This window comes from Ambystoma mexicanum, chromosome 13 (genome assembly GCF_040938575.1).
Source record: "Ambystoma mexicanum isolate Mex_15411 chromosome 13, UKY_AmexF1_1, whole genome shotgun sequence".
NCBI classification, from domain to species: domain Eukaryota; kingdom Metazoa; phylum Chordata; class Amphibia; order Caudata; family Ambystomatidae; genus Ambystoma; species Ambystoma mexicanum.
Genome location: NC_090938.1, coordinates 264,335,858 through 264,407,946, shown reverse-complemented (window position 1 = coordinate 264,407,946; position 72,089 = coordinate 264,335,858). Strand labels below are relative to the sequence as shown.

Below are 72,089 nucleotides of genomic sequence, written 5' to 3'. Positions count from 1 at the left end.
CGTCCCATCGTTTCCCCCCTGGGGCATCAGATCTGGATGATGGGGAATTCTGGGAGGCAAGCTGGGTTGAGAGTTGGACTGAGCCCTCAGCATGCTACCCAGATCATTTTTCAGTTGCTGCACCCGTCACTCCAGTTGCGAGACCAAGGTCTGGGTCTTAGGGAGGCCTCAAGTCATACTTCTGCTGCTCCTGAAATTGGTAACTGTCCCTTCTCCGGGAGTAGCTCGGGTACTGGAAATTCCCCCCATAATTTTTGATCTTGATTCTCCCTTCCAGTTCAGTGATCTATTGTCCTGGAACTGGGGAGAGAAAGGAGGATTGTTTTGTAAGTTCTGGTTTGGGAGGTATCTGGTGAAAAAGTTCAAATTGGGAGGTGGAGTGATACTACTCTCCTGAGGGAAGTTTCGAGGGAAGTTCCCTGGGGCAGTACTTACCTGGTTAGTTACCCCCTCAGGCCGGGAGAGTGTATACATACCCTCAGGATTGGTTTAGTGCCCTTGTACCTAGGACTTATGGTTCCATGTCACTTCATTGCGGGATGAAATTTCGCTGGGTTTTTCTCTGTGGATATTTTAATGAAAACACTCATTGAATTTTTATTTTTTTATTTTTGGTGGAGTTCCCCCCAAAAGCCCCCATCCCCTTAAATTTTGTATCTATTGCCGAACACTCACACCCCATATATATGTACTTTTCTAACCCCCCCTAAAACATTAAATGAGTTTTTTCATTAAAATATCCACAGAGAAAAACGCTGTGAAATTTCATCCGCGATGAAAGGATGTTGTACCAGACTTATTTAGGTGGCAGGGTCAGAGGGATCATTGTTCTGGGTCCCCGTCTGACTACCATTTGATTGGGCCTGGTTAGGGGTCCCTTCTGCTTTCCACTTTGCTTGTTGGCAGGAGGCTTACTTTTAGGCCCCCCGTCTCCTGATCCAATCGAGTGGTAGTTTTTACCTCAGCCACATTTGCAGCAGCAGGGGTGTTAGATGGTTTGGGGGTTTTGACAGTATTTTTACTCTCAGCAGGCTTTTGGATCTAATAAATCCTGTTGGCCTGTTAAACCACCCAATCCAGGGTCCTATGCTCGTGAAAGTCATGCACTGATTGAGTCATAATGTAGTTGGGGAGAGCATGGAAACATGTAATTAACACGGCAGGAAGTCTGATCAAATTCCCACTTTAACTCCTGCACAAACTCCCTATGTGCCTGATGTTCCCCACACTGCAAGTTATATGCATATGGGTGGAAAACTTTTTCAATATGTCTGCCTTATAGGTGGACCATTTATAATGATCCTGGTCATCCAGTCCTGCAAAGAAACTGGAGTACTCCGGTGAGAACGTCCATTTAGCAAATGCTATAAGATTCACATAATTTCTGATCTGGAATGAAGCCATCATTTGCTCATAAAGTTCCAGGTGCCCCATACTGAATACTTGGCATTCTTATGGTATGGGGTCAGGAAGCTCTTTATGACTTTGATTTGTCTGATTAGGTCTTTCACAAAACCCTTGCTCTGCTTCACTGCCTTGTTCTTCCTCTGCACCTGAGTCCATGCCGTTTCTGACTCAGAGCTGCTAGTGATACTCCCTTCCCTGTCTTCTAAGTGCTCCCTGTCACTATGAGACTGAGACTATCTCCCAGAACCATGGGGTCTGGACTCCTCTTGCCTGGACCACAGTGAACTCTCAGGGTCACTCTCCCTGGAGTTCCTTTCAGGCCCAGGATGAAACCCAGTGTCCTCATCCCTCCTACCCGGGAGTCTGTGGAATTCCCCCATTCCCCTGTATATACAGATGTTTTTAGAATGCCCTTCCTAGGCTGAGGGTCTGTCTTGTCTCCATCAGCAAAGCGAGCAAGGTGGTCTCTTTGTAATTGCATTTTCAGCCAATCCAACTCCCTGACTTTCTCCTCATAAGAGTGTTCATGGTCTGAAGTACTTGCTATATTATTACTTACTTCCCAGGACACACTGGTGCAGCCACTTTCCCTTCTGTGTGGAAGAGATGAATACTCACCAATCTCAGACAGGGACTGGCCTTCTTGATCAATTTGCTAGGCTTGGGTAGGTCTAAGTGCCTCATGTCACCCTGTTCTTGATCAGTGACATGCATGAGGTGGACTCCCATCTGTGCATGAGAGGTTGTAAATGAAAGGCAGAATGCCCCTGTTGGGAAGTGCACCTCCCCTTGATCAGTGGCCTTTTTCCCAGATCCTTATTGGTCAGGGTGCCTCAGGTCCGGTTTACAGTTCTCGATTTCCTTGGTGAGGCTCTCACACCTGTGTCTCTATTTATTTGCTGTTGGTAGTCAGAGAGCTGGCTTTTTAATTCTGACAATAAGGCCCGATTAGTGTCAAGGGCCCTGCTCTGAGCTACCAACCAATTGTTTGTTTGCTGCACCTTGTGCTGAAGTGATTAATTTCCCCTCTGTGGTCATTGTATGCTGTGTGAATGTTCAAGGCGCTTTTGCATCCTGAGACTAATCTCTTTCTATTGCTCATCCCTACATGTTGCTGCCTCCAATGGTTCAGCTTCTATTTGCCTCACTCACTCTATTAGCTCTTTCCTTTCTTCTCCAATTCTGGTCAGTTCCTGAGAAAATGATGGTTCCTTTTCTACCTCCATTTCCAACTGATTTATCCTGATTTATAGAATGCTGTTATCCTGATTCAAGAGGTCTTTTTCCTGAGCCAGCTGCATCCTCTGTTGTTTCAGAGTACTTACCTGCTGATGTATCTGATCAAAGTCATTTTGGGAATCAGCCGCTTTGATAATTAATTGACTATTTTAAGTTTTAATTGTTTTATTTCTTATTGGAATTCGATAATGTACTCCAAAAAAATACTGTTATGAACAGACTGGTTATTTAGTTTGTGTTGTAGTGCGCTAAGATTTTCTACACACTCTTTTTGTGAATTTTTCAGTGTAGAAAAAACAGTGTTTCATGCTCTGCACAGTCTTGCTGCAGAGTTTTTTACTCATTTTTGAACACACAACCTTGCAGACCTGTCAGCGCCAGTTGATACCTTGACCCATACCTCCCTACTAGTTCTAGAGAGGCACTCTCTCAGCATTAAAATTTTTACATTTCAGTAGATTGCCTCCTTTGTCCAGGATACAAAGTGGCGAATAAGGTCACTGCCATTCCTCTCCAAACCATCTGTCTTGACCTTTGGGATTTTCCCAAGGCTCTATCTTAGTTCAATGGTTTGCAGTGTAATCTTAGGCCATTTGCAGACCTTGTTGCCCTTACTCTCCTTCCTTCTAGACATGGTATCCAGTTAAAATATCGAACGCACAATTTCAAATGCGTTAATGTTGAAAAAAAAAAGTCAACTTTTTTTTTGAATATATATTTCTTTATTTGATAGGTTTATTTTGGGCTTAGTTAGTAAAAAAAAGAGTCAATAAAAAAAACAGGGGGTTGGGGGGACCCCCCCATTAAAAAAAAACATTTTTCGACATGAAGGCATTCGAAATTATTACATTCGAAAATGTCACTATAAACCTCCAGACATATTCAAAAGACACCCAGTTTGCCTTCAGACTGGAAAAAACACTCAAAGCACATGTCTTTTATCGTCTGTTGTTTAGTATCACTTACTGAGTGATTTACAATTTCTTGTATGTCAATCCCTCTAAAATAGAGATTACCAAACATGTACTCTCCCTTTCCACCTGCCTTGCCTTTTACTTGCTATCTGGTGATGGCTGTCACTCTTTTATTTATGCTGTATGTAAACAATCGGCATATTACTTTTAATGGCTTGTTTTCCTTTGTTCCACAGATACAGGTCATCACCAAGAAATTACATTATCAACTACACTTATTGAAAAGCATTGTGTATTCCTTAAATATGTCTAAATAAGTGGGGTTGGCAATGGCCTGAGTCATCTCCAGCCTTGACAACTGCACACATTTGTATGTGGTTCTCCCTAAAGGGTTAGTGCAGAAAGTGAACGTATTCCAAAATGAGGGGATCAGAATGACACTGATCTGGGATCTGGGAAAGTCCAGCCCTCCAGTGCCTGCATTGGCTTCCTGTAGAGAGTAGAATTTCCTTAAGGTTCTTTGAATCATCCGCTAAGCCTACTGGGGCACAGGACTAGGCTGCATCCAACAGAACATCATCAAGAATGGCCCTTCCAAAAATCTAAGTTCTGCTTGCTCCATCCAGGTCCATCTACCGTCCTATACCAATGACCACCATTTTGATCCATCAGTTGATTATTTTTTGGAATTTCATGAGTCTATCAACAACTGCCCCAACCATTGCACAAAGCAGAGCACCATTCACTCTAAGAAAGACGGCTCACTATATTCATATTGTGACTGTCTACACCTTCAAAAGAAACACATTCCTACACACAACCAAATAATTTGGCTACAGAATGGATCAAACGGTGGCTCATCTATTTATGAAGAAGGGGGCCATACAGTCCACCCAAAGAAAGCACATGCGATTTATTCAACATCAGCCTCTACATTTTAGGTAACAATGGTTTATCTACTGTCCTATAATAATGTCCACTGATTCTACCCATCAGTCGATCATTTTTTTGGAATCCCTCAGTTCTATCAACAAAAGCCAATTTAGAAAAAATAAAGGAGGTCAATTCACTGTAATAAACACTGACCATTGAGTCTATGCAAAAATCCATTGTTTCACTGAAGAGGATACCATTGGCTCTGACATATAGAGCTTCATATTTCTACTCATTAGAGTCAATAGAGTCCAACTTGCTCTACTCTACTAATGTTGTATATCAGATTTATATGTTCCCGTGCCCAACAGAGGCCTGCAGGCTATACACAACAGAATCCCTCTTAGTCCACCATGCAGATGCCAATCTATTTGTATCAAAATAATCCCACCCATTCCCTGTAAAAGCTTCTATTCTCAATAAAGTAACATCTACTCCACATGAGCAGATGACAATCGGTTTTAACAGCCAGAGGCACATCTACTCTATTGAAATGAACCTATTTTCTTTACTCAACAGTGGTCGTTCTAGTCCAGTCAGAGGAGCCTACCTACTATACACAAACATATTTACGTACCACCCTGACCCACCAGGTCTATTTTAGAGCAGCCCATACATTGCATTCGAAATACACCCTCCAAACCTATGCAAACCATAGTCTTTCAGTCCTGTAAATGGAGGCAAATATACCTTAAACAAAAGGTGTCCATCTAGCCAGTGTTGGGTGTCCTGACCCACGTTTGAGCTATCATGCTGCAACATTTGGTGCTGTGGGCTTAGAAAATCCAAGATGGCCAAAAAGCCCACAAGTGCGCCAGAATCCAGGAGAACCACGCAGTTTGTGCGCACACCAAAATGGTTACCTCACTTGCCACCCACCAGTGTAAAGAAAGATCTTTGTTAACAAAATCCACTGTTACTGATGTCAAAAAGTTGCTGAAATCGTGGCTCACCTGACCACTTTAAAGATTCAACCCTTTTGTGGGGTTCCACATAACCATTTTACTGTAAGGAGCCCCATCAAAACAATGTTAAGCAAGGATTATTTACTACCATGTAAGAACCATTCCTGTTTGGAATGCATTAATCCAGGAAAGATCCCAAAAATGGATGCAGTACCAACAAAATCCTCAAGGCGGCGCTAGCGGTCTAAACTCTGACAGGAGAACTAAGTGCAGTTGCTGACAAAGGGATTTGACTCAGCTGACTTCAAAGGCTGCATTTTAATTAAAAATTAGACACCTGCTGTTCCCAGAGGCCAGAAGCCTGGGAAACCCTCTCACCTCAAGAGATTCACACCACAGCCCAGGATATCACATGGTCATAATAACCAAATGCAAAGTGACCCCCTGGTCTGCTGACCTAAACCTCCTTGAGACCACACAATAGACTATTGCACGTGAATAGAATATGTTGATTTTGACTGTTTCCTGTCAACAAAGGCCTGCCTGCCAGAAGACACATGTGATCACTGACCCACCCACGTCTTGGAGGCGGACTCCAACACTCTGAGAACTGATTTGAAAGCAAAATATATATTTTACAGAAACACTGATAACTCTTTGTAATCAAATGACAGGAATGTATAACTTTGAGAGCCTTCATTTAAAAAATGTACCTTCGATTCAAGCCCAAACTCCAATTTGTGTGATGTTCTGGGACAAAACCCTGCTATTTATGTATATTACAGACTCTGTGTTTAAGCTAGAGACATGGTAATTTACTGGAGTATGTATGGACAGGCCGTGTACATGTGTATAAATCTGGAGAAAAATCTGATGTTGCAAAACCCACTAAAAAGCACCAAAGGTTGCCATTTCTGAATGCAAGCCCCCAGGAAGAGCAGAATTGGAACAGGGGCTACCATTAGTAAATGTGATGGGTGCATGTAATTTCAAACCACTGTGTATCTATGAAATATGTCTTTAGGTCAAATATAGATTGTGTGTAAAGTTGACAGGGGTGGGTTCTCTGTATCATAAACAGACCTCATCATGATGACACTTCATTTCATTCCCCAATCAAGGGGAAGAGGAGGAAGTGGCCAATGACAAGTGGAGAGGGGTAGGGCCTAGAAAGCTAGCCTCTCCACCCACTTTCAAAACACATAAAAGCAGACAGTCAGGACAGATAGAGACATTCAATTCCATTTGCTGCGGAGCATGCTGATCGACGACTTCACATCCAGAGATCCAGACTTCAAATCCATCAATCTCCAGAACCTGTAGCAGTACCTAGAAAGCAGAGCAGTATCCAGAATCCAGAGAGGCTAGACCAGCAGAGCAGAGCTGACCCAGACCGCTGTTAGCGGAACCAGAGAGCTGACCCAGACCACTGTGAAGTGCCGAGACCAGACCGGAGTCCAGTCCAAAACCTGACCAGATCCGTGGCTAGGCCTATTTCTAAATATATTGTGAGTACCTAGCAGAACTGTGCAGAACCAATCTCTTAGTTCAAATAATATAATTCAATCTATTTTAATCTAACCAGAACTGCCTCCTAACTGTCACCTGTCATTTGCAAAGCTGTCACTTGTCATTTTCTAGCTGCAAGCTGTAACCTGTCGCTTTGAACTTTTAAAATTTCAAATCCGAAAACTACCTTTATTTAATCGTCCATATCTCTGGAACCGTTTGGGCTAGGAACTTGCTTTAACTTTCATCTGAAAGCTTAGAATCTCAGCTTTTCAACGAGCTTAGAACCGACTTCCTTATACGTTCTCCGTAATCACGATTCTCGCATTCGCGAATTTTGCCGCGATTTGCGATTTGGCCCGATTTCTTTACTTGTAAAAAGACAGCTGCTGTTGCCTGAACTACTAAATTTCGTTTGGCTCTTAAGAACCATCCCTGAATCATTGCTAGAGTGAGCCTGGACTAATATTAACTAGATACCACTCACCCTGAACCTCCTAAAGGGAATTAAAAGCATTTTAGCATATTTTTCACTTTCTTGCAAACCACATTCAAAGCATTTTGGGCCTGTGTTTAAAACTCCGACCTGTTTTCCTCTAAGCTTGCTGGGGGGGAACTGAATTTCGTATTGTATTGATTGCATTCCTGAGATCTGTGTGCTTTCCTTCCATTTACTTGCATTGCATAAAGGGGGGGGAGTGAATTGCCAGAGAAAAGTGATTACATTGTCTTTTGCTGAAATCCTATCAAGTTTTTTTTCTGTACTGCATTTTCATTCCACCTTGCATCCATTTGAAACCATAAAAGTATTGTTGCTATCTTATCCATCCTATAACCACACATCATTGATTATAAAGAAGTGTGCTAGTGCCAGACTATCCATTATTGATTACTGCTCAGATTAAGTGTGATATTCAATTATTAATTTATTATAAAGTGTGATATATATATCTATTGTTTAAATTATCAAATAAACCTTTTAAACTTGCAAAACAGAACTACTTCTTGGCTCAGTGGGGTCAGGGGGATTCCAAGAGAGGGGTGTTATATACGGGTAGTCATCCAGAACGCATGAACTGGACGTGAAGATATATCAATAAGGGTTTCCATTCAGTATCCCAGACTAGGCATTGACTTAGCTGTAGTGTTGAATTGAATCCTCTTACACCAGGTTCTCCAACCTGTATATCGTGAGCCACTGGTTGCTCACCTAAGGCTTCCCAGTAGCTCCTCATATCAGACACCAAAATGAGAACTGTGTGATTATTTTAGTGTCTCAAGTCCCTGGGCCTCTTCCTCTGCCCATTCTCGCCCCTTCCTACAAAGCAAACAGTCAAAAGATGTGTGCATGGTGAGAGGAGGTGCTACATCTGGGCTTTGAAACTGAATTTTATTTTTTGACAAAGCAGAATGTGGTATATGCTGATTTTTAAAAAAACATGTATAATACATTGATTGAAATACTTCTCAGATTGTTTTTGCACATGCAGCCCAAAATGAACACACTAAACTATCCTTGTTGAAATCTTGGATGCAGGTGCGCCTTCCAACAAAATGCGAAAGATGTACCATTTCATCCAGGGTGGGAAAACAATTTATTTTCTCCCAGTGTAAAAAGTAAATGTGCATATTTAATATACAGAGGTCAAGTTACAGTGGGAAAAGGGTTACAAGAGGCATTTTGCATTAATACACATAAATTATCAAAATCCTTTTCCCAAAGGAAGCTGTTTGTGAGCCTAAAAAGTAGGTAAAATAAACCCTGCAATGCAAATGCTGTTACAGAGGCATCCTTCAGAGTTGCTAATTATTTGATGAAAAACAAATCTCCTTTATAGATGGTGCTGAGATAAAGGGGACAGTGACTCTTGTGTCTGAGTGTGTTATAAGATATGTAAAAACTGTCCCAAATGTTTGTCTGCCATGTCAGGTGAGCAGTTAGGTGCAAACACTACTACAAGGAAGGTATCTGCACAATCAGCCAATGTGATTGCCTATCTGTGCGAATGTGCCTTTTTCAGACATGAACTTCCTGAAATCCAAACTTTGATCCTGTCTAACACCATTAGAGTGTTGTTGCTGTTGCAAGCTAGACACCAGATTACTGACCACTGGTGAATAGCAAGCGGTGTTAACCTTCACATTGAATGTCCCAATTAGTTTTCTACATTCTGATATGTTTGACCTGACAGCTACTAATAAGAAAATAATGAAATAAAGATGTTTTGAAGCTATTGATATCATTGTAAATGCATATGTAATTGTTTTTTTTATTATATAAAAAGCAAGCAAACCGCCCAAACACATCTTGGTACAATTTCTCATACTCATGGTCATCACCACCCCAGTTGCTCTTGCCAGTAGCTCCCATCTACTGGCCGTGAACTACAAGAAGCTCTTGCTAAAGTAAAGGTTGGACACCACATGAATAAATTAGATTCTAATATATTTGTGGGATTTAGCGAGTTGTTATGTGACAAATTGGGAGAAAAAGAGCTCATAAGAACAGAACTACGTGGTGCTATAATGCTGGTATGTTTACAGGGAAAAGCATTACCCCAAATTCTAGTGGTTCATTATTAACCACAATAGTTCCTGGACAAGCATGATTTCAAAATCAGATGGTGCTATATTGCAAATAAATGTGGAAGGGATTGGCTCACTCTTATCACTGAGACAGCTGAAGAGGTTGCACAAAAAATAGAAATTGATCTTAACCAATTGAATGTCAACTATTAATCAAAATTATTCTCAAATCTAGGTGTAGCCTCCATCGCTGTTCCATGTATGTGGATACCTGCTACAGTATGAAAGCTAGGCCTATTGGTATAGGACTCTCAATTCAAGACCTGGACATATACTGCCCCAGCCGAGCAATCCCGCAGCCTACGGTACGTATATCTTCACACCACTAATGTGGACACAGGCCGCAGGCATGGCCAAGCATCCATGCACGATTATTTAAGGGACTTAGGTTTAGTCACCCTAAGTTTCCTAGAGTCATCCAGAAGTGGACTCCTTGCTCACTGTGCTCATTGAGGCACAGCTCCACCTCACTGATGAGTCCCATCCAGGCTGAAACATGTGTCTGCGGTTGCTGTTGGTACTCTTGTTCAGAAGAGATTTGCTATAGCATTTCAGTGCTGGACTGCCCAAGAGGGTGGGACAAAGACTGATATACAAATGGATATTTCCCTTCTGTGAAAGGTACAGTGAGCTAAAGTGTGGCTGCAAACTCTTGAGTGGGTACCTTCCCAAAGAATAGGTCATTTAGCCGTGTTCGTTCCCAAAGAGGGGTGCCTATGGACTATTCTCTGACATTTTAGAGTGGGTTTGACCTGAAACTGGGGCTCACGGTGTGAAAACCATTACTGAACTCAAAAGTATGACTCTCAGGCAGAATCACATAGATGCCAATGCATAGAGCACATAACAGAGATTGATCACTTTGCTCAATTATGCTATTTCAATGAACTGAACTGCATTAAATGTAATACTAGCATAATCTAACCTACTAATTACCCAACCCCAGTTAACATGCAACTGAATCCCTTAATAACATTTAGCGCAAATCAGTCCATGATGAAATAAGCTGGGAGCAGACTGAGAATGCATGATACTTAGAAAATGGGAATTTAAACATGCAGGCTGAATCTGCGCCGGGTGATAAACTAAATGAAATGTGAACATCTGGTCTACTGAAAACATGGCATTGTATTAGAGCCTGAAGTGCAAGAGAGATGTATTTATTTGTTCTGATCAATGAAATCGCGTTCCATTTCACTGGGATGATCTGTCCAAGGGGAGGTGTCTTTCTAGATTGACAAAAGGGTTTGATAAAATGGGTTTTGAGACAGAGTAGGAGGTAGTTTCTCTTCGGGCACTGACAGACAAAAGAGCAGAGGGCTGGCTGGGCAGACAGAGTTCATCGTTGGCAAGCTGACTGATGCTGAAGCTGTGCTTATCTGGGTTGACCCTGTGTGAGGCAGGAAGAAAGACTGGGGAAGATTTCCCTGCCAAACTGAGTCAGGAATACCACCAACATATCTAGGTAAATATGAGGTTAATTGAGGGGCTGGTGATGTGAATGATAACAGGTTGCCTAGGTTAAGTAGTTCACTTAATTTTAGGTGCTGCATTAGAGATTCTATTTTTAACGTTCATGTAATAATGTGTTTATATTTCTCAAAGTCATACTGTGTTTTTTTTAAAGTGTATTTATCTTGCCAAGTTTCATGAGACCAAGGACAATTGGCAGGGCGTTGCACAGATAAAGCACTGAAAGCTATTGCAAGAAGAAATGTACTTGCATTGTGAAGGACAATGTGGGCATAAGTGTCATTCTCTGTAACTTGCATATTTCTGTTTTATGATAAAACAAAAACAGATTAAAAAGTAACTTAGTCTCCTTATAGTTATTCCACATTCAGTCCCTTTCATTTGACATGCTTAGGGAGGCAAATGTGCTGTAATAAATATCTCAAAGTAAAGTAGCAGCCGTAAGCTGTTTATCTAGAATGAATGTGCAGTATTTCAATTGCATGCTTTACAATTGATGAACGTCAGCCAAAAGGGCATAATGTGGTATTATTCATAAGGTACCACAGGAAGGCATGAGCCATCTATCCAGTGTGTATCAAGTCCAGTATATTGTTTGTTGTTATTGACCCTGTTAAAAAAGAATATTAGACAGTATTCCAAAATCGGTCTCACCACTATAAAAATTCCACCATAATAATAAAAAAAGACCACAAAGTAATAGCTATAACCCAAAAATATATCCAACAAGAGGCAGAGTCTCTAAAGCTGGATATTCACACAGACATAGCCATCCTTTTTTGGGCAGAGAAAATATGAACAATTATTGGGATGAAGAAAAAAAGAACAAGCTCCTGGAAATGTTGGTTATTCATCTTTCCAGTATGGACTCAAAATGGAGGAAGACAATTTAAAGGATTTGATTTTGTCTTGAACAAACAACACGAATCAGCCTGAAAGAATTTTTAAAAAAATCAAGTCATTGATGCACCCCATAATCCAACAGTCTTAAGAAATCCATCTAACTTGCATCCTTCCACTCAAACATACTAAGCAGGATGTTTAGTTTTCTGAAGAAAAGTACAAAAATGTGAACAAAAATGTCACAGTATGCATTCCAATCTAAGCACAAAGATACATTTCTCAAGTTGTTTGGGTTAAAAAACAGCTAAAGTCAAAAGGGAGACAGCCAAAGCTAGTGGCATAGTTATAATATATCGGGAGGCATATATTGGGGTATGCAATAGACTCTTTTTCAGGGGAAAGTTTCTATGGCAACTATATAAGGATCCTACACCTTTCCCATTGTATGAAATTCAATAGAAGGTTAATAACGCTCATGAAAGGTTCTGACTTACTAAGCAAGAAAGATCATTTGTTATCAAGGATAGAAATCGAATACCAGTTCTCTATGTGGTTCCTAACATGGATACATTCCTATGGTACCCGCCACACTGATCCATAATTTCAGGTTTGCACTCTATTCTCAAACCAATTTCTAAACACCTGGATTTTTAAATATCACCCCTGAAATAAAATCCTTTCTTCAAACACCAGTAGTGTCATAAAACATTTAGAAGCTTATGAGTTTGACCATTTAATATCTTGCTATGCTTAGACACAGACTATCTTTCACCTCAGATACCCCAAAGAGCTACCCTAGAGTTCGAAGAGGGATCTCTGTGGCAGAGAATGGATGAACATCAGTCCCTAATGTATTCTTGATTTGGTACATAGAATTAGCCGTAACACAAATCTATTCCAAATTCATTAATATTATTTACCAAGAAGTATACGGGACAGGAATTTGGACTGCTTTGTGGCCAAATGTAGCCAACTTTAATGTTCAAATGTTTGACAAATCCATTACATATGTGAATACTAATAATTTCAAACAACATGTTAAATCCGGCTCTAATGTGTAGATGATATTGTAGTGACCCTTGCATCCAGACCGGGCTCTCTGCTATGAACCTTGAGAGCTTCACATCTAGACTGGTGACCTGCATCAAGTCCCTTGGATTAAACATTGACAGAAACCTCTCCCTCAAATGGAACATAGCAAAAGAAGACACAAACAGCTTTATACCAACTTTAAGTTCCTGCGGAAAATCAAGCCCTTCATCCCAGAAGACAACTGTTGCCGTCCAAGCCTTGTTCCTCTCCGAAATGGATGGTGGCAATGCCCATATGGCAGGCCTTCCGGTGACTACCCATGCACTCCTGAGATGTATCATTCATCCTTCATGATGGCTCAACAAAGGACTCTACACATTCGTCCACATCACCCGACCCCTATCGAACTGCACTGGCTCCCGCTGCAAGTCTACATCAAATCCTGCTGCATTATCTGCAAGACTGTCATGCTGATGTCCCAGAGCAACCTCATTGAGACACTCAGCATCTTCAGAGGTCTAAGATCCACCAGAAGTAAGGTCATGTTCAGACTTGAACACTGCCAGTGCAGGAAGGAAAGAACCAGAAGACAGGCCTGTATATGTACAAACACTCCGGATCCTACTACTCGTTAACATCAGACTCGCTTCTACAGTTCAGAAAGGATTTCAAGACCCTCCTCTTCAAGGAAGGGCTCATCCCTAGCTACGAGGTCCACACCTTCCACTCCTTACCCTACTGAGGAATAGGTGATCTCCCACGCCCAAAATAAGATTGCATTGGGATCATAATACCACTATACCCACAGAGATAGGATGGTTTAATTCTTGAATGAAAAGTAACAGTCCTAGAAATGTTTACCCCTGTTAAATATTTTACAAGCAAATGTGTTTAGGACAGAGACAAACAGGTTTGGAATAGGCATATGTAAAAATATGTTATTGAATTATGTGTATGTAAAATTGGTCATTAGTGTAGTCTGAAAAAATGGATTAATTAGTTATAGCATACAAAGATGTTGTTGTACGTGGAATGTACAGATATTATGTTGCAGTCGGTGACTGAAAATATATATCTTTTTCATTATATCATGTAGTATTTGTCAGTATATATGTGGAATATTTGAAAGGTTTCAATATTTGAAATGTGTTTGTATTGTTTATAATATTGAAGGTTATATTCACATGCAATAGCAACAAAGATTATTTTTTGTGAAGACTGTGATAGCTTCTTTCCTTTTTTTAATATGAGAATATTTCAGGGACATACCCAAATCCAAAACATGCTCAGATTGAAATTCAAAGTTGTATTTCTCAAGGATGGTGGTTTCCGTGTCATGTAAAACAGTTCAAGATAAGAAAACCAGTTCCATTAAGGGTCTTTTTATTAAAAAATATGTTAAAAACTAACATAAATGTGCATCTATATGTACATATTTCATCAAAATACAGAATCTATAGCTAACAATAAGGCAAGCATTCAATGCATGTCTTCATTGTCTTCACTTCTGAAATGAAATCATTGTTCCAGTAAAATGTTCTTTTTTTTGCAGTTTATAAACTGAGATGAGTACTCAGCAGTTTACCTTCATGAATCCCAACACAACATTTACAGGCTTCCTCCGATATTCCCTCCCATCGCCGTTGATCAGCAATTTCCATGCAGCCACTGAATGCCATCATGAGGAGGAGTGGATGCAATCAAGAAGAACTGCTGAAAGTCTGTGTTGTTCTGGTTAGGCTAAGTATCTTCCAAAGTCCTCCAAAATTCACCATATGAGGTGGCAAATTCCCATGATTTTCAGATGCCTTCATGGAATTAGGTGTCACCATACGTTGCGTCTGAGATGGAAAAGTCCCATGTAATTCTCTCTTATTTATGAGCATACTGATTTAACTGACATTGAGTGACGTAAGTGGGATAAAATGCTTTTCTGTACATGAGTGCGGTGGAGAAGCAGACCGTCATGGCTCTTATTAATTATTGATATCTATACATATTTATTCCACTGGGTTTACATAAATAGTGAAAGAGAAATAGTTTATGAGCTTTAGAAAATTAGATACAGCAGCTCCAGGGGTAGCTGTAGCCTTCCTTAACGTTAGAAGGAATAATTAGAAAGCTATAAGTAGTTCCAACAGATATTGAAAGATCTGCCACTTTTCAAAGTGTATTCAAATAGACAACAGAGACTTACACCAGCAAGTCACTTGGAAGTGAAGAAGCTCGAAAGTTCAGATGTTGCACAGTTGCCATTCCCAAAAGTCACATGTATGGCAGCAAGGTGGTCTGAGCTCTAAGCATAGGGTAAAGGACCACTCCTTGATCACCTGTGTCGACCTATGTTATATTCCTTGTCCTGGAGTCGCCAGTAGATTTAGGCTTTTCTCATTGGCAGTAGACAGTAAGGGCATCTTGTTGGTTTCCACGTATGAAGACAATTGGTGGGTCTAAGTTATGCGACAGCATTTCAAGCCATGCCATATATAGGGCACTGGGGCAAGCTGCCTTCTTGGCCACCGGAAGACTCCTAAGGGTAGAAATGATTATATGTCAATATTAAGCACCCAAATATGCTCCTAGAAATTCCATATACTAATTATGCACCCTGCCCTAAAGTCATTCATTTACAACATTATAGTAATCTATTGATGCAATTACATGAACTGACACGTTTAACCTAAAATCCCTAACACCTCAATACTAAGCAGGCGATGAGCAATATTTTCAGCTGAATTACAAAACATTGCATTAAGTGGAATAATCAAGGTAGAAATTAAATGCAATTGGAGAGAGGTAAGTAGGGTTATAAGATGAAAGTTGTAACATTGGGGACTATAGTAATACATTTATTTATTTATATACAGAAGGAGCAACACTCTTTTGATCACAAGAGAATGTACAATAGATAAGAAATCAGATTTGATGGGAAGCATTGAGCATTTTATAATAGGTTGAGTTTGAGGGACATTCTGACCATGTTGTGGAGGGGAATTAATGGAACAGTCACTGGGGACAATACATAAGTGAACATACATAGATTAAGGCCAACCAACATTGGACATTTTTAAGTGCAATGTAAATGCTCCTTACATGAAAATTATGGAAGCATCCTTGGATTTCTCACATAGTATCTCATTCAGCCGCACATGGCGTTCAGTCTGCACAGAAAACAACGGGATAAGACATTTTATTAAGCAGAACTCTAGTTGTGTAATGATAAAATACAGTTTTGATATAACAATTAATCTTTGGACAAAGGCACATTGTACAATTGACAATGACGAAATGAGTATTATTATGCTTCCTTTATTTCCTCTTATCTAATATGCAATTTCCACGTATGAAATTGAAGGATTGAAAAAGGTGCCAAGTGCAAAACTCTGGCATATATGAATGTTTGTCGAACTAAGACATTATAATTACTGGAAAGAGGATATACCTTAAAATGCTGGCATTACCTGGTCATAATCGGCAATGTTATATCCTTACATTGCTGAAAGCGCAATGCATGGAAGTACTGTGTAATGTGAAATTTTACTTTTAATGATACCAATATACATTGCAATATGGGCTTTTCATTGCTGACACTACATGGTGGTAGTAGACATAGCAGTAGTAGGCAATTAAAACACCTACTATTGCTGACACTGTAGCACTTGACAGTAAATGACATGGGAAATCATTTGTTTTTGTTTGAGCTTCGTAGAGCACACATATACCCAAGGATTTCTTGGTAATAATGGTGAGAGAACAGGAATAACAAGGATTAGAAGTGGTAGCACTTAATCAATGACAATAGAGAAAGGCTTTCCTTTTTTCAAAAGTTTAAATGATTTTTTATAAGGCAACGTTCAACTGAGATGATGCATTCTATAGCTAAGCACTCAACACTGAGAAAAAATAGCATCGTAGTCTTTTTCACTTGTATGTGCGTCTAGAATATCACAATGGCGAGTGCAAAGAGGGGAACGTGTGGATTTTGATGCCAATTCCTTGGTAGATCTTATGAATCATACAAATGGTCTTGAACCAAATGCAATGGCCAACAGGATGCTGGTGAATGTTTGTGCACACTAGCACACAACTGTATTCTGGATTACCTGAAACTCATTAATATGCAAGGTGGGACAGTAAGGATGGCAGAAAGTTGTTGTAGTTGAGTGGGAAGAAGTGGCAACAGAGATCACTGTTCTTTGTTCAAAGTAAGAGGAATGGGGGAATCTTGCCAATAATTTAGAGTTGGTGGAGGCACGTTCAGCCTATTGCATTAACAGGGGTAGTAGTGAGCATGAGATGTCAATTTTAAAGGTAGTTTGTTTATGATAGGCCTGGAAAACGTAATGAAACCACGGGGGATGGTCAAAAGGAGGGGACTCACAGAGCATCACTTTCTTCAACAATCATCATCTTATGATATGGCATTTATAATGCCCCTATACACAAGTGTTTCAAGGCGTGACGAGACAACGTAGGGGGAACAAAGGGAGGACAAACAACGATCCTACTAGGCCAGATGTCTTTCAGATCGCACAAGTGCATGGGATGGGCAGGGAGGGACAATGCAGTACATGGGAATAGGTAACAGCAGTAAGTAAGGTAATGGCCAGCAAGTGGCAAGTGCAAGGGTAAGTGCAGACTTCATGTGTCAAGTGCTGGTAGGGGACTGTAGGGATACAGAAACAGTCCTGAAGTGCAGGGTTGCCAGGCAGGCAGTGCAGGTATGTGAGACTGGCGGGGGAGGACCTGGGCCCGAGATCAGAAGTTGTCCAGGTAACCAGTGCAGTTCAGGTTACAGCCAGGAGGTCGGCAGGGGAGGGGAGGAGAAAAAGCAGAAGCAAAGAGAAAGGTTTTGAGGTACTTCCGGAACCAGAGATGGTTCTCCTCAGGTTTCAGGGAGGCAGGGAGGTTGTTCCAGAGGGAGGCCCCAGCTGAAGAAAGAGATCTACCACCAACTCGTTGCCTGGAGAAGCAACTGACCCTGAGGGAGTTGGAGGTGGATGAGCGAAGAGCTTGAGAGGGAAGATATTTAGGAAGAGAGAGTTGAAGGTATTGAGGCCCCGTGCCCCAGAGGGCCTTGTGAAAAATGCAGAGGGTTTTGAACTTAATCCTTGCAGCCACTGGGAGCCAGTGCAGAGATGTCAGTCCTGGAGATATACGATCCTTGGGCTTGAGGCCAAGGAAAAGTCTTGCAGTCCTGTTCTGGATGAGTTGCAGAGGGCGGAGAGTAGAAGCAGGCAGATTTAGAAAGAGGCTGTAAGAGGATCTAAGTTTAACATATGAAGGTGTGTCTCCATTAAAAGCTATCAAGCATCTCTAAAATGTCTAGCCCATGCTGCCTTCTCACACTCTTTCTGGAGGAGGAGGCATGTTTTTTGCCGACAAGTGGTAGGCCAAATGTGTGGGTGAGGTTGGTCAGAAGAAGAACAAAATGGTTCAAAAGAATTGGGAAAGGCAAAGAGCTCTGCTACCCCAGAAGAAAGATTGCAGGACAGAGAAGAAAAATGAGAAATGATAACAGATTGGAAGAATCTCAAGAGGAATTACTTTTACCAGTTCAGAGCAAGCCAAGTAATTCTGACCTTCCTGACACCTGTCAGCAAAAGGATGTGTTCAGTGGTATCAAAAGAGGTCAACAGGTCACAAAGAATTAAGGTTGTGACACTGATGTCATCTACTGCAATTCGGACATTGTCAAAGATGGTGAAGAGCACAGACTGTGTATCTCATAAGGATGAACCTAACCTTATGAGGGTCAAGGCATGTGGACGACTGAAAGAAGTTCCTAAATTTGACATTCTCTGTGCATTCTATTACCTCGTCCACTAAAAGGTATAGGACGATCAGTTGATCACATGTGAGGTTGCTTGGATATAGTGTGTGTTTCTTAAGTAAACACACCACACTGGATTTGAGGAGAGATTCAGATTGGGAACACTCTTGATTTGTCTGAAGAGAAAGCTCTGCTTCTTGAGTCAGCATCTTAAATTCAGCACAGGGTAGTTTGAATAAGAATGGAAAGGGCCTGCTTAGGAAAATGCCTATAGATAATATTTGGTTTCTCGTATTGAAGATTTTGCTCAAGAGGAGAGTTGTAATTTCGTCATGCAAATCTTGGGAGGGAGCCTACCATTGCTACGGTTATCTGGCAGGAGTTGTATCATATCATATACAACTTTTTTCAAATGTTTGAGCACAATTCATTAAAACATAGAAAATAAAATAGTCACTGGGAAATGAAATCAGATAAAGTACGAGTATTCAATATAAAAAGAAAACTCAATGAAAGTAAGTAGCATTTAACAGAGTGGTACAAGGCCGGAGAGCCTTTCTTAAATGTGTGCTGAAAGGGCAAGACAGCACTTAAACCTATTATTTAAAACTAAAGTGGTAAAAGTTAGACGACCCTAGCATTAAAAGATTTCAAAATCTGATCAGGTGTTGTGCACAAATGTTTGCATATTTTGGACATAGAAACCCAAAATGTACACTCATCTTGACCTTATTAAGGCAAACGTGTCTGCAGCTATTTGACAATCGTTCCTGGATATTGTATGAAGCAACCCAATAGTTTAACAGCAATATATTAAATTGAAGACTGTTCAAAGCCCAATGTCCATGGACATGTATTGAATAGTTAAAATATGTCTGCATAAGTTTTGCATCTTGGATCATATCAACCTCCATGTTCCCCCTTGTGGTACACACAGCTTTGTGACTGTTTTATTTCCATCTTAAATTAGATAACGCTGATGGACCACAGGTTAAGGCCTTTAAATGTGTCTTCACGATGGGATCTTATTAACGCAAAGCTGTGGCATAATTTAATCTAAAATAGTATTGGACAATATGACTTTGTTATTAGAGTGAGATGATAAACATATCTTGTGCTGCACTCTATACCAGAGGTGGGAGTTCAGACAAATACCTAATTCAATATTTAATGTATGTCAATCGGGGATAGGAGGGTGTCCATTCTAAACCGCCACTGATCTAATGATATGATTGCAGTGACGATTAAAGATTTCCAGCTGTTGTTTGCAACACCAAATAGTAAAGGGTGGGGTTTGAGTGTGCAAGCCCAGCATTAATGTCTTAATGCTAATATCATATGAGTGCTCCCAGCATTTTTTGCTGATGTAATGTTCTCCAAAAAGAGAGGGAAACGACAGCCACCGTCACACAACTAATATTGCAGTGATGCTCTATATATTCTGCATGATTAGAGGACTCCTCCCCATACCAATCAAAACACTGTAATACAGGGCGTTGCATGTTTTTAAGCTTTATGAACACTTGTGCATACATATAAACAGTTGCATTCTCCTTAAATCAGTTGAGAAACATAACCGAGTTTCCCCTGATTCACTTTAACAGTCATCCTTTGTGATTTTATGACTTGCTTCATCCTTTACTTCACCTCCCTATCTCCATATTACCGTCTTTTATGGTTTGGATGCCAACAAAGCTTTATGTTTCATATACACCAATGTTGCACACTATAATCAGATAAAAGCACATTAGTCACTAAGACAACTGTATGCCCTCTTCTTATACAGAAAAAGCAATTTTCAGGGAGCCTTCCTGATCAACACCCACCAGCTATCCAACTACTGTATTAATACCCAATCCTTAACACCCACCAGTTTCCAAACTATTGTCCAGGAATCTGTTGTGACTGTGTGCAGAGGCCATAATGTACAGGTCCTACCCTCCATCTCCTACCCATATCCATGAGGCCTCACATGAGCGGGAGACGTCAGACTTTCCTGACTCTGTGCAAAGAGCCAACAGTGCCATCCTTAAGTATTGCAATACTCTGCAGCAACCATACAATTCTGTGTAGTAGCTTGTCTCATTCTGCAAGTGCCCCTTTTAAAAATATTAGCCCTACACAATAGCTAAAGAATGCTTTTCTAATCATGGCAAGAGGGTTTTTCACTCTGTTCTTCTGGTCATCATACCTTCTGTGTATAGTCCATATACAAGAAAGCAGTGAGCTTGTGATCTTCTTACTGTTAACTAAAACGAGCCAACATGTGATCAATAGCCCATAGCTCCTCTGTCCACTGTCCACCAGAGTAAGGGCCATCACTGCTCTCAGTTATTTGCTTCTGAGCAAATGCCACAACCCAGGCCATACATATTCTACTTCTAAACTGCCACATACCCCCCATGACATGTACATGTACAAACACCTGATGCTCCTCGACATTTATGAGTTCTCCTTTACATACCTTTAAGCAGTGTGTCTTCAGATCCTGGTCCGAGATCCGCCAGAGGGCATCTCTTTTCATCTCCTCAATACTCTCACTACAATCCCTCAGGCCATCATTCAATCTGTATGCAGCTACTATGTCCTCAAAGATCTTTTGGCTATATAGAAATAATGCATTTGTATTCAAATAAATGCTGGAAATTTTGGTCAAACATAGGGCAGAATAAATCCATTGAAACAGCACACGGTGTGGCAGTTAAAAAAATAACTCAGGTGATCGCAGTGCAATGAAAGAAGCCTTCTGGTGAGCTTTAAGCAGATAACTGACATCATGCACAAATGTGGGGCACAACAGATCCTTTAAAAGTAGTGTTGAGGTACTGTACCCATAAAATATACCCATGTACAGCACCAGCCAGGGGAAATTCCTATGTATGTTTAAGCAGTGCAAACAAGACACGAGTGCACAGTATCATGCTACAACTAAAAAGACTACATGCTCAGTACACCGCTGTCAAATAGTTTGGGTAGGCACAAAAACTCTCAATGCAAGCATCACCTATACTACATATGTAGCATTCAGTTATTTTCCCCAGAAACAAAACATAAATATCACAACTTGAAAAAATCAACAGTGCTTAGCAAATTATTAATGAGGCGGGAAACTCTAAGATAGCTGACGTGGTTTAATGTGCCAATTGGAGAGATCTTTGTGCAAACTTAAATGTCAAAGATATGAATTCCTGTTATTGATATTAATTCAATACAAAAACTAGTATCTAGTTCATTAACAGTCAAACAATACACCATCATTCAAATGCCTGGTGATTTTGTAACACTAAAACAAACGTTCCTTTAATTGATCTCAGTGGCATTGTTTCAGTTTTACTCTGTTCACTCTCTATTATTTGCGTGATAATGAGAGATTTGGAATCTTCAATGTATGATCAGTTTGCTTTTCAACTCATAGTGTCATTGATCTAACGCTACACAGCCCAATACCACTGAAAGAATTATACATTGGGATCCACAAATGTGCACTGTTCTGGGATGACCAGCACACTTAAAAAGTTCTACATTGCCAATATGGGGGTCTCTTAAAAAAATGTTATTTTCGATGGGGCCTTTGGTTGGCAGAAGATACAAACTTCTTGTATGGTATGGTGCACATTCCTAGCATGGGGCGTCAGGAGTTTCAGACGTCTATTAAGGTTGGTGGGTGTTGGGGTTTAAGAATTGTGCAACTCTAGTAATGTGAGACCAGGAATACATAGGATCCATACGTTTTGTATGTTGGGGGATGTAAACTAGCATGTAGGAAATGGTTATTCTGAAAAACTTGGTCTCTGGAATGCGGGAATGCATTGTACTTGCTACTCGAGAAGGAAGGGTACACATATATCTGACATTCAGGGAAGGACCAATCCTAGTGTTTCAGTCTCAGAATTCCAGGGACAACATGTAATTAGTTTTGGAGACTCTATGTTCATCGTTTAGAGTTCGTTTAGAGTTTGGCAGCAGTGCATTTAGAAATACAGCCAAACTCAAATAACTGACCACATGCTGAAAGCAGACAGTAATGACAAAGGTCCACGTGATTTAGAGTCATGCAGACCCTTCAGTTATTCCCCATTTTGGAGTCTCTTTGCATTCCCTGGGGACTGATAACTAGTGCATGTAGTAATTACTGCATACACTAGTGGTTTTGTGTGGAGGAAATCTACTCCACAGAAAACCAGGTGTATTTTCTGATATTCACCATGGAACTCTAAATGTAGTGTTTCTATAACTGTGGCGATAATCACATTACTGCCACTTTATTACTGCGCCACCAAACTCCTAATGAGGTGCTAAGTGTTCAAGGGATCTGGAATTGGGAGGTTCAGAAAGCTATCAGATCCAAGTAATGCCAATGGGATGACAAGCTCTGAATGTCTCTTGGCTCACTGACGACTGCATTGTGAGGTCATAATAAAGGACACAATAAAATCAGATGTTTGAGCTGTGTGTGGTGAGGTTCACTTACTCGAGCTTGTGACATGGCTTGTTTTGTGAGCACTTACTTTTTGTCTTGTGGTTTTAGACTGATGTCAGGGAGCACGATGACCTCTTGGAATCCCAGGCGGAACTTGGACAGTAATAGCTGCATTCTGGAAAGGACCAGACATCAGATTATAAAGTATATCAAAGTATGAATAATCTCTAAAAGGGGCATTACACATTGCCAGAGAGGAAAGGAGGCCCATTAAGGAGACAGTGATCCAACAATGCCTGTGCTAAATGAGAACAGGATATCTAAAGTTAAATTGGGAAACATGTCTTCCATTTTACATTCATGCATGCGCCACTTATTGATCAATAATGAAAGTGTAATGACATCATACAAGGAACACTTACTCTTTGCAATCCTCTTCTATCGTGTCTGGGTGACCACTGATGAAGACCCGCACCTTACATTTGCTCCATCGCTTTCTGCGTGTCAGCAGATAGGGTATCAGAAGGGTTAGTCCTGGCGAAGTAGACAGAAAACAAAGTACTGTCACTGGAATGTAAAATGATGCTTGCAAACCAGATTTGCATCTATGTTCTTTACATATGTAGTTGATGAATGGAAAAAGTAGATGCTATGTTTCGACACCACAGTGAATGTACAAGTTCTTAAAGCAGATGAACTACCACTCCTTAAGATTGAAATCCATTAATTGAGATCATCATGCGTGGCATCAATGCACAACTCCAACCCGATGAATTAAAGCCCCATAAGGGCAGTAAATCTTTTGGCACAGAGGCCTTGACCTCTATAAGCAGTGCTATGCAAAATGTGAGAGACCATGTTCTTGTAGCACCTGTTCAAACCTCAACCATTCTACAGATCATTTCAACCCCGTCACTGGAGACTTTATTGCTTTTTTAATGGATTCACCACTGTTCTTGATGTCAAGGTTTCATGGTTTTATGTTGTATCTACTGACACAAAACATGACATTAGATTAGTATCGGTTTAAGGTAAATCATTTGCTTTAAGATAAATTCTATGCAATAAGTGAAGCACCTGCAGCTGGATGTGATATTCCAAAACACTATTTAGAACTTAAAATGGTGCTGCCTCACTAATATCCTACAGATATCAAATTGGTTCCCTCACTCATACATTTCAGGAAAGAACTGAGAACCTGGGGCACGGGGTGATGATACGATCTTGAGGACATTACTTCCTTCACTAGCCCCCTCCACTGCTACCGAGTTACCCGTCTGTATCTTGTATAGTCCTCTGCGGCCTTCTGGATATATTGTATAGTATATAGTTCACCTACAGACAGACAAGATTCCTGTATATCTGAGCCGAAAAGGATCCCAGTATGGCTATACACACTATTAAGTAAGGGAGATCCCTCATGCAAGGCTATGTCCAACCACTAGCTTTGCCAAAGAAAAATTGGGAAAATGATAGCTAGTTTTTCTCAAACTCGAATCCTGGTCCCAAAACTAACTTAATGAGCATGGTCAAAAAGTGTTTTTTCCCAGTAAGCACTTGTCATGGGTCTACCTTCAGCATCCGAGTCTGTGACCTGTGGTGACTTCTATGATCATGCATATATGCATTACTGCACCACTTCTGCCAACGAAATGACTCAATACCAGCCACGGACTATGAATGTATTACTGCAATCAGGCTTAAAATCTGGCTTGAATAAACAGGACTGCTTTGTCCCAGTAATGAATTTTGGATAGAGGTTTATGAACTCCTGCAAAGAGATTAGGGGCGAAGACCAATTCTCTCTTTCTAATATTCTATTCTTTCACACACAACAAGTCCCATTTGTCATTCACCACGGCACCTCCAATTTAAGTTCATTGTGTGGAAGGCCTGTGGTGGCTGTTGCTGTAGTCCAAATATGTTTGTATGAAGCTATACATTGATGTACAATTCAAATCAAAACATGTTCCTGTGGGATGTATGGCTTTGTAACTCCATTCAATACATTAAACGACATGCAACTTTCTCTATCAGCTGAACTTTCCTGTCTTTGTACACTTGTGATTGTTTGCTTGATCATTTGATATATGATTAGCTCAGGACACAAAGGCACGTTTAAGCAAGAATGCCCCTTGTTGATGTCTTTGAGCTAATCATTATGGAGCATACATTTAAATAGCAAGTTCACTTCCCAAAACAGTGTAGTGTGAACAAGGAACAACAAAGCACAACCCTTTTCCAAATTCAATGGAGATCATTTTGCACCTCATTGTAATTTGACGGTGAGAAGCCGTTACATTAGCAGTGCAAAATACACGGCTCCCCACAACCAACTTTTCTTATTTTGCATGGTGTAGTGCAAAAGTGCATGGCAAAAGGCGGTGTGTGCACTTTTGCACTCTAATGTGCAAAAGAAGTAAATGCTGCCTGTCAGCTTGCTATGCTTGCATGGCAAGCAGCACTCGGAATCACAACTAAGCAATGCCTGACATGCAAGCATATTCGGTAGGGTTTAATTATAATTGTGTGTGCCACTTGCCATGCGAACATGGTAAGCCATGTTCATAATTACAATTAAACCCTGCCCGACATGCCAACAGGTTGGGCAGGGTTTAATTGTAAATGTTAATGCTGCCCGCTATGCCAGCATGCAGGCAACATTTACAAAGGATCCGCATGGGGTCTGCTTGCTTCACGATGGTGCATAAAACCGGCGAATGCCACAGGGATTTCTAGAGTTTGCACCAGCATGAAAATCACTGCCGGCACAAAGCCTGGAGCATATGAATGGTGGACAGAAAGAAAGGCGGTGGAACCGCAAGTTGTATTCCGCCCCTCCTCCATACAAATGAATGACAACGGGGTTAAGGTTAATGGAAGGTGTGAAAGCCTTATACTAGGCTTCTATCCCTTCCATTACTGTTACCCCCCCCATAGAAAATGAGCTCCAATATTATCTAGCTGCCCAACTATAACTGTTAATTTCTAATTTTCTTAGCACTGCACTCTTACACATTATCACAGGGTTCAATCTAGTATATCAAGCATTCGCTAAAGAGACGAAAATGTGTCTATGAATAACAAACATCAACAAATTGGTTTCCTAACCTGGTACAAAAATCAGGCCACATTTATTCCTTCTTCTTCAAATTCACATTTTTGGGTAAGCCATCATCATGAAAGCAAATGTCAAGACGCCAAACTGCAGACACACCTTTTAGCACTGAATTGGCCAAAGTTTAAAGGCACACTCACGGCAGTGAAGCCTGATAAACATATTCTCCCTTACTTGACTCATAAGGATAGAAAGGTGGTGGGGATCTCTAGCGAATGCCACACTTTGCATTACTACATCCACCCCGTTCTTCTGGCTCAAACTACTTCTATGTATCAGGAGTAAAGGCCCGAGAAACCAGGATCATGTATCTTCAGGCCTTAGAGCCCTGCGCTGTCCGATTGTAAAAGACAAGATTCGGATAAAACTTGACTATTAGACATTGAAATGTATCTAACTGTACATGTCTCGAGTTACGTGTTTGTATCACACACATTGGTAAAATGCAGCTACTGTTGTGTCTCCTGTGACCAGACAGGCTATAAATGAGTAGGCAAGAAATACATGTCTTACCTCCATCATCAAAGAGCCAGTAGACATCTATGTTGTATTTGCCTTGCTTGGACTGAAAGACTGTGCTTTTTTGCTCCTTATTAACTGCAAGGTCCTCGTCGCGCAGATGTGCATCTGATAAAGGAGAAATGTAAGTTCCAAACAGCGTACAAAGTGAGAAAAAAATATAGAGTCTTGGGTAGGTGCTGTGCTGAGACAAGCTTAAGTGAGGTGAATGTACAGGTGCAAGAAGGATGAGCTACATTTTCAAAGCAAATCTATTGCACTGGTGTAGGTAAAGAGAGAGAGAAAGGATATCTATTAAAACGGACAGGTGAGAGTGAAAGGCTGATAAATAGAGAGTTCGCACAGGGAGATGTAAAACACTAATGGCACAGCACATTTTATATCATACCAGAAGGGAGCGAGATTGATGGAAACATAGAGACAGAGCAAGCAAAATAGGGAAATGAAGAATAGAAGTTTCAGGGAATATACACAGAGATTTCTGACATTGTAGGTGATTTGGAAATTCTCAACTTGTCTGTGCCACCGTGATTATGAAGAATCAGAAAAAGAGGGCAATCATGTAAATTCCAGCACATAATGCCCACCAAGAGGCTCAAGAGCATCCTGTGTTCAATAAGTACAGAATTCATTTTACCATATTTGTTTTCTATGGTTATCTGCACTCAGATTTGGATACTGGAGTGCCTAATCCCACAGATGACCCTTGGCAGAGTCCATTAGGAGTGATACCCGAGGCTCCACCCACTAGACAATGGATCCTCTGTAAATCTAGAAAGTGTCTCCAGCGTTTAGAGTGTCTGAGACTTTGCAAGCATACCTGGGTTGGTTGGCTCTTCCTTTTCTTCACCCTCAGAAGGTATGTCATTGTCAGAGTCTTCAAAGGCAGGGTTCACTGGAAACAAAAGGAAGGGTGAATATGACCTTATGAGACCTCAGAAGCCGCAGCAACATTTGCATCCTTGTCACTCACTTATGCCCCAATGTTAAAGTGTTCAATGTGTCTCTGCTTAACACCCTTGCCTGGGACTATGCTACCCCCACAGAAACTACAGTAGGTTCCAACTCCTGTGGACCAGGAATGCTATAACCAAGACACATTGCAGGGCGAAATAATAAAGTTATGTATGTATTTTCTATGTTTTTATGCGTTTCTCTGTAAGATATCTAGAAGTGAAAACAATACACTATACCGTGTTACAAAATATTAAAAAAATCAAGTCAACGTACGCCACATAGCACAAACACCAATTTATAAGTGCCATACTATTATGTAAGTCTATGCAAAAAGCACCAGCATACTCGTCCTTGGCACTTAAGAGGTTAAACAACTAGTAATGCAAATATCAAACAAAGTAACCTTGTTTAAGCAAGACTTACTGGTTACGCCTTTAAGGTCCATTCTCTTCTCAGACAATTAGACACTGCAAAACCTTGGATCACTCATTAGCTAGTTTACAGACAGCCAGTGCGGTTTTCACACTACTTAACCTTAGAGGTCTTCCTTTAGGCATTATAATGTAGACAGAACAACATTAAATAGCCCATGGCAGAACATAAATAAACCATTAGCCACTTCCTGCCAGCGTGAAGTAGAAATAGCCAAGGGAAGAGTGCCTACTCTTAATCTGATTAACATGATTTTAGCAAAAATTATTCAACTTCAACCAAATGAGGTACTCTTTCCAAGACTATTTTAGACACAAGAATGAACATTTGAAGTAACAGACCATTCCTCAAACAACCCTTTCACAGTGTTTGCTATACCATTGGTGGCTCTTGAAGATTTGTCCTCTTAAATCTCATTTTACAATAGCTATATTGTTGCTGTATAGCTGTCTAATCAGCTGCAGGATGTCTGAAGTAGAGGACAGTCTAGTGAGTCTAGGGGAAATGACCGGAGAAATCAATTAAAGGCTTTTTTTAGATCAACAAAAAGGGCAAACTTAATAATCAAAAGGTCTAGGTGAGAGGCTTGGTCCAAGGTTCTTACATGTCTATTGAATCTGGCTTTAACGTAAGAAGTAACCCCATATTCAACCTGGAAGATTTTTTAATAAACTGTGCTGATTTTCAGGTACAGATCATCCAGGAGATCTACCATCAGTATCAAAGTCAATGGGGACAAGCTGGAGCAGATCTCGGCCTATGACTACCTAGGCATCCAGTTTTTTGAGAATGGTTTTTGGAAGGAGCATGTGTCGAAGGCAAATTTGAAACTGGAAAAATACAGAGAGGGCATAGGTAAATTTTCATCATTACATGGTGGAGGTGCACTGTCGCAAGTGCTGCATCTATACAGGCTGCAGGCACTGTACAGGGCAGAAATCTGGGGCTACACCAATTCAAACCTCCCTGTGAGTTTTGTAAAAAAATATTCTAAAATCCATGCTCATCCAGCCAAAGGGTCCTCCTGGTGTAATTTTGCATATAGAATGTGACCTTCAGCCAATATAAGACATCATATCTCTTAAACATTATTTTTTTGGATACATTTATGGACTTCTCCAGCTTTAACATACTATAGATCAATGCTGACAAACTTAATGTCTTTGGAAGGCAATAGTTCCACCCCGTGCCTAAAACATATTACATTTTGGCTACGTAAATGTAATTTGTCTAATCTGTGGGAACGACCATCTGCAATGGTGAACGGGTGCTTGGACCTGGTCAAAAAGGCAAGTATATATAGGAGTGCACTAAAACTATGGTGTTATCCTGTTTCAAACTCGTGTGCGGTTGCCCGTATCTCAGTTGTAAGGACGACTTTAGCTTTGAGCCTTATCTCGGCCTCATCCAACCACCTTATGCGTGATCACTTTTCTTAAATTTGTGAGCTGGCACTTTGAAAATAGCTGCTTATACTTAAAACTGGTCCCAGAACAATACAGCTGCTTGTTTGATCCGTGGGGTCCCAAATGAGACAGTGTCCCACTTCATGCTGCTGTGCCCTGTATTTGACGCATTAAGAGCTAGATACTTACTACCAATGTTCACACTAAACGATATTCACAGGGTAGTAGATGTGTTATATTTTTGCACAACACCTGCTAAGCCTTCTGTGGTCCAAACTGTGGGGATATACTTGCACAGGGCATGGTTAACGAGAATGAGAGATTTTAATGTAATTGATAAAGAAATGTCCTGTGATATTTAACTGTTTCTTATTTGTTTTAGCTGAAATTTATCTTCCACATTTTTAAATAATTCTGAAATTTGTATAAAGTATGATGTGTGCTTTGATGGTTCTCTATGAGGGAATAAAGCTTGTTTTGATTGATTGATATTGAATAAATGAAATTGTCTTGTAATTACCTATAATATTATAATCTCCTTTCTTATATAGGCACTATTTTTCCAGTATCTGGACATTTCCGTATTCTATTTATTGCTTTAAAAAAAGTAAAGCAATGGTAGCCAAATAAAAGGTTAATTTTGGAATAAATTAGTTGGCATTTGATCCGGCTAAGGGGCTATCCCTGCTTTCTTGGCAACCAGTGCTGGCCTCCTTTTATCTAATGAAAAAACGATGGAATCATCAGCACTAGTGCTGATATGCTTCACCATAAGCCCATTTGGACCAAAGGTTTCTAATTTGCCAGTGCTATTCTGGTAAACAATACATTATTAATGGCTGGCCCTCGCTGCCCTAATTCTAATTAATTCTCTGGCAGTAAGTACTGAGTAAGGCATTTCTGCAGTCTCTTTCAAAACAGGATTGCACTAGGGTTTTTACAGGCACAATTGGCTTGATTATAAAAGGCTTCAAAGTATAAATCACTATATAATAAAGTCCATTATGAGGTGAACTGTGATGGATCTTTGAAGGCTCAAACGAGTAGGGGGACAAACTAATCTTAAAGGCACGGAGGTGCAGTGCAGGTCCCTTACCTTCAAAAGGATTCATGCTAATATTGCAAGGGGTGGGTGCTGATGTTACTTTTTCAAAGGAAGCATAACTACAACTATCTTGTGTTGTATCTATATAGGGACACTCTGCTTGATCAGAACAATCTGTTACCTGTCCATGCAAGCTGAAATACCGTATTAATTGCTACTAACCCAAACTGTACCTCTAACTCCTTACAGATATCATTGTTGTCAACCTGTGTGATTTGGCAGCAGCACTTCAAAATGTTTAGACAAGGCCTTTTACTACACAAAAAATAGGATCATCAAAATTACCACTATCCTGACTATTGCAGTTAAACACTTTTCCTATGCAAGCTGTTGGCAAAGGTCTGCAATAAGAATGGTCCTCTACTGGCAGTTTGTAGTTCTGTATGCTCCACCATGCCTAGTTAGATCCTTTTTATACTTCATATCTCGCTTTCCAGCATTTTTAACTGCATGTTGGACCAAACCGTGGTACCTTTATGTCTTGTGGCCAGTTTGTAACATTAATTTATCCAGAGTCACTATCTTAAGTTTGACAGATAAAGCTGTTGAGAGGTAGATGTATATGTCTCCCATACTGTTTGCCCTCCCCCAAATCAATACCACACAGTTGAGAACCGTTACTCAGTAAGACAACTGTATCACCCTTATCCCAGGCACGAACAGCACAAGATGTACACGATCTAAGCTAAAGATGACATGAGTGACCAAACTAACATTATGACAATATTCAAATGTGCACTGAACATGAAGAATGCGTACATTGGGTAACATCTGCACTTATACATGAAGAATATTAACATAGCCTCCATAAGACATGAAGAATATTAACATTAGAAATGTATAATAGAAACACAACAGTAGTTGGCAGCCATCTTTCCCAAAATGTAAGCCACAACACGCTCCTCATTAAACAAAAGGCTTCAGTGTTTCATGACAACTCAAAATGCTGCAATCATAAGAATACAGATCTGTGCAGAGCTCAGGCAGCCAAGGTTAACGCAAATTAAGGGAGGGTCAGAAGGTTGTAGTGAAAGCACTTGATAGCAATTCACAGGAAGCAAGAAGGATACTCCCAGATTAAATAAGGTTTTGTAAGAGAACAACCAGTCTGTGTAAGCCAGGTGCAGGACAACAATAAGCCAAAAGACTCCATGAAAAATAATTCGAGAGTGTCCCCAGTGGCACAAGAAAACATAACACTTGCATCAATACTAGCTAAATTCCAATAAATAAAAGGTGAAATAATTTCAAACACAGCCCCATCACACATTAACCATAATTGGAGAACACTGTCTATTCATTGGCAAAAAAAAACAGATAGGACACCTCCCTTACTCCTTACATGCATCCCCACACACGAGACACTCAACAATGGCCAAATACAAATCGATAACCCTGGCTCAAGGCCTAGAAATGAGGGATGGTATCCTCTTTAATTGAAAGGAAAGCAGTCCGTGGACCTCTCTCCCCCTACTCCTGTCAGGCTCATGTCTTGGCGACCTGTCTTTTGTGCAAGGTTGGTTAGTAAGCAGTCAACCAATGAAAATCTCTAATGTTACACTTTGCATGAAGCAAGGTGCCAGCCAATTACATATTGCATAGATGATTCCTTTTCACTTGTTATCAATTTAGAGGGGGTCACAGGAGGAGCCACCAGACAAGTGTCACCGAATTAGAAATGTTACCCCTATAGAATGTATATGTAGTCACCACACTTAACCAATCCCCGTACCACGTAGGTTTTAGTAACTAAGATTATGGTATGATGTCTGCTATGACAAACGTTGAATATTTAAACCACTGTTTTTGATAAGCATGTCCAGAGCACCAAGAATTCAATGTTTGTATGCTATCCCTGCTTTGTTTTGATGATAAGAAAAGCCGGATTTTGTCTTGAACTTTGTCTATTTCCATTAATGAATGCGGTTTGAGCTGGCTCCAGAATCTCTGTGCAATTTGGCACTTTGCAGGCCGTCTTGACAAACCTTGTTTATTTTATACCGGAGACATCTGTCACTGTGCGAATACAGTTTCAACCTGAATTGCAGAACAATGTTTGAAGTTTGTCGATGAGGGAATATGCTTTGTTTATTGGAGTCACTACAGTGAAGGGTATTTGTTCATATGATCAGTGGATGAGTATAAAATGTACACAATGTATGAAAATTACAAATACATTAAAAATAATATAACTCTTCAGTTTTAGTAAAGCAGTAACAAAGAAAACGTAGGTCAAACAGCTCAGTTCAAATGACCCTCTTGATTTTTTGGTACTCTGATGTTTCACCCTGGTCGAGAATGTCACGTTTGTAGATAGGTGATGTTTGTGGAGGTTTTGTTTAAGGGACACTGGGCCTTTCTCTTAAATACCTTGACTATGAATTGTGAACATTCCATATATCGTGTTGCTCTATTATACTTCTACAGGTTTGTGTGTATTGTGTTTGTACCCATTGCCCTTCTGCAAGTGTTGGCACTTTAGACAGGCTGTGTTAGCTAAGTACCACTCTAAAGCAGAAAGTGACATGAGCTAAGATCTAGAATTACTGACTGCTTCTCCATTTGACTGCGTTGGTAGGGATATGTAAGAGCTGAAGGAGCTTAAGTGTAGTGATCAAATTGGTATGGTATGCAGTGAATGAAATTGTTCTCCAGAATAAAATGGTGCTGATCACAGAAGGACCTGTGGCAACTGCTATGGGATTCATGTCAAACAGACACGTTGACAATACAATAGATTTGGTTGTAGGGTAATGAATGGGAGACTGACTTTGCATTACATTGTTAACATCACAGGAAACGTACAGTATGTTATAATGATCACAAAAAGGGTTCAATGGTTGCAGTACCATTGATAATGTATTCAGATTCTTGGCATGGACACATGGATTCTTAGTTTTTTTTACTGAAGTCATGTGACTTAAAGCCTGTTTTGAAGGTGTTAATGGTGGAAGTGGGTCTTATTCTAGTGAGTTCAACAGCATTTGCACCTGTTGTTCTACTTTCCCCAGTGAAGCCACCATGATTTCATATTTAAGTATACAAATATTCAAACAAAAAAGGCTGTGATTTCAGTAGTGGGCCCATCAAAGTATTGATTTACTGTCCTAAATTCAAGCATGTGATCAATAATATGGCTACGTAACGCATTCCTGCATATAAACAGTCAGTGGTGACAAGTACAGCATGTAAATAAGGGCTTGTGACCTTGACCATATGGTAAGTGTGCTTATTTCATAATACTCACCATGGGATTGAACTATTCTGGACATGTCCAAGCCATCCTTCATCTTCAATATACATACGCCATAGTTAAATTCAAAGGCATCACTGTAAACACAAACACACACAAATAAACAGCCATGATTTACCAGACCAAGCATGTTACTTGGCCATTCGAGTGTCATCATTAAACATGCTTTACTCCAGATATGAAAGAGGTGAGTATTTAATATGAGGCATAGTCTCAGGATATGACCAAAAGGCATTCTTGATCAAAACCATGGCCCAGTTTGGCTATATGTTGAGCACATCTAAACATGCCTTCATGTTGGTCACCATGAAGCTTCTTGGTCGTTCAGTGAATAAAAGAGTACTCTTTCATTTGCTGTAGATTACAAGGTTAGAGAAGGAAAGCAACTGATGAACAGGCTCCACTATTGCACGTAACCCGAACAGTGTAGAAATGTGTGGGCTGCTCTGACCCCAACAAATCAAGTCATCTCTGCACTGAAAATTGGTCTGTGCTCAAAATTGTATTTCGAAAATAATGCTAGCTTTCTTTTTGGGGCAAATGAGAATTGTTCGCTAAAGGAGCCTTATGCAGATAGTCTGATTTTCAACATGATGGTGTTGTCAGGATTTTACAGGTCTTGGTGAGAACAAAAGGGAGCAGTGGCAAACGTCTTAGTCGAGTCCACCAGATCTCATTTAAGGTTTCCTGTAGAAGACTACGCAGCCAGCCCACCCCACCGTGAACAAGAAAATTGAATTGTGTAATAAAACTCACTGTATTATTCCAATATATTCCTCCAGGCTCTGTGTGGAGTCTTGCTGCCAGTTTTTCTTGTAGCCCAGAATAAGCGTATTTGGCTTCAACCTTCCCAGTCCTGATACCTGAAGAAATAGGAGATTATTTAAAGAATATAGGCATACATTAGCTATTGGATCAACATTCATCTATGAAGACAAATTAATCCTAAGGACAGTGCTTCATATGGATCAAAAAAGGAATGTGTTGGTGTTAGAGGAACTGATGAATACATTCAGATAGGTGAGGCACAGGTTGGTTAGAATTGACTGTTTTGTGCAGACGACTCACACCATAACATGTTACTACTCCAGCTCAGCAGTGTCTTTGCATCCATTCTTGATAACTGCTTTGCCCAAATGGAAAACCATATGTATGTCTCTCCATGCACCTACTACATTTCTGACCTTCCCAAAGGCTTCTTGCTGTTAGATGCACTGGATCAAGGGTAAGCAATGTGTGGATGTCCATGTGTTTTGGCCTATAATTCCTAATAGTACTAGCCAGTATACACAATGTTAAGGGATTACAACATCTGGAGAGCCAAGCGTTGCTATCCCCTGCAGAAGAACATATCTTTACTCAAGAATATGGACATGGATCTATGTAAAAGAGCTTCACATAAAATTAATGTTACAATTCAATAGACCTGTATTCCCAACCATATATAGGTACAAATCAGAACAAATAAAAACTACAGTACTCCAAATAAAAGTTGTATGAGTCGTGTGCTTTTAAAATGGAGGCCTATATTTCACCACTGCCTCACAATTCACTTACAGTGTGAAATATATACCTGTTATTATGTGTTATAATGGAATCCGTCTTTGGATGGCTTGTGTTTCTGTGACTGAGTGTCCAGGGAAGCAGTGGGGTAATTTATCATCTAATGCCCCGAATTATCATTAACATGATGAAGTTGGCACAGGTAGTATAGCTCAGTGGCAATATGCTCGTCTTGGAAGCAATAGATGCAGAGCAACATAGGTTTGAATCCCGGGTCAGCGCTTAGAAACCTCTTCCATATCAAGTGCGGTCTAATTAACAATCAGTCCTGCCCACACAGACAAGAGGTGTGTTTGGAGGAAAGGTGTTATGTTTATGAGTGTAAAATCAAACGTTTAATCACTGATATGATACAAACTGAAAGTAAATTGTGAGGCAGTTGGGAAGGGTCTCATTCTTGATATCACACTAACTCTTACAGCTGTCATTTGGATTAATGCAGTTTGTACCTGTTTCTGGTTCCTATATTTAAAAATGAATGGGGATATATGATTCTGAAACTATTGCATAAAGTTTATGTGTAACCTTTGAGTAGATGTATTTCCGAATTAACCAATATTGCTATTGAATACACCATCTGTAAATAGTTAAATAATAAATAGCGCAGTGGCTGCAGTGTTGCCAGTGTTCGTAGTCCATGAACTATGATCAAAAAGGGAACATTTAAGGAACCGAGAGAATGTGTGTGAACTGCGTCACTTCCAAGTTCTACTGTAAAAGAGCTAATTCAGGATTGAAACCAGAATGCCTTTGCAGACACAGATGCTGCTTATTTTGAAACGATTGGCATACTCATAATTGTATATTACTTTCCTAAGAGAGGCGGCAGATATATGTTCAGAAAATCCCCAACCAAAACAGTTCTGGAGCTGAGTCAAGTGGCCCCGAGTCAAGCAGCAGAAAGGGCCCCAAAGTAATTCCCTGGACATTCATCATTGTAGAAAAGAATTGTGAGAAAAAGATCATTCTCTTGCGCCACCGTGCGGCCATGGAATTACAGGGCCAAGTATAATAGCTCAGCGGGTAATGTGCCAGACTCCTATCGAGATAACTGTACATTCTGCAAGCAACAGGTTTGCACACCAGAGAAACAACTAAGCCGCCCAGCATGTCACAGATAATAAAATGAATGGGTACCACTAATTTGGAGAAAAGTAACTATTTGTATTCACAACTCCACTTCCCCGTAATGTTAACGTGTTTAAATTAGGAATTCCTTCAATGATTTGCAGTCTTTGCTAATCAATAGTCTTCCTTGCCAATAAAACTGCCCCTTGGGTTCATATAGTCATAATAATAAAACATTGGAATGCACCGGTTTGCAAGGATCACTAAACTGGTGTGCTACCATGTAAAATAAATATGAAGCTGTTCATAATGCTCACCTGCATTAGGTTCTTGGCCCCCGATTGCAAGTCCTCAGCGGCGATGCTGGTGTAAAAGGAGCGCACTTTGCGTTTGTTCAGCCACTTCAGATGCCCCTCGGAGTCAGCGATGTTCTGCCCTCCCTGATAGACAGAGAAGACTTTACTAAGGCACATCATCATGAAGAACCCTTAAGGACACTTCCCAGAACCAAAATGGGGGATAAAGGCTCCCTAATACAGCTGGAAGCGTATGGACATCTGGAAAACTAAAACTTAGATTTACAAGCCACAGCAATACATCTCGCTCCATTAAGGCTGATACGAACATAGTGTGATGGCCTAATACATAAATTAAGCTTAACTTGCATGGATATATTTCAAAGTGCAGGGCGTCATTGCCGAAAGGGAACGACAGAGCTTCTGAGTTAGGGATGTGAGATGCGTCGACCACATAATGACTGGCAGGATGGCCTGACCCCAGGTTTTTTCTAAATGAGCTTTATTACATTCTCAGCCACCTGAGACCAGCACCATCCACCTTTGCAGAAAGCGTCTAATGCTCCTTGATGATAAAACCAACCACAATCAATAATATACGTTGCCAGGAATCACTGCGCTTCCAGACTCCACCCAGTCTGGTTTCCAAAAGAATCACCACCCTTTCCACACTGCAAGATGCTGCAGCAAAAACAAACTGCAGCAGCAAATGGCGCACACACTATGCGAGGCTTTCTTTTGCTTACCGTAACCACGTTTCCACAGATCATCAGACTGACATTCTTTGTGATTGTCCCAACAAAATCCACCAGAGCAGGACGGAAATTTGGAGGTCCGGTGAGAACAAGACATTGAGGGCTGAAAACACAGAAAGGTGATCCTTGAATGGCTGCATTGCGACTGAGATGTACATGATTGTCTAGGCACATCCTTGAAGAAATGATTTTGGGGCTCCCTAGAACTTTGGAGATATTTCCTATAGTAATGCTGCATGTGTTATCGCACTAGAATGTACAGTAAAGACATGGAACATATTTCTTTTCCAGAGCTACCACATTTCAAAATTACTTCATGTCGGTTTTGATTTAAAAAATTAAGGGATGAAAATGAATATAAAATAGCACCAGCCCACACAACTGGTGTCCCATAATGGAATGAGACATTAACATTTATTTTTTATTTTCACTTATTTATTTATCTTTATTTATAGTTCAAAAGAACTTCAACACATGTTTTATATGAACAGTAAAACAGTAAAAATTCACATAACTCTTTCACAAAATTAGTGCACAATTAATATGCAATAAATACACACTAAATACGCACATCATTTCATATATATATATATATATATATATATATATATATATATATATATATATATATATATATATATATATATGTCCTTGCGATTTGCCCATATAAAAGCTCTAGAATCATCACCTTTTAAATACCAATGCTCAAGGTTTAAGAATAGCAGATTGTCCATATTGCTACTTAATTCGGGATTTCATTTGCCTTCAAACCTTCTTCCACTCATTTGCAAACCCAATAAAGTGCCAAGTGCATTTCATTGGATTCTAAATTGAGACAATACAGCCAAGCATCCTTAGTTTTAATTGGTTCGTAGTTGTTAACTCTCTCCCCCTCAAGTACATGTAAATAGACCCAAGGGCCGGACCCTCAGTCATAACGTAACAGAATGTTTTAGTGGTGACCCTTCTTGCATTGTGCATCTCCATTCATGGTATCAAAGCTACTTAAAGTTTCATCCGTTTGCGGCTCTCTTTCATCTTTTGTTTCCCCAAAAGCACATGTCTGCACTTACAGGAAAAAATGCTTGTCATTCATGAGAAGACAAACAAGATGATTGTGCAGTTAAAACTATGGACACATACGTCTAATGTTGCTACTTTATCTCAACCAATAATCATAATGTGTCTACCACATGAGGCATTGCAAAGGTACTGCATGATGAAATTGCCTCAATGCTCATAATAAGGATATTTGGTGCAAACTGGTGGTATTAGAAGTACTCATGTTCCTACCATCACCACATCCTTGTACATAATGAACCCTGAGGTATTTCAATAATGCTGCATGGCATGAATTCCTCAATACCCGCGACGAGTATTCTCGATAAAGTGGGTATGTTATTTGAAATACTGCTTGATTTTGCCATCACCAGCATCCTCATAATGAGCCCCGTGCATTATTAAACCCTAGCGACCAGCACTCGCCGGGAGTTACTTGTTAGGGACCTGCAGCAAAAAGTTATGACAAATAGCAAAATAGCAATAGAATAAAGAACACCTTTTGGCCACACACTATTAAATAAAAAATGCCAATGTTTACTTTACTCTCTCAGCCCTCTTAATTTCGGGCTAGCTGAATGTCTGCAGTACTTAATGATGCAGTTTACATGTTGGCAATGGTATGCATTGTACCCTGGTGTGTCCTTACCGGAAGTTCTTGACATGGTCCTCCACGCCTGTGAGATTCACTGAGTAGGTGAGTGCCATGCTATAGGTGCCTGCCTGGACAGATGAGCCCCAGTTAACGTCTGCATGAAGAGGAAGAAAAGAGAGTGAAACTGCAGTGCTGGAAGGGTGGAGAAAAAACATGCAGAAGAATAGTCTATAATAGAGCCGCTTAGATTGAACCCAGCCACGTTCATTGCCAAGGACACAGAGAATAGAGATTGTGAGTAACAGTGCAAAGTGGGAGGTGAAGTCTTAAAGGTCACCTGACAATGATAACATCTGGGCAGATGCAAGGATGGAGAGACAGATGCATGTCCAGCAGAAATGTTGGTTTGCATGAACCCCTGTGCACATTAACTTGGAATGCATTATCTAGGGTACGGTGCACAGTTCTGAAGGCCGCATTTCCAGAAGCATAACAACGGATAAACGGAAATGGCCAGCAGCCAGAATGGTGGGTGTTTTAAAGCGCATGCTGTGAGCCATTTAAACACGTGCATAGTGCAGGAATGTAAGGCAACAAGCAAACAAAAGACATCAATTTATTTGAAAAACATGATAGTTCAAAAGGCTAGATCAGCAGGATAATGCTGGTAGAGGAGGATTTCATAAAATGAGACTATACTTGACGACATAGTAGTACAGCAAAATGCCCACTATTTTAAATAATGGATATTGAATACATAGAAAGAGCAAAGGCACAATTATCGACAGGTAAAACTAGTAAAGAGCAAAGCCACATAATAGGTCAAATGAATACAGATATCTCATCCAGATTACAAGAGAGTTGCAGTTGTGTTCATGGACATGGAAGCACAGAGAGAAGAAGCACACGCAGAGATAATGGACACAAGCTATTACTAAGAACTCAATCTAGGGAAAAGGGACAACGTGTAGGCCTTTCTCTCGATACATGGTGGGCATTTTTTTTACTTTCTTTTTCTTGAGTTGAGAAACGGTTTGCACGCTGTTTCTCAACTCGAGAAAAATACTAATAGTACAGTGGTACAACATGCCAATAGAACCCTCACGGAGGAGGGGGGCATTACCTGTCTCGTAATCCCCCGGGGCTTACATTAAAACCCTCACTTTGCTTGGTTTTGCAACGGACGCCACGGGGCATTACCAGACGGGTAATTCCTCACTCCGAGGGTTCTATTGCTTAAATGTGTTACTGAATCCGCTGTGATCTGCTCTTGCTAGTACAGGCAGCTTCACCGAAGACAGTACTGACTTACTAAAAAATGTGCAACTTAGAGGAAGCTTGATGCCTCGCTGTCTTAATGCCACCTTGAATTAAACTGCCCTATCTTTTAATTTGCCTCATGAAGATTGCATAAGGCCTACCAACATCTCATGCAGAAAATGCAGACAAAGACAAATATTAAAGAACATGGCCTCATGGGCATAGATCTGTAATAGTCACACAAATGCTACCAAAACATGGCAGCATTTGTTAAGGGTAACCTCAGCTGAACCGAAATACATTAAAGTGCTACTGTAACATTGATAACATATCCCTATTATCAAGATGAGAAACATTCAAGCAAATAATCGCACACATATTTAAATAATTTCCAATCCTTAAATCAATTTCACCATGAAGAACGTAACATTCACTTCTGAGGCACAACAGTAAGTGTCAAGAAATGGAACAATACAAACATCCTTATATGAAGGCCCACAAACAACAAACTAGATAAAGAAAGCTGTCATGTAATATTCAGCCAAACAACCTGATTTCACCGCAGATTCTGGGAAGAGAAGCCAAGGCAGAAACCACTAACTCTATTTAGTGCTGCGTTTCTATAAGCAGATTCTGCCGATTGACAGACATAGCTGATAACTTCACTGGAGGGGTCTGTCATCCAGTATATTAGCCTAAACATGATGTTATAAGCAATGATAAAATCAATTTGCAACTATGTCCCCAACCAGAGAAATATTAATAGTTCTCCAGGCCTGTCAGATCCGTAAATAAACACATACATAAACATATTGAAAACCATATGCTCAGTGATTTGGGCGTAATTGAGGGGTCCACTGAGTTCTGAGCATTTCCTGTCTTTTTTATTGAATGTCAGCGGTATCACAAGCAGGATGGCACCATTGTAAATTGTTGGCAATTAAGTTTAAAATGTACACTTTATACATTGTGAAAATACCATAATCCTTGATTTCCCTTACTTGGCTTCTTGTAGGTTACATATCCCAAAAGAAAACCGATAATTGCCACCGCAATTAGGGCTGCCCACCACGTCAGCAGGAACATGATAACGATTGAGACCACTGCACCAAAGAGTGAAGTCCATTTGTTGTAGAAACGGAAAGAGGGTCTCCAGCCTGAGAGGGGGAAAAAGTAATTTGCATCAGCTGGTCAGATTTAAACATTCACCTATCAAGTACAATGCCAAAGATGCATAGTCATGTGGATGAAAAGGTGTTTTACTAGTTAGACAAACACCAGATGGGGTAGGCCAGCCGGGGATGAGATGGTGGATGGATGGATTATAGTTGGATGGATGGATGGCTGTATGCAAGTGATGGGTGGATGGATGAATTAGAATAGATGGACTGGCAAAACGAAAAGTAAATTCTGATACAGTCATGACTGTTTTTGCTGACCCTTGAATTCTGGATACCTTCAAGTGTTTTCTTTTTTAATTGTGGGTCCAAAATGTATCACAACTCTAAAGACACCACAAGAACCTCGCGGAGTTCTGGAATACTGTTCTGCGTTGTCAGATATGGTTCTGTACTGTCATTCCACTGCATGCTTTCCCTCTCTCGAAGCACACGTTTTGCTGTATAGTGCACATTACAAATAACCAATAAATAAAATGTGATGAAAGGCTCTTCATAGCACCCGCATCGTTTCCAGCCCTTTCTGAGAGTACCAGGGTCAGGGCTATAAACACAAGCAATACAGCTTTACTGCTAAACCGGGAAAATAGAAATCTACACAAACAAATCAGCCTTCGAAGTGTACCCTATGAGTGTGGCAGGGCCCCATGTTCTGCTCTGTTAACTCTGCACACTAACTGACATTCAGCATTCTGTTTCAAGGCATAGGGCACTCCTTGTTTAACACTTTCCCTCCAACATTCTTCCAATTACACACCTGGAGAGTTGGTCACGGTCGCATGAAAGCAGCTGAAGTTGATGAGGGCGTAGGAGCAGAGGAAAAAGTTGGAGATGATCGGAGCGATGGTGTTCAGCTCAGCTGTCAACAGAAAAGAGAACATGGCATAAATAGCTATGAATTCAGATATGGTGTATGCTTGTGCGCAGGTTTATCAAGCTCTAATCTATTATCGGAGTACCTAAGACTCTTTACTGTGATGTGTTTCGTCTTAATCTTAGAAATAAGCCTACCATAAAACTATGTTAGTGTTTGAGTTATTTTTTCAGAAGGTGACACACCTGGTTGAAGATCAACTTACCTGGACCTTTTTCACCTGTGTTTAGCATGCCTCCGACTATGCAACTTTACAGGGGGCAGAGCTGATTTTGAGATACACAGGTGACTATTATCGAAACATTTTTAATGGATATTGCTTTTAAAAAAGAACTTTGCCCAACCAATGTGAATGGGGATTTGGGGGCTATTGCAAAATCCAATACAATTCTACCTCTATGATAAAGTTATAATGTTGAGAAGTATGGAAAACACTGTTGGAGTACATTTATCGCAGTGCCTTCCACCAGGGTTGAAGACAGGCAGATGTTGTTGTCTAGTCACCTAACCCCTGGCGTCAAAAGGAATCAGGTAGTGACATTCTAGCTTCCTTGCTGATGAATTCATTCCCATTTTACTGTCTACTCCTGTATAGAAAACAAACTCTAGCTTACATTAGCTGCCTCCTCATCCTTGTGGAGTATCAGTGATATGGTGATTGGGAGAGGGCAGGGTGGGGCTGCCATCCTTGTATCAATCTCTTGTTGTATGTACCTGCTTGCACACAGTGTATATTTATGCCCATTACTGCCAAGTAGACTAATTCTTTCTCTAAATGGAATTTAGTGATCAGGGATTTTGATGTGAAGTAAAATGGTAGAAACTAATTTCACATAAGGAAACCCAAGGGAGAAGAAATCATTTTCCAAAATCTGAAGTGAGTATGTAGGAAAAAAGGGAATTTTCAATCAATGGGCTTCATTACGAGTATGGAGGTAGCCCCATACCGGGTACCGGATCCGGGTTCCAGGAATGGGGAATTACCGGGCCATGCCGAATTTGGCAGGACCGGTAATTCCCATGCTCAGGACCCGGACCCGGTACATCTCCATTCCCATTTGAGCCTCTATAGGGCTCAATGGGAATTGGGAGGATGTTAACAATGGGCCCATTAATGACGGGCCCGTTGTTAGCATCCTGGTCTGCTAGCGGATCCTACTAAAAACACCTGGTCTGACTCGGCATTCCAGAACGGGACCCGCTGCAGACCTCATAATAGGGCGGCCCAGAATGAACAGTGCCAGTCCCTTACTGGTACCGTTCATTCCGTGGCTGCCTTCCTAGTAATGAGGCCCAATGTACCCTAACAAGAGAAACAAAATTTGAAACTATGAAGAGTTTAAAATACTAAGCATGAGTATTGTTAATGCATATTTTCGGCCCCAACAAAATGGTAGTTACCCCATAGCCGTCTGCATTATGCTGTCAGGTTGTATTAGATGCTTCTAATTGTGTTCCTAAGAAGGAGTCTCAATGTCCTCTTGTGCTTACTGGATCCCAAAATATATGTATTTCAGAATAATTATGTGACTAAAGATAATTCCAATAATATCCATATAAACAGGTTTGTCAAAGTTCAATGTCATTTTGGCCTAACATGTGTCATGTGTGATAAAGATCATGTGCTCCTCTTCTGGGGCCAGTTGTGAATTGAGCAACTCCTCCAGTGGAAAGTGTAGGTACGGCAGATAGAATAGGGAACCACTGAGTGTGAGATTAAAGAAGGGGATTGCTTTGAGTTCAAGTCAAAGATTCTGAGATAATTAAAAACATGTCTTTCAGAGATGGGGACAAAGGCCTTTCGTTTGAGGTGAGAGGTCTTAATGATGGTCACTTGTGTGGAGTCATGGGTTCCGAGATCTAAGTGTGGTCAAAATTGCATAAGTCTCTTGCTTTCGTAGCTCTGATGGAGTGACTTGTTGAAAAATATTCATGGAGTTATGCATTCAAATGTTTTAATAAACTAAATGATTCCAAGGTTTGGTAGCAGGCCAATGGGCTACATGTTCGGGGATCAGAGATTTAACAATCTTAGTGGGAGTATGGGTTCTAAGGCTTAAGTGGGGTTTATGTATTCAATGGAGAGATGCTTTTCCATAAAATAAATCATCGCATTTTATAGGTTTCCTTGGTTCGTTGCCAGACATGTGGGCATCCCACATGAGATGGTTGGCCTAAATCATTTGTAGCTCATATATCACCTAGGGTCACCTATCTGATGCCAACTCACCAATGAGAATAAATGCAATGGCAATGATGAAGGTCAATATATATCCTCGAATCGGCTCGTTGTTCTTCCCATAGCCTTTGCCGAAGAAGCCGATCACTGGGTAGAGTTTATCCTTGCACAGACACTGAAAAGAGTAGGAAGTATTATTCAGAATTACTCAGGGTTTCAACACAGAGTTTTACAAAGTTAATTTCATTCACACTCATAGGGCCTCATTACACGGATGGCGCTAAGGGATTACCGGCACCGGTAAGGGCACCGGTGCCGGTAATCCCTTAGCGCCATACTACGAGGTCCCTCAGCGGGTTCCATCCTTAACTTGTGGCCAGACCACACATTAACGAAGGGACCCGCTGAGGGAGATCAGGGCAAATAACGGTTCCGCTAATAGCGGTACCGTTATTTGCTCTTTCCCCATTCCCATTGAGCCCTATGGGGGCTCAAATGGGAATGGGGAAGGTCCTTGGTGAATGGGGAATTACCGCCCCGCCAACCTTGGAATGGGGCAGTAATCCCCCATTCACCAAGGTGGAATCAGTAAAATACCAGCGGCAACCATGGCGCTAATAGCGCCATGGTTACCGCTGTCTGTGTAATGAGGCCCATAGTCTTTTATATAGAATACCATTACAGTTTGTTTAAGCCACATAAGCAATCTAGGAATTCACATTTTAACTTGACCTGTGTAACTCTATGCCCTAGATGCAGAAGGTAAATTGCACCACAGCAAGAAAGCTGGAAGTAAATAACTGAGTGGCTAGCACTTTTCTAATCATAACTCTCTCTTCCTTTACACCCTTTGTTTTTATTTACGCTGCTTACTCCTTTGCCTACAGGTCAGTCATTATGAATTAATCTGAGAGAATGAATATATATATCTAGCTACTGTTGTTTGCCTTTAAAGGATAATTTAGTGGGCATGTGTTTTTCAAGTTCTCCATTGAAATCAATCTGAGCCCCATCGCTTGGTGAAAGATGTCCGGTCTCTCGACAGCTGAACGGTTAAGACTTTAAATCAAGGACAAAAGGCAGGATGTTTCCCTTACCTCAGTTCAGCTCCTGTTTTACTACAACTGGCTATAATGTAGACTCTTTGGTTTGCAAATCTCTATATATCCTTTGTGTAGTCCTCCCCATTGACCACTATATGTGTGAATGGAGGCTGTCTAGTACCACAGGTATGTGTGACTTACCTGGAAAACCTTTGGCGCTGAGACGAGACATGCCAGAGCAGAAGACAGGGTTGCTGCAAAGATGCCAGCGGTGATGAGTGGGCTGAAGGCTGACACCATGCTCATAGCCTATAGGAAAGAGGATGCATATTTTTGAGGAAAGAATTTTTGAGAAAAGACTCAGCATTTGGTCATAGAAGCAAATGCATAAGGAATCTTCAAACTATTGTCCACGGTTCACAAACCTGAATGGCAATATATACCAAGAGTATTTAAGAGACGGAGAGTGCCTCCTGTGCACCCAGCTCCCATACCAAGCTGCCCTGAACTGCATGCATGCCTCCCTCCTATTCCAATTCACAGGGAAGGCATAACATTGCCAGTGCTGTACAGCTGTTGTTTGCATCACTCAGACTAACATCCCAATGGACTGAACAGACAAGACTTTCTGCAGACATTCTAACATGTTCTAAAACATTGTAATAGAAAACACTTTGTACCATGTACTTTCAAACCAAAAACCCCAGCATTCAACACAGATGCCAAAAATGAAGAATGTTGAAATGCGTGCACGACTAGAACAAACAGGAACACATGTGCAATGGATAGAACCTAACACACTAAGGTACCTTCATCTAAAAGCCATCCACACAGGTAATCAGAGCATCAGACGAAAGGCCAGCCTCTATTTTGCATGTTCAAAATCCTAGCAGGTGCGACTCAGCGCTTAATCCTTCTAAGGTTGATAATTTGCATACCACCCATTGAACTGTATAAGCGTTAGACCTGTGATGGAGTTATGTCTCGTACTAATCTAGATACCTAGTAAGGCAATTCTCTCTGACATGTCTGGGTAAGATCTCACTATCTCTAGCTGACTATAACCCCGCAGGTTGTTATAGACAGACGTTAGTAGTGGTACATAGAGGTGTAGCACAACCATTATTCCGCGCCATGTTCATTCTTCACTGTCAAAGTGAAGCTAAACTCTTTGGTCTCAATTGATCGACGGACTTTGAAGTGAATAGCCAGGCAATTGATGCAGGATCTACATCCACCAGGAATTTATGACTTTTTCAAAGCAAATTAATCTTAATGTAAATTGATCACTGCCTGTGAGTTCAGGATGACATACACTAAAAGGGCTGCATTAACCATTGGTATCAGGGGTGGTGAAATGTAATCAAGGAGACACAATCAGGGGTTACAATGTATAGGTAGGCCACATGCACAGAATAGGAAGCAGAGCTGCACTTAACAATTATAGTGTTTGGCAGCTAAGTAAATGTGAGTGGCTTAGAGCAAAATAAATGGAATTGGTGGTAACACTGGTCACTTTGCTAATTGAGTAATGACAGACCAGACATTGACAAAGCTGTGTAAGGAAGGAGGGTGCAATCAAAATAGATAGAATTCATCAGCATTTGCACCACATTGGCTATCATACTGCCACTGTGCATGGTATACGTTCTCCACTAGGATTAAACATTATTATAAAAACAAAATGTCTGCCTTGTGATGTGCGCAAATCCAAAGTTGATGTTGCAAGATTACATATTTTTCAAGTTTAGCTTTTTGGTTACTTAGGGGGGGGGATTTACTCCAAATTGAAATTGATTCAAACCATTTGATACTGTAAAATTGCACTTGCACGTCAATGTGTAGCTACATTGTTCTTTGCAAAGGTTTTGGGGGTACAGCGCTATATCCAACTCACAGTGCTCTGGCCACTTCTGCTTCACTGTATTGGGTGGACATTTGGGGATTGGGTAATTTAGCATGCCTTGTCAGAGAGGAAACTCAGGTTTTAAAACAACCTGTTACCATTTCCCCTGATGCGCACCTAATGCCCCATGACACTTGGATTTGGTCTCCGTAGTATCAGACATGAAGCATTGTTTAAGCCCCTTGTATATTGGATTCCAATGAGGTGATAAGGTCTTTTGTTAAGTACAGAGGAGCACTGTCAGTTGTTCTCAATGCTGGAGGTGCCTCCTGCCTATCCTGGGTCTGTCCTATGAAGACAACTTCAAATGTCTTGTGGAATAGATTATGTTTATACTGATCCTGATAAATTCAACTCAGGGACCTGAAATGTAGGTAAGCTAGCATAAGAAGACTGGGCACTCATGGAAAGCATGGACACTTCCCGAGGCAGTGTACAGGTGGCTCACCTACCGTGCAGAAAAATCTAAAGTAAGCTGACCAATGGCATCCCGTTGTTTTGCAGACAGGTGTTTTTTCGAAGTAATTTTCAATGAAAAGATTACTTCGAAATAATTCATCAAAATATTAGGGTTGTTAAAAAGGGTGGGGAGAGGGTTGGAGTAGGGATAGTAGTATAGGGAAGGAGGGGCTTGGGGTGAGACCCCCATCATTAAAAAACATGTGTTGAGGTGTTTTGAAGTAATTTCTTTGAAAGAAATTACTTTGGAAAAAACGGTTGTCTGCAAAGGGACCTAGAACCCTGAGAAAGTTGCCTCACTCTTGTGGAACCAATGTTATTTACGAGGGTAGCATGTGAAATGTTGTTCTGAAACCCTACCACTTGCTACATTTCAAGTGAATTGAAGATTAGGTAAAAATATAATTCTGCCCACCTTGCTCTTCTATTGGAGAAGGTATGTTACACGTTTAATTCTTCTATCCATGGTATTATGCAATGAGGAAAATATGGTTATGTATGATATTGAGATCTGAAGGTGTTTTAATAGCTTGGACTTGAGTGGCGGCTCGTCCATATGGGCAAGCAGGGCACCGACCTACCAGCACTCTCGGCCATTATTGAATATCCAAGCCAGTCCAGTGTAAATATGGAGCGCTGCCTCAGCTGCATTCTACAACTGACGGAGCACACCTGGGCTGGCTTAAACTGTCAAAAGGAATGGCTGGTCACCAGCGTGCATGTCCAATGGACCACAAAGGCCATTGGTGTTTTGCTTCTCCAGCCATGCATGACCCATTGGAGATGCAGGCTCGGAACTGCACCTCTGAAGGTGTGTAGGGGTCACATATGTGCCTCCCCGCATATGCAGGCTGCTTGGGGCAGTGGTTTGGTTGTACTCTGGGTCCTACAAGCATGTGCAGGAACCACAGAGTGCTTTTTGCTTCCTGGTTCCTATTCATGTGATGCAAGAGCTGGAGGACCTCTGTGTTCCCTGGATGGTCGGTATGCAGTGAGGAGCAGAGTCCAGACTGGGACTGAATATTAAGAAGAATGTATTATGCGTGTGTGCGTGTGCGAATGAATGAATGAATGAGCGAGTGTATGAGGTACAGTTGGGTGCTGTGTGCGTGTATGTATAGGCGCAGCATGAATGTTATGGAAATTAGCAAATTGTTGCCAAGTGTGCACTTGTAATCAGTTCAAGGATCCAGGACAAATGGTCTTGGCACTTCAGAACCATCCGTTTGTCACCACATTTCCTCACCATCTGCACCGAAAACAATACCACTGGTTGAGAGGCCTCAGGCTCCTTACAGAGACTATTCCCGCCTGGCTGATATTAGCTAAGAGCTAGCCCAATTGATGCTGTTTTTTTTGTGTGACCCAAGGCACCTCTTATCTGACTGCATTTTCCAAACATTTTACACCTATAACTATCTTAGTGAAAGTATAGCTCATAGTTTCTGTCAGAAAAGCCCATTCTTGATATCTCTCAGCCAGCCGATAGACATACTGCATTCTACTCTTGCTGCTGGGGAAATTGCTTGCATAGTAAGTTCCCACCAGATCAGGTTTTCAGTGCTTATTGTTTGCACCTAGTGCATTTCCCGAGCATCGCCAAATGTTTTTAATTGAATGGGAGTCTTACCTGGTATTGGTTCGCAAGGCCATATCGGCAGGTTTCAGATTCCCGACAGTCAGTAAAATTCCAGCCATAGTAGCAACTGAGCCCCACGCAATCTTCAGTTTCATTGAGAAGGACAGTATCATTGAGGTCACCAGAGGCATCACGCACTACACAGGATCCTAAAAATACATTATATGTGAAAGGCAATTCGCAGACATTGTATGTACACAGCAGCATGGATGAAATCAGAGTGCAGAATGACATACATGAAAGAAGGCACAAATGCCGTGCCATAAGATACACATTAACATTGATATATACAAAAAAACACCACCATCGTTGAATAACTGAGAAACTAGATTTCACTGTGGATAGCATGAACAATGAAAGCACTTGTTTATAGCTGATTTAAGGAGTGTAATGTCGGTGTCAGTTGAGCTGAACCCAATTCACAATCCTCTGTTGCACTACTCCCACCTCAGTCCAGGTGTGTATTTACTGTACTATTAAATATTGTTTTTTATTTCAATACCACGACTCCTGACCCAATATTGTCATCACCACTACGTGCTAATTCCCTAACGACCTCACACGGGTTCATTATTGCTTAGGACTGTGAGCCTACCCCCAAATTATGGTACTTGGCTTCTTCTTTATTTTACAGAGGTATACTTTCTAAAAGCAGGTGGCCTGGGATGATGATGTCTATTGATAACTGACTTGTGGATGCACCTTCAGATGATTATCTGCACTGACTACCGTACAGAGATCTATCATCCTTTCAGAATTATGGAACTGACCACAATGATTAAAGGCACCCTATAGCCCATAACCTTGCCACCACTATATAAAGGTTCCTAATACAAAATAATCAAAGCAATAATTTAAGACGTGTTGGTGTTGAGACATAAGTGATAAGGAGAGGGGGAATACAGAGCTAGACTTTGTTGGATAAAGCATAATACATTTGAACTAAAAATAATGTACATCATAACTAAGAAACGACCAATCTATTGAGGATAATTATTACCTAACTAAATAGCACATGTCATCTGATGTATTGAATACATTTATTATAACCCCTACTTTTGGATCCACAATAGCAGCTAAAGGAACATGAAGTACAACGGATTTTATGTGTCCTTGACAATTTCAAGTTTAATAAAAGTAGTAGAATGTAGACATCAACGTTATCCAACCAAATATTAATTATTAGAGATTGGATACTTTCAATGTAATCTGCTTACAAAGTTAATTAGATGTAGACTAATGTAAACGTGTTTAGTATACTTATGCTGCTATATGATTGGCCTTACCTATTGTTGCTGAGATTACCAAATAAGAAATGGTGGTCCAGAAGATTGACAACAGTGTTCCCTTGGGGATGGCTACAGCGGGATCCTGTAATGAAAGAGCAAAGGTAAGGAAAATTCCATCTTAATGTGCTACTTTGACAACCCTGGGTATCTATCATATCAGATATCTGACATTATGAAAGCTTCAACAAAGAGGTAATCCTCTGTAATCCCTGGGACAAGCAGTGACCCATGTATGAAGTCTACAGATCAACTGGAGTCTTGGCACTTGCCGGAACATGCCATTTGTGGAGATCTATAAGATCCAGGATTGAGCTCTACAAACGCGGCTGGAGCATGTGATGGAGGGCATTCAAGTAAGAAGCACAGGGTTTGGCAATTAGGTTGTACATAGCACCAGGAGTTTCACCCCATTACTGGAATATATTTTCATCGGCAAGAAAGCAAGGAACAAAATGAGTCACAAGTAAGTATGCAAACCCTCTGCAGTGCAGGTAACAGACAACCATGTGCGAAGGTGAGACAGGTCTTACATGCTTACTTCAAAAACAAAGTTACTGTGGACATGAATCACCCACCTCAAAATGTCGGGTCAGAAGAAATGCATTTGGCTTACCCTCAGGTCTCCAGAAATGTTGGCTCCTGCTAGTATTCCCGTAGCTGAAGGAAAGAAAATAGAGAACATGCCAAAAAAAGTCCCTGTCTCTCCACGCCAGTTGGGAACAATATTTTCTAAAAAGATTGATCCTGTGCAGGAGAGAAAAAAGACAACATGTTCTTGAGCAACAATTAAGCCAACATAACACATACATTCCGCCAGTGTACCCAATATGCATGTATAGTGCTGCCATATGAGCACGGTCCTGGATATCTAAAGAGCATATTTCTTGGCATGATGCATCATTAAAGACTGTGCCCACAGTAGTGTCTAATCTTTTGTCAAATAAAGCTTGAATCACTACCCATTAAGTTAAAGACAACACATTACAAGTGGGAATTATTCATGTGCATTACAGCCTGGTGTCTGTTGCATCACCACTCACCTTGGTAGCCAAAGAATCCCTTGGACTGCTTATCCTCGCTAGCAGGAATCACAGTTCCCACCATATAGCTTACAAATGAAACCATGATGACGAAAAAGAAGACCACCTGAGCCTGGAGAAAGACAGGAGCAAGTCGAAACAACACTATTAAGAAGATGTGACAAGCAGACAAGACAGGACTTTGGTGATGTCAAGTATCCTATAATGTTGGATCTCTTTGTAGCTTTAACAAACGTTGATGATGAGGACTAATTATTAAATGGACACTTCAGGAATCAGAGCAGTGCACACAATTTCCTGCACTCTCAAAGAATACAACTCTACTTAACAGCTGCTTGCAACTTACTTCCCTGCGTGGCACTCCTAGCCCTTTGCCCTGCCCACCCCCCCGCCCCCCGCACCCCTGCAGCCCTTCTCTTTCTCTGCACTTGCACGTTCTGAATGCTCACAAGGCCTAGTAGGACCGTCTTTCTCTTTCTTCACTGTAATCATAATTGCTTTTCAATCACATGCCCCCTCCCCGCTGCCCTGTGGGCGATTTGAAACACAATTTACTTGATGTATAAGCACCTTACAATTGCACAATCAAATAAATAAAAAATACTAACCTTAGCTTCCCACTCCATGCCTGCCAGTGAGATACCCAGGAGCACGGTGACAGTGATAATTCCAATGATCCGGATGTCGTTAGATGGGTCAGTCATAACAGCATTGTTCTCCTGCATGATGGGGGAGATCTCAGTTGTAGTTAAACAAGGAAACAGCATTGAAGGTGTGAGTGTAGATCAATAGGCAGAGGAGCAAACCGTACAATTAGCATGTCCCGAACGGTCTCAGCAAACCCAACTGTGTGCATGGCAACAGCGACTGCATTGGCAAAGGCGAAGATGAGACCAATGGAGCCACCCAGCTCTGGACCAAGACTGCGAGAGATAAGAAAGTATGTGCCCCCTGAAACAGACAGAGAGGGGTCAGCTTTTGATGACGATTGAGACACATCTTATTCAAAGAGTACATCAGTTCCACGGGTTACATTGAAAGTATCTGACTGTTGTGTGCTGGAATATTATTTTTTCAGCTGTGCATAACAATAAAACTAATCTTTTGCACAACAAAGCTTCCAACATTAAATGAAACAACACACAATAAAATCAAATTAATTAGTCCAAAGAATATGTATTACAAATAAACAAACATAATGGCATATACCCAGAAGATGAGAAATAGTAACTAAAAGATTTTTAACATTATTTTTAACCGAGTAAATATCACTCTACATATAAATTATGATTACCAAGAAATTCTCTCTGAGTCTTCTCGAAATATGGTCTTAAAAATTAATCACTGCCAATATAAAGTAGGTTTCTTCACCACTCAAGAAACACAACCACAATTCTTTCATTTGCAGGGTTGGGTTGTTGTATTTTCCACTAACCTTCCCTTATCCTTCATATGACCATGAGCTAAACCATGGCCCTCTACAAATAAACGAATAATGTCTCCAAATGAGTGGGGTCTTTACATATCCTACAGTGATAGGACTGTAGAGAACCATTCCCCCAGCATATTGTTGATACCTCAGTAGTTTCAAAAAAATCAAACCCGATTTTAATAAAAACAACATTAGCTAGACTTATTACGAAATTAACTTTTGCACTGAGGGTGTAAGTGGGGATAGAGTAGGGTGTTTAGGTGGGGTAGAGCAATTGGGCTTTGTAGAGAGACTGAAGGTTGGGTGGGTAGGTAGGTGTAGAGAGAGTGGGTGTAGGGTGGGTAGGGGTAGAGAGAGTGCGGGTAGCGTGGGTGGGGGTAAGGAGTTTGGTGGGTGGGGGTAGAGATAGTGGGGTAGGTAGGGAGAGTGGGTTTTGGAAGAGAGGGGGGTAGGGTGGATGGGTGGGGTTAGAGCGTGTGGGGTTAGGGTAGGTGGGTGGGGTAGAGAGAGTGTGGTTGGTTGGATATGTGGGGGTAGAGATGGTGGTGGTCTGTTTGGTAAGTGGGGGTATAGAGAGTGCAGTTGCAGGTAGGGTTGATTGCTGAGGGTAGAGAGGCTGGGTATTTGGTGGGTGAAGGTAGAGAAGGTGGCAATTCGGTTTGGTGGGGTAAATACAATGGGGGTAGAGTGAGAGAATGAGAAAGTGGGGATGGGGTGCGTGGATGATGGTAATTGGCTGTGGGGGAAAAAAACATGAAGAACAATGCACCTCAGCAGGATTTAACAAAAGTAGCACAAAAAGCCCACAAAAAAAAAACAACCAGCACTTGTAAGAAGGCTGATGGAATAGGGATTGGGAGTAGGTTGAGTGGGGGTAGAAAGAGTGTGGGTCGAGGTCGAGAGTATGGGCGAATGGCTGTAGAAAGGCAGCCTCAGGAAGACAACAAACAGATCTGCTGACAAAAGTAGCCCAAAATATCCCAATTGGTGGCAAAATAGCCCAAAATAACCCTACATGAAATCACTGCATAGCTGCGAAATGGAAAGCCGGCACCCGACTTGCCTCTTACAAAGCTGCTGATTGGCGCAAATATGTATAGGGAACTTCTCATTGAGTAGTAGAGTGGAGAATTTTGGAAAAAGAGATTTTAGTGATTTGGAATTTCATGCCATGTCATTACTGTTTGCTATGCCAGCCAGGGTGTCTAGTCAAAGGATCGAAAAAAAAGGGTCGACAGGACAAAGGATTGACACCAAAGGGTCGACAGGACAAAGGATCGAATTTTTTTTAATTATATATTTTTTTTAGGTTTTCATTTTGGAAAAAAAGTGATTTTTAGCAAAAAAGGGGGTTGGGGGGACCCCCCCACCAAAAAAAAAAATATGTGAAAAAAATAATAATAATTCGATCCTTTGTCCTGTCGACCCGTTGGTGTCGATCCTTTGACCTGTCGACCCTTTTACTGTCGATCCTTTGTCTGGCAACCGCCAGCCAGATAATCCCAGCCCAGAACCCCCATTCCCTCTCTCTTTTCTGTAACAATGCTTTCTGGAATTTTGTGGTGCAGGCACCACAAACATTCTCCAAAACCCCAAATATGTTTGGCTAAGTTTGGCTTTGAACAGCATTTCTAATTGAGTGCCTCCAACGCAAAGGTTGTGCTTGTAATGTAAATAACTGGTATACTATACTGTTTGCGTTTGAAAAACCATGCTATGTGTTTGCTTTGTAGAGTAATCTATGCAGAATTGCTTCAGACAATTACCCCGCTTTTTAGTTGTATATCCATTTGGGATACCTCACATTCAGCTATGTACTTTGCTTTGCATTAAGGGCAGATGCGTGCATGCATCTCTGCTGTTTGACGGCTGCAATACATTTCATAATACAAGTATTTGCCTTTTGGTTCATAAGACCACGGTGTTCCTATCATACATACGTTGTCATTCTAAGACGACAATGTTACAGGGTGATGCTGTGTGTACACTTGTTGTGTGTTTCCATTCATGAATATTGAAAAAAAGTGGGTAACGTGTATGTTTATGTTTATACGGAAACCGATCTGCTGGTGTCCGGCCAGGCGTTCCGGTTCTAAGCAATGGATTCATAAATACACAAAACCACAAGGAGGGGCAAGTGTACACAGTGGTCACATTAGGTTAGGAACCCTTTGAAATGGCGTGTGCTATATTGTCCTACAACTCAGACTTTCCTACAGACAGATTCACTGTTTGCTACTCACCTGCTTTGACTTTGCCATTGGTGGAAATAGCAGAGATAGAGAGTCCTGTGATGGAGGTCACGACAACAGACATGAGAATGATCACCCATGTGAGACCTGTGGTGTGCAAGAGGGGAAGAACATGGAAAGAATCAGCTGTCAGTTCTCAAATATATCAAGGTCCGGCCCTTGCCCTGACCACATTCAACCTATCAACATTGCACAAACAGGGCCTGTTTCACAACAATAGTGCCCAATTAGTAATCAGATGACCTCCACATCTGCTGCGTCAATCAAATCGACAGAAACTTGCTCAAAATATAATCACTCATCCAGAGTTTGAGAGTGCATGCAAAAAGTGGTGGTAATTGTGATACCAAAACTTTGTTTGGTTGAAACAGAATTACCACTGCATTTATCACACCCCCAAACTTTGAGTTTGGCATTGAAGTGGAGTATTTACCTTCCTCAATATGTCCACCTCATTAACCTTACACAGAGTCAACTTTGGACTTTTCGACTTTGCAATCCCAGAACTTTCATTCTAAGGTCTGCCGTGTTGCTTTAACAACTAAACGGCAAAAAAGTCTGCATTTCTCAAGGGTACGCTTAAGCACGTCTCAAGCCCATCAAACAGCCCTTTCAATGACTATGTTTAGTACTTCTCGGTAGGTACTAAAAACTGCCCACATGGTTAAAAGCTTTCCCGTCGGACACAACGCATTTGCCTTGTTCTAATCAGTGCTGTGCTTTGATCATTTTACCCTTACTCTAAAGGCATGCAAACTACCACACCCACCATCCCCACCTCTCGTTCCCTTTCACACCTTTACAAATATTTCATGTGCATTTAACCTTTCTCCACCTCTACCATGTCATCTCCTCTGCTGCCCTTTTCTATTCTTTCGCAGACTTAGATCTGTATAGGCCTGCTTGTTATGCCACTCTCCGGACATGCCTCAGTACTGTGAGACCACTACGGTGGTGAAGAAGCTCAGTACAAACATGTCTTAGCATATAACAAAACATATCATAACATTATTGACAGTCCTCCTGTATGTGGCAGAAGCTACACAGTCCCAGAGAAGAACCAGGCTGATGGGGCAATGAGATGACCGCTGCATCTCTCTGCAGAAGGAACTCTGGCACCTACAAGTCTTTAAATGCATACCTATCCCAGCCTGTGCAGTGATCCAGGGAAGTCGCAGGTAGAGAATTACACCCCAGATGTTCAACATGCAACGAATCTGTAAAGAGAAGATGGGCAAACCATTATGAACATTACTTTAAATCGACATAGTACCTATGGACTCAACAACTGTATACCCCCAGGCGTGGCACCATACAACTTGACCACTGCTAAGAAGGATCACCACTAATAATATGTTCTAAGTTTCCACTGTAATCACTCAAAGAAATTCCTTCAATATCAAAAAGCTTGAGGGGGAATCAAAATTCAGAGCACAATGTTGGTGCATGTATTGCTTTGAATTTAGATGCAGATGAAATAAAAAAATATAGGGGATGGAACTATCGGTGGATGAAACGTGCAGAAGGCAGAGCTGGATTGGCAGATTCCTGCCCTGCTCTGATTTCTACCCGTAAAAAGGCGGCCTAGGGGGAGGAGCAAGCTGTGCTCTGAGTCTGGAATGCTCAACTTGTCAGTCAATCAAAGTTCCTACAGCATTCTGGCTATTTAATTGGCTGGGGCACTTTGCATTCTGCCAGAGAATGCTCTGGCACCCTGATTGGCCACACTACCCTCACACAATACCCACAAAAACCGCCATTGTAAGTGGAATTTTAAGTGGGATTGTGCCTAATCTGATAGGCTGATGGAGCCAAAACCAAAGTCTGCACCCAATAAGTCAACTCGATCAGAAATACGAAAAACGTTCAGTCCCTCGCAGGCTCAACAATAAAGAGATTGCTGGAGCAAGATCACAGGAAGCTGTGTGCACAAAAATATTGAAACGAGTGATACAGCTGGTCAGTCACTGCAATCATTATAATGTTTTTTCAAATGTATTTTATTAAAAATATTGGCAAGTGTAATCCTAATTAAGCATAATTAAATGAGTGATGTGCACTTAAGAAATCAAAGCAGTTCAATGTCTTATCTATTACATCACATAACAAGCTCCTACGCAAAACACACCTAACTGAATAATTTTCCAAAAAGAAAATAAAGGCACTCAGAAATTGTCTCGGGCACCAATTAAAAAGTGGCACACAGTTGCAAATGGCAATTCATTCCTTTTGTGACAGACTGCTTGAATAGTTCCCAAGTAATTATTTACTGTAATGCATAATAACCTGTAACCAAGCTGTGAATAACCTTGTTGCTCCTGCGCCCTCATACCCTCGGGTCTGGTGCGCAATGCAAATGAATAAACTAAACTAAACTAAACCAAGGGGGAGTTTTTGATAAAATATGATGCAAATTGTGCATTTTAAAGAATATTTATCCAGCAACACTAGTCAAAACCATAGTGAAGTAACTCGTCAAACTGGGCAACATTGGCCTAAAAGGTGGCCCACTTAGATCCAACAAACTGGCCATCACCAGCATTTTGTGTTTGTGGTTCGGGCATTGCCCTGTTGCCCTATAGGCCAGTCCGAGCCTGCACTTAACGCAGGAATAAAGGGAGAGTTGGAGGTATTCAAGATGGCAAAATGGCGCGTGTGAAGGCCTGACTCACAGCCCGATGACGCATTCACTTTTGGGATATCAAGAGGCAAAGAGTAGTTACTCTGAGAGATTCGATTTATTGCAGAGATGTTTTAGCTGAGAAGCCAGCTGTGGGGAATGATGTACGTGAACCAAGGTACACCAATCATCCAATATTACGAGTCCAGACCTGGAAAGGAAGCCAGTTTAGGTCACCGAGGACAGTTGATATGTGAATACGGTTTCATGAGCTCAGCTCAAGCTTGGCAGCGGCCTTAAAGGCCAATAGTAGACTCCTAAAGTACTTTTGAGGCATGCTGGCAAATGATGTCATCCCGCTGTAAACAAGAGACTGGAATAAGTGTGTGAGCTGCCGTCATAAAACTTAGGCCTGGAGGGAAGTTCTCAGCATGGCAAATAAATGAGATGTCCGACTGTGGTCCTGATTCGCCAAGCGTTTTTCAAAGGGAGTTTCCCATTGAAAAACTCTTGATGATCAGACCCTTCGTGAGCTGATCTTTCCATGAGACATTGGCACACAGAGAAAACACAGACGCTAATAATAATCAAAGTGATCAGGCAGACTGGGCTTAGAAACCGAAATCAGGTATGTTATTAGGCGCCTATTAAAAAAACAATTACATACATTAAATATATTCAAAATGTACCACCTATTCAAAGAAATCATAGAATATTATCAGATTTCTTTTTTGTTCACAATATTGAACTCAATTTGATACAATGATTTATTATTACGCCTAAGCAGTGTACATGGAACATGTTCACATACATTAATCATCCTAACCGAAGTTGGGAATCATTTATCAACCTTGGAAGGATGAAATGCTGAGTTGGCTTTGCCTGGATTCAAGCCTAATACCTTCAGATCACACATAGATTGCAGCAGTGAGTGCTTAACCAACTGAGCTATCTTACTGATAGAATACACTAACATTAGAAATGTCAGATCCCTAATATAAAATGAACCCTCTCGTTTAATTTGTTTTCCAAGATAAATCCAACCACTAATCTCTTGAAACATTACTCGCTTTAAGTGTGAGAGTTCAGGACATTTTATTTCTTACCATGACTCCTTTGACCCAGCCAAAGCGGACCGGCTCCCACTTCGGCTTCATGCTCTCCAAGTCGGCCTCCTCCTTTGTAAGTGCATCTTCCTTCTCAATGGACTCTATATTTGCATCAATGTCGACTGGCACCAGTTGCTGTTCATCCTGAGAGATCAAAACACATTGGTTGCTGTTGCTAGTGTCTAGATGAGTCAGACGAATTGTCTAAGGGCCTCATTACAAGTTGTGTGGAATGCATTTAACAGTGCTGGTAATGGTCCTGGTGCCGTTAAACACATTCCGCACTATTACGAGGTCCCCTTGCGAGACCCGCTCTGGACCTCTGGTTTTACCAGACGTCCAGGGTCCCGCGAGGGGACCAGTGAGCTAACAATGGGCCAGTCGTAATCGGCCCATTGTTAGCTCCCGCACCCATTCCCATTGAGCCCTATGGGGGCTGAAATGGGAATGGGGAAGGTCCGGGCCCGGGTTCCCCGAAGAAGGAATTACCGGTCCCTCCAAACTCGGAATGGCTTGGTGATTCCCCATTCAGGGAACCCAGACCCGGACCCGATTTTGGAGGCAGCCATGGCACCAACAGTGCCATGGCTACCTCCAAAGTCGTAATGTGGCCCTAAATCTCACACAACATCTTGTTGTAGAGAAGTCAGCAAGAGGATGGTGTTTAGACATTGGATCTAAAAGTGTATTGTTAGGGAGAGGGGCACACATAATGTTAGGATTATAGGCTTGTTAGGGAGTGAGGGATGATGCATTGAAGTCTTAAAAATATCAGCATACCTTTTCTGTGCAGTGGTTCAGGATCCTGGTGCAAAACATCATGTTGCCCCACAAAGGAGGTAGGGACCCCCTAATTTGAATATGGAATATCATACCCCTACATTCTTCCCTTTCCTTACATCTGGTGAGCCTTGCAATATGAGAGGGAATGTGAGACCAGCATGGGGGACAAAAGCATGTAGATGTTAGGCTAGCCAGGTGGCGAGTCAGTCAGAGAGAAATTAAGGAGTGAGAGAGAGAGGGGGAGACAGAGGCAGAGACGGGGATGAGAGAGCGCATACGTAGGGGCTGGAACTGTGAATGCTCAATTAATAGAATTGCTGTTTTTAAAAGTCATGTTCCAGGAACCTATTCTGTCATTAGATAGTTTGAAAGGGCAGTATCGGTTTGGAACACAAGAGGAGAAATGTTAAAGGTTCAGACGGTAGGTGTAAGGCTACAGTACAATCTAGACATGGGCTCCAAGAAAAAAAGAAATGTACGGAGAAGGGTGAAGGAAAGCAAACAGAATGAGGATATGACGATCTATATGAGATCCATATGAAACATGGTGAACAGACTGAAACAAAAGGAAGTGGTTGAGAGTAACAGAAAGCAAAGAAATTGATGAGTTAGATAGTTGGACTAGAGGCTTGAAAATCAACACGAAGAAGAAAAGAAGGTGGATTAATAATTGAGACATAAAGGCAAAAAGGACAATTAAACCAACATAAGTAAAATAAGGCGATATGATTTATAGAATGGACAGATTCTACATACCCAATGCATAAGGGTACCAATGCTTAAAGTTAGAAAGCAGAAAAGAAACAGAGGGGAGATTTGTGACACATATAACGGAGGCACACAATCCAAAAGTAGTGCAAAGGAAGAATGTTTGACGTTATAGGTAGAGGAAACCATGAGAATAAGATAGAGGGTATCACAATGAGAAGTATTTAGAGTGATTTTAAGAGAGACAGATGAATTGAGCAAGAGACAAAGGGCTTGATTGATAGAAAAGTGTGCATGTGTCCCGCAATTTCCACTCGCACCGAGTTGAATACTGCATGAGCCTTCATGCAGAATAATAAATGCAAGCCCCTCATATTCTTGGAATCTACAGCACAAAGTAACTGTAATTGGAAGTCATGCCCAGAACGCCCCTGACATGCCCCCACGCAACGCATAAACAGACAGAACAGATACATTTGCGCGCTCACCCTGGAGCAAATACACACACCCTTCAAACAGTGTGTGGGGTCCCCTGGAAGCAGGCCTGCATCTCAGGGACCCTGCGCAGGGTCCCCTGTAACTGTTGCCATGACCCCGACAACATGTGTATGACACTTCGTAAATCGGGTATAATTCGGAAATTCTACGTGAGAACCCTTGTGAACAGGCCCAGCACGAACTCTGTCTGCATGCACACATCCCTAAATCCGACATGCAAGCTCACCTCTGCGCTGTGAATACTATGTGCAAGTATCCTTACACCTCCCTTCGGGTGGCAGAGAGATCAAAGGATTTGCATGGGCATTTTGCAAGCAACAGGTTGCACGGTAACCTCCATAAATACGCTTTGCTGTGCACATTTGTGGGCATGCTATGGACTACCTGTGGCCCGTCCCTCATTACGCCCACTTTTTCTCTTGTTCTTCATAATTTTTCAAGTTCCACCCCCTACTCTGCACTCTGTGTAGGCCTTGCCCATGCTCTGCATGGGGTCTCACACAAGGCACTCAGCTGCTCGCACAGCCAGGCCGAACATGTGCAAAATCCATGCAAGTCCAAGAAATATCTCGTGCATTCGATTCCATGAATTCATAAGTGGGATTATGCACGCAGTTTGGCTGCAAGTACCCAATTTTCCATGCAAGTATTTACATGCATTGTCTCCAATGTGATTAAGAGTGAACATGACAGCGAGATAGATCGAAATAGAGACACTTAGAAAGAGTTAGCGATATTGTACAAAGGGGTGGGGAGTGACAGAGAGAAAGGAGGAGAGATACTTGTGGGTTTAGAGGATCGAAGAATTAGGGATACATTGAGACACAAATGTAGTTAAGGGGTGAGGAAGACAAGCAGTGGTGGATAGAAGAACGCATGATGAATGGTGGCCATGACAGGGTGGTGTGTGTGAAGTGCAGAAAGAATTGTGAAAATGTTGAATGTTGTAGATTCAGAATGAGTAGCAATTTCTGAGGAATTTGCATACAATGTTCTTACAAGTGAGCTGCAGCAGCAATTGTGATTCAGGGAATGTGCATTATACATGTTCATAACCATTTCCAAACGTCTATTTCTAGTTCCTTATGTAATAATAATAATAATGATAATGATATTAATAGTAAACATACATAGTTATATACAGTATAATTGTAATGTGCTAACTTTTGTGGCACTGCAAATAACAATACTACCCCGAAAGACTGCAAGGCCACATACGCAGTGCTATTCTATAGACCATAATATAAAATGAACAAATACTTGGAAAGGGGCCAATCAGATCGGGACTCACCAGAATAGCATTACGCAGTATGTCTAGAGAGGGGCGGCTCCTTTTCAGTCTTCCTGGAGCTGTTGTCTGAGCATAGAATTCATACCGAGGCTTGGCATCCAGGGTGTTGTAGTTCAGCATTGTCTTTGGGTTGCAGTTGTGGCTAGAAGTGACATTGAGAGTATTTGGGGACAAAGTGCTCCTGAGAAAAGCATCAAAGTTCCCATTAGTGTCTTCCTTTGGCAGTTCAAAGGAGGAAAAAGTTGTACCTTGAGCATTCACAGGATTCTCTGATTGGCCATCACTCACTGGCTCAGTGTCCCTCATTGTAATCCCATCAGCAAAAGCATCTATTGACTCATTGAGGTGTGCCAGGGCTTCCTCCACTTGATTGGTGTCCGACTGCTCAACCTGACAATTAGCCATGGAACTTTCGGCCATAGAACAATCATCGCTCTCAGATGTGGTGTCTGAGGGGATAGTGTCAGATGCACAAGCTGTGCAGAAGTCACCAATGTTCACTGTGCTGTCAGAAGGTATGCTTCTTTCGCCATCAGATGCATATTCTGAGGAAAGAGCTTCACGATTAGATGAATAGGCTGAAACAAGATCTATGATATCACACGGGTAACCATTGCTGTCAACAAAAGTGTGATCATTGCTGTCCGAAGTGTAGGACAATGCATGATCATTACAGTCGGATATGTAGGTCAAAACCTGGGCTTCAACGGTGGGTGTGCATGTTAAAGCCTGATCATTGTGTATGGTTATGTCCGGTAAAACCTGAAGATTGCAGTTGCATGAGTCAATCAAATGGAGACCTTCTTTATTGGGCTCATTTGTTGATAAGTGGTCATTGCACTTAGATGTGTAATATGCAATGGGACTGTCTTGCTTAAAATGGACAGGCTCCAGGATCATGTGGGCTTCTACGACAAAGGAGCTCTTAACTTGAGGCACAGCCTGAGCCCTTGGGATGATCGCTGCAGTTACGCAGGAGGGAGGAGGAATTAACTCTGGAATATGTGTGTTGTCGATCTCATCGGTATCAAGCTTGTGGTCATATTTAGGGAGTGAACCGTAGCAGGCAAAACGTTTCCCTTGGCAATCCATTACCATGGCCTTGGCAAAATGATCCTCATAACTGCCTCCATCCTCAAAGTTCGGTATTTTAATCTGACCAACATAGACGTCAGGGCTGAGTGATGGATCCATAGTAATTCACCCCCGGTTAGTGGCAGACAACTCTCTCTGTGATCCCTATAGAAAGAGTAGAGAAAATGCGAGGATTCAATCAGGAGAACTCTTTGATTAGAAAGCATAATTTTCAATTCAATATTTACTTCATTTACAACTCATGCTCAAGGTAGGAAAATCCTGATCTGCCCATACTCTGTATTTCTCGACAATTAGGATGTTGACACTTAAAATAAGAAAAAATCCTATGTTCGTGTATATTACATTTGCATGAATAAATGTTACTTCCAGCAATCACGAAAATGCAATTCAAACTGTCATAACCTGTGGCAAAAATTAAACAGAGTTAAAAAAAAACAAGATTCTTCTTTATGTTTCTGTTATACTTTTCAATTACATGTATTCATGTCTGAATATAAAATGATAAGGGAACACACTTCCATGAACCTTGCTCAATAGTCTTGCTTCTAGTAGATGACTGCCTCTGCATAGTATTGCCTGCTGCTCGTCTGCCAGCCCTTTCAGAGGACTGCAATCTCGCCCAATGCAATCAATCGTAGTTCTTGCAATAGTTAGCATCATTATTGGGTATCACTACATAATATCCCCAACAAAAATATCGCCGTTTGGTTCGCCATAGGCAATATTTTTGTTGGGGTTATTATGTGGGAGCAGGGGTTGTGTGGGTGTGCCCTGCACATTAAAAAATGATGCATGGGTTGCGGGGTTGTCCCCTGCGGGGTCCATGTGTGAATTTTGCTGCAAAAATATGGCGATATTTTTGCATCCAGAAATGTTTGCGGTGGAATTAACAAATGGAACACATTATTGGTATTCCTGTTGCCTGGGGATCCAGCCACATTGTAAGCCTCAAGTATTTAGAACAATATTGTGTAAAACGTTGCGAGAATCGATTAAGGGCCTAATTCACAGAAGCACATTATAATGGCAAAACCCCATTGGAAAACGATCTGTGACTCAGGGTTTAAATGTTTCCATCAAAAATGTAAAGAATTTACATAATTCGGCAACATTTTATCCCCAGGTTAAAGTTATCATTTTCTTGGCAGTGTTAAATTCTTGAGGATTGAATTCCTCTATATCTTATAGTGTATTGCATTATTTGCTATTTTCTATTTTCTATTTCGGCAAAGTATTGAGGTAGTTGATTGACCTGAGGAATTGTGACATATTGCTGGAAAAGAGTATGATACGCGCAATTCACAAAAACACTTACAGACGCGCGTCAGGCTTATGCGTAGTATACAATGACACGAGTACAAACTAATACATTTGTAAAGTACTTGTAGGCTAGCAAAAGCCAGCATTATCGTGGGTGTGCGTGGGGGTTTGTGTTTATGCCAGTGGTTTTCTGAATGGGAACTTGTTAAATGTTAACAAAGGTTTATTCACATGAGTTAAACTTGTCCAAAGAAGGAATTTTGTTGAACTTTTTAAAATTAATTAGAGGTAGATGTTCTAGATGTTGTGTGTGAGGTGCGTAGGTAAATGAAAAGGTGTGTTAATTTGGGAGCTATGTGAGGTTACAAGGGATATAAGGCGTGAATACGTATTTGAATATGGGCCTCTAAACTGCACCATCGAAGAGCAAGTAACTGGATAACATGATAGTTTGACATCATTTCATCTCTACAGATGAACTTATCATTTGACATGAGACTACAGGGCATTTCACTTCTTGTGATGAATGCATTGCTTACACTGAATGGCAGGATTGTGTGCCTGTGTGCAAATGGATTGATTCGTGTGTTGCGATCCTTTGCTATGTAGGGCAGAAAGGAGCCTTTTGCCTTTAGAGATGAACTTCGTAATGTAATGACATGATATTACAGAGCCTTTCACTTCTATGGATGGCCACATTGTTTTTACAGAATGGCAGAACTGTACACCTGTGCGGCAAATGGATTGGATTATATTTTGAGATCCTTTTCCAGTGCAGGGGTGGAAGGTTGTCTCAAGTTAGAAACTGTCACCTCAAGGACTGCGCTGACCATTAGTTTACAACGTTTTTGAAAGTATTAAATCTGAACAGCTGGACTGCACAATTATCATCTCCCATCAGTGTTCAGGCTATCTACTACTTCTCTACTTTTCTCCCTCACTATACTGCCCTATTCCCTCTCCATTTCCATTCACCGCACTGCAGCAGGGCCCTGTGGAGCAGGAGGAGGAATAGAGGTATGGTGGGTTGGCGTTAAGGGGTCTTTCAAGTGCCACAAGCAGCACCCACAAAAGGATAACCCCTGATATGGTAACAGGTAAACTTCTTTAAGTGTGAGATGTTCAATGATGTTTCAAGTGTGAGGTAAGAACACCGGGACATGATGTTGTAGGAATGATCCCGTGATATTGCCTCCTGTAATGCCCCTTCCCATTGCCCAGGCTATTGGCCATTGCCTTAAAGCTTATCATTTGCAACATTAGCTTCAGGCTTGATCATTCAACAATACCACCATTGAGGGCAAAACCTGGCAAGGAGGCCCAGTTGTCTCAGTCAGACCCCCAAACACAGAAAACAGTTAAAAAAAACACTAAGTAAAAAAAGAAAGCATGTATCCCTAAAGTTCATCAATGTGTGACTCTGCACACTCTAGGTTCTGCCTCCATTACCCGCTCACTTGGGGCCCTCTGTCATTTTTGCCTACGGGGCCCTTTGCTTTAGATCTGCCATTGTTGAGGACGAACTGAAAATAAACATGAACAACCGAGAGAGGTTGAACATTACTAATACATGATGGGAGAGTTTATGGTGACGTAACAGTAAGGGTTAAAGACGATACAGGGTCCGCGAAGTCTACTCCCTCTACTCTTCCCCCTTTAATGTATAATCGTCAATCCGAGCGGCTGTCTCAGTGCTGTTCCTAGAGGCACCAACACACTTCTGCCCCTGGGGCATCACCCCTGCTCTAATCAGTGCAAACTGTGGCCATTTAGTACGTGCAGTGCTTCATGACGGCAGTGACTGTAGCTCCCGTTGGGAATTTCAATCTGGATCCAAAACATGGAGGTCTACTAACAGTGCGCCTGCATTTAGTATCACGTGCTGCCCGAATCTTGCGGGTTTTGGGCGCACTAAAAGAGAAGCATTAATATAATCAAATTCAAAAGTGCTCATTAAAGTCACCTCTAAACTATGAAATAATGGCGAAAATCACACCGGGATTTCACTCGGACACCTTCAGGAAGCGGCAAGACCTACACAGCGGCCATATGTTCGTAGCTGGCCTCAATAACAAGTATTTGTCTTCAAGGCGCTCATTATGAATGTTGCAGTTTTTTTTTCCTTGGATTACAACGTGTGGCAATTCCTCAGGCCCATTCTAAGGCAGGTAGTAAAAACAGACGGTATTTAAACATATCTGCTGTTTTTACTGCAACGACTATAATTATACCGGCATCGCTCCTATTTCCAGGCTCCAGCACAGGTGAGCCACTGTAACGAGTGCATTACTGGAGCTGAAGGTTGTCACAGAGGGAACGTAGACGTGCTCTCACGTCTGGGCCTACAGGTACAGCAAACTTGGAGCCGAACCAGTTGGAGAAATAGACTGGCATGAATCCGCATGAATTCACCTCAGCAGTCATAACCCTCACGGGGGAAAAGCATGAGATGCACGTCAGCGCGCAACAAACTTCGGCAAGAACCTCGCTTCCCACTTCCCCAACAGCCGTAACAACACTGGAGGAGCATTACAGAGAGCGCTTGCCAAGAGCTCAGATAGCTACATGATTTGAAGGAAATGAATAAACAAGCACGCAGGCTGGATACCATCACATGCTCGGGTACAGACAGAGCAAGTGTGTGTGTGTGTGTGTTTGGGGGGGGGCACACAACAAGTGGAGCAATTTGGCATACAGGGAGAGACATAAAGAAGGAGACAGAGGAGATGCGACGATGGCCCGTCATTTCTATTATAGACTCAGGCGGCAGGCACCAGAGGGATGCTCTCCAGTCACCTACCTGAGAAAGTCCTTGCTTGCGTGGCGGACGGAGGAGTCTTCTTATTTCATCGTGGAGCTGCCTGGGCGCTCTGGAACCGGCAACGGTAGAGCACCTGTTTTCACCACGCAGTCCAATCTCAAAGGCCCGACGCTAAAGACTTTACCCTGGACCTCACAGTACGAGGCTTGCAGATGGAGGCCTCACCCCGTGCCTCGCAACACGAAGCGTGGGGGCAGTAGGACGTCTTCCTGGGCTTCACAACACACGACTCGAGGTGAAAAGACAGCCCTCCTCTCGAACGTTCTCCCGTTATAGTGTGCTCTGACTCTGACAAACGAAGGGGCAGGGGTTATAGGTGACACTGCCTGGAACTTGGGGGCTCATGTCCTTTTATTCAGTAAAGGCGCACAAGACAATACACCGCCCCAATCCGCGTACGTCAACCCCCCAGCACCTAGCACTTCCCGCCCCAAACACGACACACCCTGCGGGCCTTGTCAGACCCTCCCTAATGCCATCAGGAGTGGCCTGAGGTGATTGTCTGTGGCCCACCACACCTGCCCATATCTCCCCAGTCTTCTTTAATCCACTTAACCAACACCATGTCAATCAACACGGTTGCCTCGCAAACCCCGCTCAGAGTTCTTATTTGTGTGAGCATGTCATGTTGTAAACCGGCTGCCAGTTTCCAGGGGCGGGGTCATAGGTGCGAGGAGGCACCCTGTGTATCCGCGGAGTGAGCGTTTATTGCTCTTCTGAATAAACAGGCAGTGGCCTTCTGGCGTTAGGCTGCTGTTTGCTATCCTAATCTTGGCAGCAATGTCTTTGTGAAGCAGCCGTGATTGTGTTGTTACCCTAGCGCTTAACCGAAAAAGGCAACAGGTCTTCGGTATCACGCAATAAAGAAACCATATCGCAATATTCACCGGCCCACCTCTTGTCCTAGTTTGATCGTTATCACGATAGGAATAGTTGGAGATAACTTCCACCGTGAGCTGCCTCTTCTTACGGAATGTCAGATGGCACCAGCGACCAGGCCAAACACCACAAAGGGCAAAAGTTGTCACATTAAATGATCGGCAGTTCATGATGCAATACGATAGCAGGAGTCATACATGTGGGGGCTATGGCTACAAGACGTACCGTTTTTGAGACTTTTAGAAGGCAGTTCTCGCAGGTTGTCTGGTAGGTTTCACTGAAGATATCATCAAAATGAGCGTCCCTGATCCAGTGCTTAACTTAATGGGTCAGGAATCACAGGGCCAGAAGTAACATCCTGGCTTCTAAACGTCACCGAGCTGTGTGATCCTCAGCAACCCGCCACTTTGTCTGGCTGACCCTTGGTTCCCTTATCTGCCTTCTGGCGATCTAAAAATGTAATAGAAAAGATCAATATTAAAAATGTCTTTCGGGACCTGATTCACAGAGGGTTTTCAATGAGATTGCACCGCCATTATAAAAATCTTCAGTGAATCAGGCCCATGTACTTTGTTAGAAAGGACAACTGTCGTCATAAGTGAGAAGAGGGAGTAGCGACGGATATCACTCCATTCTATCCATAGAGTCTTTTTGGCAGGTAGCAACCCAATCATCTAGTTAACCATGTATTCGAACTGACAGGTGTCCATCTGTTTATACATGTAGTTTCCCTCTTTCTATAGACATCTAGCCATACAATCATGCAGCTATACATACATCTGTTACATAAATCTACGTATTTAAAACCTATTCACCCAACCACTACTACCATAGCCTATATACCGTCTCGAATATGAAGTATTGTACACTCCCTTCCTCACTCGTTAAATACATCTCGATATACTATCTATATAAATAGTTTTTTTGTTTTAATCATGCAGTCTCTAGTGCTACCCAATGAGCTGAAACTAAAAACATTGGGAGCCCTTCAACTATCATTTCTCATGCTGGTGTGTGTCTCAAACCACACACACATTGACAAAACACACACAATGTACCTGGTGTCCTGCCACTTTCCATGCCCTGCTATAGTGTCTACATTTCTCCACACAGAATAGGAGTTTCAGGACTGTCAAAGTGACAGGACAAGACCATCAAGTATGAAGGTGGAGTAGCCAAATAATGTATGGGTAATGTCAAACCCTGGGGGCTGGCCAGATGAGAGTAGAACCAACAAAAGATGCATACCTTGTCATATTCCTCTCATTCCTCAAACACAAAACCCATAGCATCTTGCCTCTTCAATCCACACAAAAGAAAATCAATAACTGACATCCTCCTCCCTGCTGCCATAACAGAAAACCTAAACCTTGCATCCCAGTTTTGGAAGATACAGCATTCTTTTTTCAGGTACACACACTTTCAGAAGGATTGGAGTTGATCTAGAGTACACTTTACACACTTGACCAGAGATCTTCTCATCTATAGCTGATATAAATGTGTGTTTATATATGGTTTTAAGGAGCTAAAACCATGTTCCATATGATAAAGATGACTTAAAAGTACACAAAACACAATATAAACCAACCTGACAAATATATAAAGCCTTATCTTAAACATGATGTGCACTTTTGCCTCGAAATCACTTGGTGTGGACATATGTTGGATAAACCATGGAGTAACGGGAACACAGTGATTGTAACACTGAAATGTAATTTAACCGATCACATGCCCCTGCGGCCTGCATAGTATAGGCAAAAGTAACCAGAAATGTCAAACCAAGCTCACCGAATACAGGGGATGCATAAAAAACAGGATTGGACAGGCATACTTAGTAAAACACTTCGCTAGTAATCACATACTCATATGGACATTTATTTATTTATTTATGTGTGCATTTGTAAGGCGCTTATGCATCAGGCAATTTTGTTTTAAAGCGCACACAGAGCAAAGGGGAGGGAACAGGGGAACAAGGCAAATAGAATACAGTGACGAACAGGAAAGGGGTGGTCTTACTAGGCTTTGTGAACATGTGGAATGTGCAAGTGCAGGGAGAGAGAGAAGGGACAGGGAAGGGGCTCACGCTAGCAGTTCCACATAGGGAAGTACCAAGAAGTCAGTTGTGTGCAAGAGTAAGTGTCTGGTAGAGATTGCTTTGTACAGAGTGATCACCTGCCAATAACAAGTGCAGACCTGTAAGAATACCAACCAGTGGTTGCCCAAATTCAAGTGTTGGGATGGGCGGAAGGCTGAGGGCGATTAGGTGGAAGGCTGGGACCCAGAAGGACACATAAGGTCCCAGGCCACAAATCTAAGTAAATGTAGGGTATTAGCATAGGAGTGAGAGGGGGATGGAAGAGGTGAAGAGGAAAGTTTTGAGGAGCTTCCGGAATTTGAGGAGATCTGACTCAAGACAGAGAGGAAGGGGGGGCTGTTCCATAGGAGGGAGCCAGCCAAGGAGAGAGATCTGCCACCAGTTTGCTGCTTAGAAAAGTGTCTGACACACAGAGAGTTGGAGCCAGAGCAGTGTAAAGATCTGTAAGGAAAGCATTTGGTGAGAGCAAGTTGTAGATAGATTGGCCCTCGGCCCCAGACAGCCTTATGGATGATGCAGAGGGATTTGAATTTCATCCTTGCAGCAACTGGGAGCCAGTGGAGGGATTTTAGGGCTCAAGAGGTATGGTACCTGGGATTGAGGCCAAGGATAAGTGTTGCAGCCCTATTCTGCACAAGCTGAAGAGGGCGGAGAGAATAAGAGGGTGGATTAAGGAAGAGGCTGTTGCTGTAGTCCAGCCTAGAGAGTACTCGAGCTCTAGAGACATTGAGCTTCTGGGGAAAAGTGAGGACAGGAAGGATACCTCTGAGGAGGTGGAGTTGAAAATGGGCTTTCTTTGCAAGGTCTAAGATGTGAGGGAGGAAAGAGAGAGAGGCGTTGAAGATGACTCCAAGGATTCTGGCTTGAGATGCAGGAGACGGGGGAGAGCCCATCAAAGGTGGTCAGAGTGAAGGGAGGAAATAGGGAGTGTGAGTCCCAATAGGAAGGAACTCAGTCTTGCTGGCATTGAGGCAGAGATCATTGGAGGCACACCAGGACTGTATAGCAGATAAGCAGTCAGGAGTGGTAGAGGAAGTAGAGTGAGCATCAGAGGGAGGTTTGAAGAAGAGTTGGGTGTCATCTGCATAACACTGGAAGTGAGGGGAGAAAGTGGAGATAAGGTGAGCAAGCGGAGAGAGTGTGACGTTAAAGAGCTAGAGTGAGAGGTTAAAGCCCTGAGGAAAAGTCATAGGTGGAGAAAGAGGCAGCAGAGGAG

General features: G+C 41.6%; 1 protein-coding gene across 1 annotated transcript; it reads right to left on the bottom strand.

Annotated features, from left to right (window-relative positions):
- Positions 1–15,229: 15,229 nt before the first annotated feature.
- On the bottom strand, positions 15,230–62,825 carry LOC138520126 (solute carrier family 12 member 3-like). Its single transcript, XM_069632623.1, has 26 exons — positions 62,721–62,825; positions 59,438–59,584; positions 56,853–56,928; positions 55,703–55,798; positions 52,857–52,978; positions 52,636–52,764; positions 52,028–52,139; positions 51,601–51,731; positions 50,985–51,069; positions 49,690–49,847; positions 45,896–46,003; positions 44,703–44,826; positions 42,356–42,457; positions 41,422–41,577; positions 39,215–39,314; positions 37,474–37,609; positions 36,773–36,886; positions 34,581–34,687; positions 33,819–33,901; positions 27,492–27,566; positions 26,666–26,779; positions 23,457–23,568; positions 23,123–23,209; positions 21,079–21,217; positions 15,935–16,002; positions 15,230–15,371 (listed from the first exon to the last, which is right to left on the bottom strand). Exons 2-26 carry the CDS (start codon positions 59,486–59,488, stop codon positions 15,230–15,232), a joined length of 2,727 nt encoding a protein of 908 aa, XP_069488724.1. The 5' UTR covers positions 59,489–59,584; positions 62,721–62,825.
- Between the last annotated feature and the right edge of the window lie 9,264 nt (positions 62,826–72,089).

What these genes read in the sequence shown, in the direction of transcription:
- LOC138520126 (XM_069632623.1), bottom strand. Translation starts at nt 59,488, where the DNA reads ATGAAGCCGAAGTGGGAGCCGGTCCGCTTTGGCTGGGTCAAAGGAGTC. An exon ending in CACTGCACAGGCTGGGATAG is followed by an intron (nt 55,799 to 56,852) that starts GTATGCATTTAA and finishes TGCACACCACAG; the next exon opens with GTCTCACATGGGTGATCATT. An exon ending in CAGAATAGTTCAATCCCATG is followed by an intron (nt 27,567 to 33,818) that starts GTGAGTATTATG and finishes TTTTGTTTCCAG; the next exon opens with TGAACCCTGCCTTTGAAGAC.